The sequence below is a fragment of the Stegostoma tigrinum genome, chromosome 16 (genome assembly GCF_030684315.1).
Source record: "Stegostoma tigrinum isolate sSteTig4 chromosome 16, sSteTig4.hap1, whole genome shotgun sequence".
Classification (NCBI taxonomy): Eukaryota; Metazoa; Chordata; class Chondrichthyes; order Orectolobiformes; family Stegostomatidae; genus Stegostoma; species Stegostoma tigrinum.
Window position 1 is genome coordinate 1,567,410 of NC_081369.1, and position 72,089 is coordinate 1,639,498.

Sequence of the window (72,089 nt, forward strand, 5' to 3'; positions counted from 1 at the left end):
TTTAGTCAGGCTTTAGTGAGAAGGATTCTGACTCTCAATTGTATCTATGCATCTCATAATTTTATAAACTTCCAAGAAGGTCTCCCCTCAGCCTCTGCCACTCGAGAGAAAAGAACCACAGTTTTACTCGCCTCTCCTTATAGCTCATCACCACTAACCCAGACAGCAACCAAGTAAACCTCTTCTGCACCTTGTCCAAAGCATTCATGCAACTTCTTGTGATGTGGTGACCAGAATGGAATACAATACTGTAAGTGTGGCCAAACCAAAGTCTTATAAATCTGCGACATGACATCCTGAATTTTGTATTCCATTCACTAACAATGAAAGACAAACATGCCATGCACCTTCTTTACCACCCAATCTATGAGGGTTATCACATTCAGAGTGTTATGGGCATTGAACCCCAAGATCCCAACAAGCAAAATCTGGAAATTTCAGTAGCCAGTCCCATCCCTCTCAACCAAGCCTGTGTAATGGTTCATAGCCCCATGTGCAGATTCGGGATCTAAACTGATCTGCATTACTTACAATACTCTTCGTATTGAAATAAACATTATCTTTAGCTCATCAATAATAACACATTCATTTACCTGTCTCTGCCTGTTGTTCCTTTCTGACTCATTGATCATAACATCCAACTTCCCCTCAATCCATCCACTTGCTGGCCTGCTGCTCTGTTTCCAGCCACTTACCACCCAAGTTTGAGGCCTCCAAAGTTGCACAAATGAGCCTCCCTGTGAGGATCAGGCTTTCCTGAACCGTAGCACCCACTCACTGTTTGTAGCTGCGTAATGCCCTTCTGGAGAGGATTACAGGCTTTCGACCCAGGAACAGCAAAGTTACGGTGAGACATTTCCAAGTCCGGACGGTGATTGGCACCAGAAGGGAACTTGTAGGCTGTGGTGTTCCCATGCATCTGTTACCCTTGTACTTTCAAATGGAAGTGTTTGTGTGTTTGGAAGACTCTGTCTCATGTTGTATGGGGAATTTGTGCTGTGCATTTTGCAGATAATACCTGCTGTAGCTGCAGAGCATCTTTCAAGGGAGTTGATGCTTGCTACATGGTAGGGCTTCCCTCCCACCCTCCTCCTCTCACCTAATTAAGAGTCCACAGACTCTCAGCAAAAAACAAGGGTTGAGAGAAAATGCCTGGTAAGTAAAGTGCGAGTCTTTGGCTCAGGGGTTTTCGGCGAAGAAGCTCAGTGAGGAGATTACGCCACTGTTGAAGAGGGCGAAAACATGACTAGCAAGCTGATTCAGTGTGCTGCGTGCATGATGTGGGAGGTCAGGGACACTGATGATGTTTCTGGCTCCTATAGCTGTAGAAAGTGTGTACACATTCAGCTTCTGAAGGAGGTTGTTGCAGCCCTGAAGAAAGAACCCGATGACCTCAGGCTCATCTGAGAGAACGAGAATTTTCTGGACAGGACCTTCAGCGAGGTCATTACACCGAGGATACCTGAAGAGAGAAGGGGGATGTCAATGACGAAGAATGACATGAATGAAGTACAAGAGGCCCCAGGGGAAGCACCTATTGTAAACAGGCTGACAGTCTTGGAAACTGTCGAGACAGACGACACTGCCAGTCAGAGAGGTGGACAGGTCTGCGAGTCAAAAATTGGTGTAGAGGCAGAGCCGAGGAGCCAGACATCACGGAGAGCTGGGGTAATAGGGGACTCCATCATGAGAGGGACAGACAGGGCTTTCTGCGGCAACAGGTGAGATTTGAGGATGGTGTGTTGCCTTCCTGGTGCCAGGATCCAGGACATCACTGATAGAGTGCAGGGAATGCTCAAGGACGAAGGTGAAGAGCCAGAGGTGGTGGTGCATGTTGGCACGAATGACGTCGGGAAGAAAAGGAGGGGCATTCTACAGCGGGACTTCAGAGCACTCGGAAGAAGGCTGAAAAGCAGGACTTCCAGGGTGGTTATGTCCGGTTTGCTTCCTGTTCCTTGGGCTGGAGAGGGCAGGAGCAGAGAGATAATGGATTTGAATGTGTGGCTGAGGGACCGATGCTGGAAGCAAGGATTTAAATTCTTAGCTCACTGTGGTATGTTTTGGGGTAAGGATAAATTGTACAAGAGGGACAGTTTGCATCTTAATAGGTGGAGGACCAGCATTCTGGCAGGCAGGTTTGCCACTGCAACACTGGTGTGTTTAAACCAGGTAATGGTGGGGAGGGGCCAAACTGGAAATTTAAGAATCAAGTTAAAGGGAAAGTGAGAATAAGAGAAGTTAAGAAAGACAACAGAATCAACAGAGCAGAAAACTCAAGAAGGGATCGCACAGTAGGAGCAAGTGAAATAGGGATTGATAGGAAGGGTGAGGGGAGAAACAAATTAAAAAATATTATATATGAATGCACGAAGCATAAGAAATAAGGTGGATGAGCTTGAGGCTCAGTTGGAAGTTGGCAAGTATGATGTTGTGGGGATAACTGAGACGTGGCTTCAAGTGGACAGGGCCTAGGAAATGAATATTCAAGGCTATACGTGCTATCGAAAGGACAGACTGGTGGGCAGAGGGGGTGGGGTGGCCCTGTTGGTGAGGAATGATATTCAGTCCCTTACGAGGGGGGACATAGAATCAGGAGCTGCAGAGTCAGTATGGATAGAGCTGAGAAATTCTAAGGGGAGAAAGACCCTAATGGGAGTTATCTACAGGCCCCCAAACAGGAGTCAGGATGTCGGGTGCAAGTTGAATCAAGAGTTGAAATTGGTCTGTCGCAAAGGTATCATTACAGTTGTTATGGGAGATTTCAACATGCGGGTAGACTGGGAGAATCAGGATGGTACTGGACCCCAAGAAAGGGAGTTTGTGGAGTGCTTCCGAGATGGATTCTTAGAACAGCTTGTACTGGAGCCTACCAGGGAGGAGGCAATTTTGGATCTGGTGTTGTGCAATGAACCGGATTTGATCAGGGACCTCAAAGTAAAAGAGCCATTAGGAGGTGGTGACCATAATATGATCAGTTTTAATCTGCAGTTTGAGAGGGAGAAGGGAGAATCAGAAGTGTCAGTATTGCAGTTGGATAAAGGGAACTATGGAGCTATGAGGGAGGAGCTGGTCAAAGTTCAATGGTACAATTACCTAACAGGGATGGCCCTGGAACAACAATGGCAGGTATTTCTGGATATAATGCAGAAGATGCAAGATAAGTTCATTCCAAAGAGGAAGAAAGATCTTAAGGGGAGGCGGGGGCGGCCGCGGCTGATGAGGGAAGTATAAAGATAAAAGAGAAGAAGTATAACATAGCAAAGATGAGTGGGAAGCCGGAGGACTGGGAAGCTTTTAAAGAGCAACAGTGGATAACTGAAAAGGCAATACACAGAGGAAAAAAAATGAGCTATGAAGGAAAACTGGCCAAAAATGTAAAGGAGGATAGTAAAAGCTTTTTTAGGTATGTGAAAAGAACAAAAAAGATTAAGACTAAAATTGGGCCCTTGAAGTCAGAAATGTTTGAATTTATTATGGGGAGAAAGGAAATGGCAGAAGAGTTGAATAGGTACTTTGGATCTGTCTTCACTCAGGAAGACACAAGCAATCTCCCAGATGCAATAGTGGCTGAAGGACCTAGGGTAATGGACGAACTGAAGGGTATTTATATTAGGCAGGAAATGGTGTTGGATAGACTCTTAGGTCTGAAGGCCGATAAGTCCCCGGGACCTGATGGTCTGCATCCCAGGGTGCCTAAGGAGGTGGCTCTCGAAATTGTGAATGCATTGGTAATTATTTTCCAAGGTTCTATAGATTCAGGATCAGTTCCTGCGGATCGGAGGGTGGCAAATGTTGTCCCACTTTTTAAGAAAGGAGGAAGAGAGAAAACAGGAAATTGTAGACCAGTTAGCCTGACGTCAATGGTGGGAAAGATGCTGGAGTTAATAATAAACAATGAAATTACGACTCATTTGGAGAGCAGTAACAGAATAGGTCAGAATCAGCATGGATTTATGAAGGGGAAATTGTGCTTGATTAATCTTCTGGAATTTTTTGAGGACGTATCTATGAAGATGGATGAGGGAGAACCAGTGGCTGTAGTGTACCTGGACTTTCAGAAAGCATTTGATAAAGTCCCACATAGGAGATTGGTGAGCAAAATTAGGGCAAATGGTATTGGGGGCAAAATACTGACTTGGATTGAAAATTGGCTGGCTGATAGGAAGCAAAGAGTAGTGATAAATGGGTCCCTTTTGGAATGGCAGGCAGTGACCAGTGGGGTAACACAAGGTTCGGTGCTGGGACCGCAGCTGTTTATGATATATATTAATGATATAAACGAGGGCGTTAAAAGTAATATTAGCAAATTTGCTGATGACACAAATCTGGGTGGCAGTGTGAAAGGTGAGGAGGATGTTATGAGAATACAGGGTGACTTGGACAGGCTGGGTGAGTGGATGGATGCATGGCAGATGCAGTTTAATGCGGATAAATGTGTGGTTATACACTTTGGTGGCAAGAACAGGAAGGCAGATTACTATCTCAATGGAGTCATGTCAGGGAAAGGGGAAGGACAACAAGATCAAGGGGAAGTACAACAACATCAACATGTTCTTGTACATCAGTCAATGAAAGCAAGCATGCAGGTACAGCAGGCAGTGAAGAAAGCTAATAGCATGCTGGCCTTCATAACAAGAGGAATTGAGTATAGGAGCAAAGAGGTCCTTCTGCAGCTGTACAGGCCCTGGTGAGACCGCACCTAGAGTATTGTGTGCGGTTTTGGTCTCCAAATTTGAGGAAGGACATTCTTGCTATTGAGGGATTGCAGCGTAGGTTCACGAGGTCAATTCCCGGAATGGCAGGACTATCATTTGTTGAAAGATTGGAGCGACTGGGCTTGAATACACTTGAGTTTAGAAGGCTGAGAGGGCATCTGATTGAGGCATATCAGATTATTAAAGGATTGGACACTCTGGAGGCAGCAAGCATGTTTCTGCTGATGGGTGAGTCCAGAACCAGAGGACACTGTTTAAAAGTAAGGGGTAGGCCATTTAGAACAGAGTTGAGGAAAATCTTCTTCACCCAGAGAGTGTTGGATATATGGAATGCTGTGCCCCAGAAGGCAGTGGAGGCCAAGTCTCTGGATACTTTCAAGAAAGAGATAGATAGAGCTCTTAAAGATAGTGGAATCAAGGGTTATGGGGATAGGCGGGAACAGGATACTGACTGTGGATGATCAGCCATGATCATAATGAGTGGCCTACTCCAGCACCTATTGTCTATTGTCTATTGATGTCAAGCTTCTTGTGTGTTGTTGCAGCTGCACTCATCCAGGATAATGAGGAGCATTGGGTTTCACTTCTCACAGATTCAGAGATTTATTCATTGTGAACGAGGCCCTTCGGGCCAATGTCTCTGGACCAACATAAAAGTGCAGTCATCCCAATTTTCTGCATTTATCCCATATCCTTGAAAGTATATATTTGAAATACACATCCGAATAACTTCTATCAATTCCCAGCCTCCACCACCTTCCCACAAGGTGCTTTCCAGGGCCTAGGCCTGCAACGTCAGCTTTTGTGCTCCTAAGATGCTGCTTGGCCTGCTGTGCTCTTCCAGCCCCACACTTTGTTTTCTCTAATTAGCATGTGCTGCTGGTCTGGCCATCTGACCAACACATATCTATCTTCCTGTAACCTGCAACAATCTTCTTCAGTGTTAAACACTTAACCAATTTGGGCATTATCACAAATTTGTGTAATATTACCTCCACATTTTTATCTTTTTCATTTATGTGCAATACATTCAAAAAGAGTCCAAGGACTGATCCTTGTGGTACCCTGTTGGACACCGGCCTCAAACATCCTTTTACACTATCCTTCACGTCCCATTTCTGAGCCAGTTTGTGATCTATTTTACCAAGTTTCCCTCATTTGCACATACTTTAACCTTCTTAATCAGACTCCCGTGTGGGACCTTTTCAAAAGCTTTGCTAAATCCATAGAAACTACATCAACTTAACTTCCCTTGTCCATTTGATCTCATTTTCAAAAATAATCTACAACAAATTTGTTAGGCATGACCTCCCTCCGACAAAGACGTGCTGACTGTTTCTAGTTTAAAAATGCTATTCTCAAAATCAGAATTATGTTGAGTTGCTGAAAAGATCAGCACAAATTTCTTTCACCAGTGGTTGATACTTCTGCTGATCTCGCAACTTCCTGCTCATTATCTGCTTCCATTAGATCTTTCAGATTGAGTGTATGTTGCTCCAGATTTTAAGTTCTTGCTGCTGAATAAATCTTTGAATATTTTTGCAGGAAAATATATTGAATTAAGTGAGCATGAATGTGTGGATGTCCCAGCCATGGATTAAATATCCATTTTATTACTTTTTTTGGAGGCCCTGCTGTGCTGAGCCTTTGCGGTTTCAATGTGGTAAATGAATGGAAGCCTGACCCAGGTGTCTCAACAGCAAACGAATTACATAACAGAGGATTCATATCCCATTGTGAAGACCTATGCTATATTTATACTGTCTAAACAGTGAAGATGAGATCACACCCTTTTAACCGCTCCCATATCTGGCAAAAATAAGCAGAAGGTATGACAGAGAAATGTACTACACTGCAGAAACCAGTTCCCTATCTGTGGGTGAAATGTACCTCACTGCTTTATAATGTCTGTCTGTAAACAATAATTGCAGCATTGAACACAGTAAATATTAACAAGGTGGATGTGGATAGTATGTGGATCAGTGCAGAATTTAGTTGCACTGTTTTAATGTTGGGGGTTGCCTTTCAGGAAGAAAATGTGAGAAGAATTTGCTTTTGGAAGGTTGTGCATCTTTGCAAGTTTCAGGAGGCAATGGAAGAGAGGTCATTGCATATTTTCAGAATGGAGGTAGATAGATTATTCTGAGGCAAATGAATCAAGTGTTGTCAAGTATGCATGGAGATGTGGAATACAAAACAGGAACAGATTAGACAGATTTTTCCATCCCCACCCATGTCTGCTTTCCGGAGAGACCACTCTCTTCGTGACTCCCTTGTTCGCTCCACACTGCCCTCCAACCCCACCACACCCGGCACCTTCCCCTGCAACCGCAGGAAATGCTACACTTGCCCCCACACCTCCTCCCTCACCCCTATCCCAGGCCCCAAGATGACTTTCCACATTAAGCAGAGGTTCACCCGCACATCTGCCAATGTAGTATACTGCATCCATTGTACCCGGTGCGGCTTCGTCTACATTGGGGAAACCAAGCGGAGGCTTGGGGACCGCTTTGCAGAACACCTCCGCTCGGTTCGCAACAAACAACTGCACCTCCCAGTCGCAAACCATTTCCACTCCCCCTCCCATTCTTTAGATGACATGTCCATCATGGGCCTCCTGCAGTGCCACAATGATGCCACCCGAAGGTTGCAGGAACAGCAACTCATATTCCGCTTGGGAACCCTGCAGCCTAATGGTATCAATGTGGACTTCACCAGTTTCAAAATCTCCCCTTCCCCCACCGCATCCCTAAACCAGCCCAGTTCGTCCCCTCCCCCCACTGCACCACACAACCAGCCCAGCTCTTCCCCTCCACCCACTGCATCCCAAAACCAGTCCAACCTGTCTCTGCTTCCCTAATCTGTTCTTCCTCTCACCCATCCCTTCCTCCCACCCCAAGCCGCACCTCCATCTCCTACCTACTAACCTCATCCCACCTCCTTGACCTGTCCGTCTTCCCTGGACTGACCTATCCCCTCCCTACCTCCCCACCTATACTCTCTCCACCTATCTTCTTTTCTCTCCATCTTCAGTCCGCCTCCCCCTCTCTCCCTATTTATTCCAGAACCCTCACTCCATCCCCCTCTCTGATGAAGGGTCTAGGCCCGAAACGTCAGCTTTTGTGCTCCTGAGATGCTGCTTGGCCTGCTGTGTTCATCCAGCCTCACATTTTATTATCTTGGATTCTCCAGCATCTGCAGTTCCCATTATCACCTCAACAGATTAGACGTGATGTTATTGAATGGCAGAGAAGGCTGGAGGGTAGAATGGTTTACTTTTTATGGTCCTGTGATTTTCAGTTCATGTCACCTGTGAGATCATGTTCAAAGAACCTGATGACCAGGATCAGTGGGTGCCGAAAATAGCTTCTTTACTGCACCTTCACAACAGCATGGTGTAAGGTGAAATAGAATTCCCCCAAAATCATAGGTAATAAGGTGTAGAACTGGATGAACACAGCAGGCCAAACAGCATCAGAAGAGCAGGAAAGCTGACGTTTCAGGCCTAGGCCCTTCTTCAGAAATGCAGAAATCTTAGATTCTCCAGGATCTGCAGTTCCTACTACCTCTCTCCAAAATCATAGCTCGAAAGCGGCCATTTTATATACAATTCAAGCATACATTAACATTCTAACAGTTGACTGTTAAGCAGTAAAAATTGTACAAAAACTGTTTTTCTGGAAGTTGGAGATGGGTTAAACATGTACTAAGCGTTACCAGTTATTGTTGCGTATTAATGGTTATTTTAATAAGACGAGAGTGTCTGTTTGGTTTGGTCTTGCATAATTCAAAATGTGTTAGTCTTGTTGTGTTAGTTTCATGGTTGTGTCCATCTGTGGGTTCTGTTTGCTATTATTCATTCATTCAAGGTCACACAGGCCTGGACCTGAGCGCCCTTAGTTTTATCAGTAAGTTTAAGGTTGCTTACATACGTTGCATAGCGTTTGTTAGTTCCATTAGTGGAATAAAGTTATATATCCATGTTGAATAAAAGCTTAGGACAAGCACCTAGATGTGCAGGGTAATAACAGCTATTCAGTTGGATTTTCTTTCAAATAACACCATTTTTGCTGTGGGGGTGCAAAAAGGTCTGTGCAGTTTTGTTAGCCATCACATCTGACTGTACCTTTTGAATGGAATGTCGATCTTGTTTAAATGAGATTGTTTACATCGCGCATTATGCATGAGTGCACTTTCAAGTGGGGTGTTACCGCAAATTGAACTGGCTGTAACTGATGCGGTAGCGAGCCCTGAATTAGATTGAATGGGGGCTGGCTGGTACATGGAAATCTGCAGTCAGTTTTATAACCATGAATTCGTGGGTTATTGAATTAATAGGCTTGATTTATTGAGTTATATTAAAAGTTGTTAACACATTTGAATTCTGATATATCACAACCCTGTGGAAATTCATTGCAGAGTGAAATTTCCATGTAGTTTTCCTTGGCAGCATAAATGAGGCTATTTGGGCCTTTGGATCCATTCTCACTTCTTGGTCGAGCTCAATATCATGCTGTTTCTGCCCAGCCATTTAAAGGGACAGCAGTGACTGGTGGAGGGATAGCTGACAGGACAGTGCTTGGATGAAAGTTCACACCCCAGCACTGAAGGGGCATTTAAATTCAATTCACAAAATATTGCCTTTAAGGCTTTCAGCCGGACTGTGGTGAATCTGTGGAATTCGTTGCCACAGAAGTCAGGTTGTCAGATTTGTCAGGGATAAGGCAGGAGAATGGGATTGAGAAACATAACAGCCATGACAGAACAGTGGTACAGAGTCACTGGGTCGAATGGTTGAATTTCATTCCACCATCTTATGGTTTTATGGACTTCTTAGCCATTGGAAGTCATGTTTGTAACATTGTCAGAAGAGTTGATTGTCAATCTGCAAAACCTCCTCATGACCCTGATAGCGTGCAGTAAAATTGGCTGAATCTCCCGGGTCAGCCACCTCTCAAAAAAAAATTGCAAACAATTGCAATGATTTTCCAATAAATGGAGCTCATTCCAGGAGAAATCCATGGCCCAAGCCTCAAAAACAAGGGTGGCAGAAAAGATAGGCAGAGGCATATATCAGTCGCAAATAAATCATTTCTTTTACCAGTTTTCACTGGAATGTGGTCTGTGAAAGTTCTCATTGCCAGTTGCTCACATTGTAGATTCTGTGCTGTCTCGGACATTTAACGTTGTAAAAGTGATTAATTCAAGAGCAAACAACAGCTTGATAGCTGCAAAGCTTGTGCACAGTCAGCATGGAAAGAATACTTGTGGAGAAGATATTTCCACTCAAAGGAAAGATAAGGATCCGAGGACACAGCCCCAGAGTGAAGAGACAACCGTTCAGAACTGAGATGAAGTGGAATTTCTTCAGCCAGACGGTGGTGAATCTGCGGAACTCATTTCTACAGAAGGCTGTGGATGCCAAGCCATTGAGTGTGTTTAAGAGAGAGAGAGAGATTTGTTTATTGGAAGAGAATTAAAAGTTACAGGTAGTAGGAAGGGTTGTGGAATTGAGAAGTACATCACGTTATCAAATGATGGATGGAGCAAACTCGATTGACCAAATGGCTTAACTGTACTTCTGTATCTTATGGTCTAATTACCCTGGGTAAGGGTGATAATCATCATTTAAAATAGTTTGTTGCATCGACTTGGATGTGAGCCCTCTGTCACTAGATTGTCAATTGAATGGGATTATGGATGGATATTTCTTATATGTATTGAATGTGGCAAGAATTTTTTGAGATAGCGTGATAGTTGTAATAACAATGACTATCTGATCGTACCTGGTTTTGTAATATCAGCTCATCTGTTTTTGAAAGGTATGTGCTTTCAGTTATGTATCCTGTAGATTTCCTTGCATTGTTTTAGAATGGCTAGCCTGCACTCTCACATTTGTACTTTCATCTCATCCTGACATGGTCTCCTTTATAATTTCCCATTTTCTGCTGTCTTGTCTCTTCGATTTGCCTCACTATTTGATTTAAAGCTCTTTAATATGTTAATGAAGATCTGTGACTCGGATTGTGGATGTAGTTGTTGGTTTGTTCACCGGAATGGCTGCTTTTCATGCAAACTTTTCGTCTCTCTTCTCGGTGACATTGCCTGAGCTGTGTAGCCTCCGTTGAAGCGCTGCTGTTCTGTCCGGCTCTGAATTTATATGGTATGGTCCGTCATGGTGGGCAGTCTTCCTTCCGGTTTTGTACCGTAGGGATATGTAGATGGGGTCTATTTCAGCATGTTTGTTATTTGCATCGGTGGTTAAAAGCCATGTCTCTCTGAATTCTCACACTTGTCTTTGTCTTGCTTGTCCTCGTACTCGAACTTTGTCCCAGTCAAATTGATGCCATTCTATGTCATACTGTATTGAAACAAGGGAGAGTTGTTTGTGCCGTTTTGCTGCAAATTGGTGTTCCTGTATCCTGGGGGCAAGTTTCTGCCTGTCTGTCCTATGGAGTGTTTCTCGCCCTCTCCACTTCCCGAATGATGTGGCTCAAGGCAGCACTAGTCCCACCATTGTTCAGTTGCAGACCATCCCTGTGGTTTAGCCCCTTCTTTCCCCAATACCAGCTCCAGTGCTCCATGAACCACATTACACAGCAGTTGGGCCCTGCATTCACTTCCTTAATCCTTATTTGACTTGTTCCAATTTGTATGTGGCTGAGGTAACATTCCAGAATTTATTAACTGTAACGTTTTATAATTTGGTGCCTAGATTCTTGTCCTTACAATGTAGAACATTTATCTTTCCTCTGCCTATATTCTCGTAAACTGCACAGACCACTGTTGTGAAGTTGGGTGGAGTACTTGTGTATTAGGAAGCAGTAAGTTCGAATTTGATGTTTGCAAAATGCTCAGGGTGGGGGAGAGAGAATCATGGTGTGGCTCTTTAAAAGATGGACCAGACCCAAAATGTCAGCTTTTGTGCTCCTCTGATGCTACTTGGCATGCTGTGTTCATCCTGCTCTACAACTCATGATCACAGATTTTCCAACATTTGCAGTTCCAATGATCTGTACACCACTTTTCACATTCCTTTTACAATCTATAGAGCAAGGTGCTCCTCTTTGGGTGTTTCAGTTTTAGTTCTCAGAAGGGAGTTATACTCCCCGTTATAACAGATTGGCGGCTCATTCACTATCGTGGGAAAATGAATGCTTCAGCATGGCAGGGGCATTCAGATTTACATAACTCGAGACTCTTTGCTGCAAATAAGTTCAAAGGTTCATCAGAGTGCAGTAATTGAAATAAATAGTGTGCACATAAACTATTTCCAGCAACAATCTGGAGAAAAATACAGCCAATCTGAAAAATCTAATGGAAGCACATAATGGTCAGAAGCTGTGAATTCAGCAGCAGAGGTATTGCTTGATGGTGTAAAAAAAATTGTACTGATCTTTCCAGCAAGTCAATGTGATTCTGATTTTGATAATGCTCTTCACTCTGGGTGGGGTGACAATGAAACAGTAAAGTTGGTTCAGAAGGGCATTCTGCTTCAACCCAGTGTCTTGTTCTCATCAAAAAGGGAAAGGATCACTTATGCCACAGTGATAATTATTGGTTAAAGGTTAATGTGTTCCAGCTTCTACTCGGGCTCCATTGGTTTAGAAAACCTTCAAAAATTCTGTCCAATTGATTCGGGTCAGGGCTAATGGAGGAAACAGAGAATGTTGGAAAAATTTTGAAAAGTCACTAAGCTGAAATCTTAACTGTTTCTCCTTCCACAGATTAGAACTATCTTCAAAAGTGATTTTGAGGAGCTTTTGTTAATACTTCAGCTTTTCAGCTCTTGCAAAGCTTGTTGCTTTGGGAGGTCAACAAAATGTCAGAGAGTTAACTGGATGGATAAAGTTCTGCCATTCCTAATGTTTTGTGTAAACTGGCAAGTGAAGTCTGTAAGGCCATGAACTAAACAAAGTTTGTTTGGAAGTTGTGATGAATTATTACTAAGGCTTGAAAACCTTGTCCATAATGAGGCAAATAAAATTGAAAACCAGCAGCTTCTCCGTGACTCCTGAAAACTTAAATCGAATCTACAAAATCAAAACTGTTCTTATGATCATTTCTCTTGCTCTATATTTGTGTCGTTGGCTCTCAGTTTAACATTTGTTTTGTACTTCCTGTGTTAAACTTAGTTCTGTAGCATATTTAGAATGTTCTTTTAACATGAATCTGAACTTGTAAATGTTTTCAACATCTGTTTTTATGGTTCTTTCTATTTAATCCTGAAATTCGAATTTCTCACAATTCATTATTATTTTAGTCATCTTCCATGATTCAGTGAGATCATGTCTGAACTCTGACCAGGTCCATATGTGAACTTTTGTACCATATGACTCAATCAAACTAGTGTGTCAATATCAAATTTAATGTTTTTACAAGCTGTGGAAATTGCCGAGCAGTGATGTGTTGCCCTCAAACAAGAAGCCTCTCTTCCAAAACAGCACAAAGGGAAAGAAACAATAAGGCCTGAGGTTCAACCATTGCTGAGATGGGTGATTCATGCAATCACCCAAACAGAGAACAAAAATAAACCAGCTAACCTGACAGTGTCCTTCCTTTCCAGTTGACAGTACGGTCATGAGTATTCCCACTTCACACATCCCAGGGAAACCCCTGAACGGACCATGGCCTGCACAAAATACTCTTAAGCTCCTGTTTCAAATTTGAGAAACGGATTCTTGTTGTGAAAGTCTAAGTTCCATTTGTGACCAGTGATTCTAGTGTCAGATACAGGGCTACTGTTTGAGGATACAGTCGCAGCGGTGTGACAATTGATCTTCCATTGTTTGGGAACAGATTCTGGATCTGAACAGTTTATAGCTATCGTTAATAGAGGACTGGTTAGCTCTGAGGCCCCTTCCCTCTGTCTCAGCATTCAAAAGGATCACAGCAATTTTCACTGTAGCTCTGATTTGCACATAAACCATACCAGATAAGGATGGCTGTTTCATGCCATAAAGGACATTAGTGGGCCAGATGGATTTTTCTAACAATTGTCAATGGATTTATCACCTCCATCTCTTATTTAATGAGGGCGAAGAACAGATAATACTTCATTTGTTCTTTTACTTCTATTTCTGTTCTCCCTTGGCATAAGATAATTAGCATCTAATTCTTACACTCATTGCATCTCTTTAATTTGTAGGTCTCTCTGCTCAAAGTTAGTTCTCCCAACTGTGGAACTCTGTAACTATCCAGCTGTTTTTCACTCATGAATTAATCATTTTCACAATGTTAAATATCTGACGCAACACAAACAATAATTTGAGCTACATAAAAAACAAAAGAACTGTTGATGCTGTGATTTAGGAACTAAAGCAGAAGTTGCTGGAAAAGCTCAGCAGGGTTGGCAGCATCTGTGAAGAAAAAAATCAGACTTAACGTTTTGCACCAATGACCCTTTCACAGAATGCAGTTCCTGAAAATTCAGTCAATGTGTTCATGATGATGAGAGACTTTAGTTCATTCCGATTCTGATTTGCTCAGCCTTTTACTTTATGTAACAGGAAGAAAAATAACTTTCTCTCTCATCCGCCTCTGTCCATTCATGTTTCTTTGTCTCCCTGACACTCAGGCTTGTTGCTCTTCCTGCCCTTCACTACTTCCCTGTTATTGTCTCCTCTCTCACTCTGTGTATCCCTCCTCCCCTCATCCTCTCATTCTCTGTCTCTCTCACTGTCATTTTAATGAACTCTGTCTCCTGATTTTCCTCATTTTCCTCATTTTTTTTCTGTTTCTGTTTTTCTGTCCCTGACACCCTTTGTCAGTTTTTCCCATCTAGCTCTACACCTTGATCAGTATGTTGCATGGTTTGAGAGTCTTCTGTAACTTCTGTCCATTTGAGGAACTTTCCATACAACAGGACAGCACTGCCTTAGTCATACAGGTTTCCTTCAGTGTTTTCCTTTCGCTTTCCTGATGCAGTTTCCCTCAACACTTTTTAAAAAAATACTGCGCTCCCTCAGTATCACCTCTTCATCAGTGCTGTAGTCCCTCTTTATCATTGCTTAAATGCGACTGTACTCCCGAAATACTGTCACTCCAACAGTCTTCAGAACTGCCTGTTTGGTGCTGCAACCTCTCAGTAATGAGTCAAAGACATTGCCACAGTCTCTCTGCGTGGCACAGTTGTGTCAATCTCCTGATGTACCCAAGTCTCAAGTTCTGGATCCCAGTGTCAGCTGCAAACACTGAGCTACATTGATGTTAAGGATCAACCAGGGATTTTCCATACTTTGCATACTCTGAAAATTGCTATGATCCAGATGAGCCAGAGGGAAGGGGCCTCATAGCTCACCAGTCCTCTTAGCTAGAAAGTGTTCAGATCTAGAATTTGTTCCCAAACAATGGAAGATCAGTTGTCACACCACTGTGACTGTATCCAGTAGCCCTGTATCTGACACTAGAATCACTGGTCATGTGTGGAACGTGCACTTTCTCAACAAGAATCCATTTCTCAAATCTGAAACAAGAGCTTAAGAGTATTTTGTGTCGGCCATGGTCCATTCAGGAGTTTCCCTGGGATGTGTGAAGTGGGAATACTCATGACCGTACTGTCAACTGGAATGGAAGGACATTGTCAGGTTAGCTGGTTTATTTTTGTTCTCTGTTTGGGTGATTGCATGAATCACCCATCTCAGCAATGGTTGAACCTCAGGCCTTTATGTTTCTTTCCCTTTGTGCTGTTTTGGAAGAGAGGCTTCTTGTTTGAGGGCAACCCATCACTGCTCGGCAATTTTCCACAACTTTGACTGAATGTCAATGATATCAGCAAGGAAATGTTTCATCAACAGTTCTTCTCTTCATGTACTTTTAAACAAAGTCTTCCAATCAAGAAATTGCCTGATTCCGCATGTGTGAAAATGTCTGACCTGGAGAATGGTCTGAGTAACTCTCATCCATGAATGCATTCCAAACCCAGTCCCAGAAAATGTTGAGGAATCTAGATGGAGCAAATCCCTTCTCAACCATTCCCCTACTTCATGTAATCTGAATATATCCAAATCCCTTTTTATGATTTCCATTTAAGCGGCTTGGAAGGAGGCTTTGAAGGCCTGTTTGAATAATTCCTTATTTGGCCTGGTTTCACATTTGGATTATTAATGTCACAGGACAATATAATGAGAAATTTCACTCAAGTGAAAAATTGTCCACCTCTTTCCATTTGCATGAAATCTGTACCTATGTGATGTGCACATTTTATGCAAATTTGTAGAATAATTCACGTTTTCTTTTGTTGAATTGTTCCTGATCGGCCTGTGTCCGCTCTGCTGCCTTTTGCATCCCCTTCAGCACATACTTGTAGATGTGGTGGGTGTCGTATTAAGAGTGAATGGGCTTATAGACCTTCATTCTGAAGAAAAGTCTTATCAGACTGAAAGCGTGAACTCTGTTCCCTCTCCACAGATGCTGCCAAATCTGCTGAGTTTCTGCTGTACTTCATATTTATCTTCAGATTTCCAGTGTCCACAGTAATATGCTTTTATTTGGAGAGTGCTGGAGCTGGATACGTTCACTTGGCATGTTAACAAACTTAAGAGGTGAGTGAGGGGGCAATGGCTTCATGGAATAGTCATTGAACCATTAATTGAAGAGTCCCAGGCAATGTTATGGCAGATGGTATAATTTGTGTTCAATAAGTATCTGAAATTAAGTGTCAAATGATGACCATTATTTCATCGTCGATTGTCGGAAAAATCTATCAGGTTCACTAAGATCTTTTAGGGAAGGAAACTGCCACCTTACCTGCTTTGACCGACGTGTGAGTCCAGAGCCAGAGCAATATGTTTGTCCTTTGTGTAATTAGGGATGAGCAATGAGTTGCCTAGTCAGAGTTGCCCTCATACCGGGAACAAATAAAAAAAAGACATTTTACAGTATCAGACAAATTGTCAAAATGACAAATTGTGGGATTAGTCAGTATCTCCAGGCAGATAATGTGACAGTTATCTAATATGTTGATGAACATTGCCTGATCCTTCTGCCAAGATGCTGCACTGTTTCTGTTTGGGTTTGAATCACAGATGACCCTTCTGTTAGAAAATTTGCTCTCTGCTGCAACCTGATTAGCCCACTCAGAGGTAATAGAACCTTCAGGATTGGGGTCGGGTGTGGGGATTGGTGAGGTGGTGAGGTGGGAAGTGGGGGCAACTAGTTGAAGGAAGGTGTGCAGTGCTTAACAAATTTCCTTGACTATCTTGAATCACTGTACACTTGCAAATTAATCAAGGGCTCAGCCATCAAAAGCTGAGGAGCTTTTTCTTCTTAGACTCTGTTTCTTTAGATTGCTTCAATGATTGAGAAAGTTATATCAGAATTGGTTCAAACTGGCCTTTTGCTGACCGAACAACCTCTGTGTCTAAGCCATTCCAATTTGAACCTTGCCAGGCTAACTCATATGTCAGAAAGAGAACAACAAGTCATTTGAATAGTAAAGAAACACTACATTTGTGTTTTTTTTCATTCTACATGGACTGATGAATAATATACAACTGGTATTGAGCGTAGAAAGAAAGGTTAAGCGAAGGAGCAGGACATAAAGCTCAAATTCTGTGTTATTCATGCATGTTAGAAAATAAAATGGTGAACATGAACAAAAAACAGCTAGCTTTTGATCCTGATCAATATGTTTTCTGAATGGCCTGCCTTTTGAGATGGAATGCCCATCAGATAAGGATGTACTGAAGAACTATCCTGACCATATGGGTGCAGTACTTGTGACACACAATCATCTGCAGAATAGACTCAGCTCGTTAATGTCAGCCTTACAAATTGTGTTCATTTCATCATGTCTGTTCTGGTCACTAAGCCTGTTATTTCTAGTTGGTTTGTCACCCGCAACATGTCTACAAATCTTGAATGATTAAGGTACTGCTTTCTGAGCTTCTACTTATTCTTCAGAATACATTTTATGTCCCACCCTTGTCTGTTAGCCTTGAGGGATGATTTTGCCATGCTTCCTTTCTTCGTTCTGTGGAAGCCGTGAAGCTAACCTAACATGAGATCTGGGTAAGTGGCTAAAATTGTGGAGACTTTAAACTGGTAAGCGGGCAAGACAGGTTTGAGACCCAAAGAGAGAAATCTGAGGCTGGTACAGATGAGAAGAGGAGCAAGAATTTTTAACATGGAAGGCAAGGGCAAGGCAGAGAATGAGGTAAATCTGATAAACTGCATTGACTTTGATCCAGGAATCTTAACAGGTAAAGCAGATGAACTTTGAATGTAGGTGGGAACATGGAATTGGGATTTCGTACCTATTACGGAAATGTGGCTCAGGGAAGAAAAAGACTGGTGGCTTAATGTTCCAGAGTACAGATGCTGTAGACGGAATAGAAAGGGGGGAGGCAACAGAAAAGGGGAAATAATGTTTTTGGTTCGGGATAACATTACAGTGGTACATAGAAAGGATATTCATGGGCTTACATCCTGCAAAGTTATTTGGGTGGAACTGAGAAACAGAAAAAGGATAGACCTAAGTTAAAGTTCTAAATTGGAGTAAGGCCAATTTTGACTGTACTTTGCAAAACTTTTAAAAGCTGATTGGGAGAGGCTATTTGCAGTTAAAGGGATGGTAGGAAGATAGGGTTCTTCAAAAATGAGATATCGAGAGTCCAGAGGCAATATGTTCCTGTTGGTGTAAATGGCAAGGCTGGTCGGTGCAGGAAATGCTGGATAACCAGAGAAATTGAGGCTCTGGTCAAGGAAAAGAAGGGAACATATGGCAGCTATAGAATGCTGGGTTTGAGCTAATTCCTTGAGGCATACAAGTGCAGTAGAATTACACTTGAGTGAAATTATGAGGGCAAAATGGACATGAGAAACTTTTGTCAAATAGTGCTAAGGAGGATCCAAAGAGATTCTACAAATACATTTAGGGCAAAAAAAGTAACTTGGGAGAGAATAGGACCCCTTTAAAGATCAATAAGGCCGTCTACGTGTGAAACTGCAGGAGATGGGTGAGACACTAACCAAGTATTTTGTGTCAGTACTTAGAGTGAAGATCTTGGGGAAATAGATAACTTCCAAAAAAATTATTGAAAAGACTGATGACGATGAAGGAGCAGTGATCACTCTGAATTTGAAGAAAATTAAAGCAGCACAGAAGGATCTCTTCTCCCTAAACCTTGTACACCCACCCACGCCCAACCACACTGCCCTTGTGTAGGAGGGTCCATGCTTCTGTAACACCCCAGGTGTGGAGAGGGTTTCTGCTCTCTGAAGCCCCAAATGGTATAGGAAGGGGCACAAGGTAGTGAAGTGCTGTCTCCGTGGTCTCTTTGTGCTTTCTAGTGTCCATCCACACCTCAATCATGGAGCGGTGGGTTCAGTGCTTGAATGAAGGAACAGGAACACATGGCTCATCCTTCTGGGATTGGGAGGTGAGAAAAGCTGGAGAGGAGAGGAAGGAGTGAAGGCAGAGGTAATGGAAGGGGAGGACGAGGAGAAGCGGAGAAAGGAAGCCAGGGAAGGAGAAGGAAATTGACAGAAGAGAAACAGGGCTGTGGTAAAGGAAGTGGGGAGAGAAAAATGAGTGAGGGAGAAGCAGGAGGTGACTGAAGGAGGAAGATAATTGGTTAATTTTGGGGTGCAGACCAGAGAAATAGAAAGAGGATGGATGGTCCAGACAGGTAGTGTAATGGGGAAAGAGGTTGGGGGGGGGGTGCGAGAGAGAATAATGGTAGGAGGAGACGATCTGGGAGGAGTGGGAGTGGGAATGAGAGGAGGAGAGGCAGGGGACCTGGGATAGAGGGAAAATGGAGGTATTGGTGATAGAGATTGAGTCGGGTTGTGGAAGGACAAGGGGAGAGTAGGGATAGAAAAGGACAAGATGTAAGGAGGAGACAAGATGAATGCAGGGAGGAAGCGGGGTAGGGAGGCAGGATCATGTGGATGAAAGATTGAGGGTGTAGGAAAGGGCCTGGGGAAGGGGAGAGGAGAGGAGAATTTTCAAGACAAAAAGTCAGCCAGAAAGGGAGAAAAAGCAGGTTGGAAGGAACAGTGAGGGTGTTGATTTGCTCGCCGAGCTGGCTGGTTATAGAACTGCAACTTCGCCTCCACAGTGGTTGAAAACACCCTCGACCGTGTCTCTCGCATTTCCCGCAACCCATCCCTCATACCCTCTCCCCACAATAACACCCAAAACAGAAACCCCCTCATCCTCACGTACCACCCCACCAACCTCCAGACCCAACGCATCATCCTCCAGCAATTCTACCATCTGCAATCTGACCCCACCACCAAAGAAAATTTTCCCTCCCCACCCATATCTGCCTTCCGGAGGGACCATTTTCTCCGTGACTCTCTTCTCTGCTCCACACTCCCCACCAGCCCCACCACGCCTGGCACTTTTCCTTGCAATCGCAGAAAGTGCTACACCTGCCCCTACACATCCCCCCTTACCCCCATCCCAGGCCCCAAGAAGACCTTCCACATCACATAGATGTTCACCCGCACATCTGCTAATGTGGTATACTGTATCCACTGTTCACGATGTGGCCTCCTGTACATTGGGGAAACCAAGCTTGGGGACCGCTTGGTGGAACACCTATTCTTGGTTCATGACAAACGTCTGCAACTCCCAGTCGCGAACCATTTGAACTCCCCCTCCCACTCCTTGGATAACAATGCCATCCTGGGCTTCCTACAGTGCCATAACGATGCCACCCAAAGATTTCAGGATCAGCATCTCATATTTTGTTTGGGAACCCTGCAGCCCTGTGGTGTCAATGTGGACTTCACAAGTTTCAAAATCTCCCCTCCCCCGACCGCATCCCTTATCCCCGCCTCCCTAACCTGTCCTTCCTCCCACATACCCATTCCTCCCACCTCAAGCCCCACCCCCATCTCCTACCTACCAGCCTCATCCCGCCCCTTGACCTGTCACCCCTCCCTGGACTGACCTATCCCCTCCCTAACTCCCCATCGACACTCACCTTTACTGGCTCCACCCCCGCCTCTTTGACCTGTCTGTCTCCTCTGCACCTATCTTCTCCTTTATTCTTCTTCTCTCCACCTTCCCCTCTCTCCCTATTTATTTTGGAATCCACTTCCCTCCCCCATTTCTGAAGAAGTGTCTAAACCTGAAATGTCAGCCTTCCTGCTCCTCTGATGCTGCTTGGCCTGCTGTGTTCATCCAGCTTGACATTTTGTTAAACCCGATTCTCCAGCATCGGCAGTTCCTACTACTTCTGGTTATAGTTCAGATGCTTTGTCCCCATGCTAGGTAACATCATAAGTGCTGAATTGAGCATTGTTATTGGGTTATGGGTGGATAGTTCTTGTGTGTATTGAATATGGCAAGACTGTTGAAGATATTATCTTTAAGATAGTCTGGTATAAGACAAGTTGTACAGTAATCACTATCTGATCATTCTTTATTTGTTTTTGTCATATCAGTGAATCTGTTTTGAATGATATGTGCTTTCAGATACATAGCCTTTATATTTCCTTTCACGTTTTTGGAATGTTTCACCTTATCTGTTGATGTACTCTTAGATTTGTACTTTTGCCTTCTCCTGTCATTGGCCTATTTTTAATTTCTCATTCAGTGTCATTCTCTGCTGTCTTGTCTCTGTTCTTTGAGTTACAATACCCCTCGAAGTCGCTTTCTTTGCCTCACTGTTTGGTTTAAAGCCCTCTGTCCTTACTGAAATGTGAGGTGCATGGATTCACTGGTCCCACCAATGTTCAGTTGTAGAGGATCCCAGAGTCATGGCCTCTTCTTTCACCAGTACTGGTGCCAGTGTGCCATGAACCATAACCTACTTGTGTTTGGGACCTGCCTTCACTTTGTTAATCCGAAATGTTTGTGGCTCAGGTAATATTCCAGAAATTATTAACTAAAATGTTCTTATAATTTGATGCCTAGCTTCTTATCCTTACAATGCAGAGGTTTGTATCTCCACAAAGCACAATGACTGAATCTCCATCTTCAGCTTTGCCTTCAGCTCTGAGCAGATGTCCTGATCACTGATGTAGGACAGGCAAGAGAACTTTTTGTATAGCCTCTTTGCTGCAGAGTATTGCATCAACAGCCCATCCCCACCATGACGACCATGCTTAATTAACTAATCCACAAAGCACATCTCTCTCACTCATTCAAACAATCTGAAACTAACAGAAAGCTGTTAAAGACTAGAAAAGGGTGAGTCTTTTACAATTCTATTTCATGTATCTTCGACTGCCTCACTTGCTGTCACACTGTTGTTTCCACGATGAACCAAAACACAAGACACTGTCTTAAGGTGTGTATCCACTTCATGGCAAAATGTGCCCAAGTAACTTTACTTCTCTGATGTGTCCCAGCAATTGTAAGTTGGCCACCAGACCATCCGAAACTATTCCTGTTTAACACTACTGTAATGGTTGTTGTCCTGGGTCACACTGGTGTCCAGGAGATCTCGCATTCTGCAATCATAACGTGCCTCATGTCTTGCAAACTGAAACAGGTTGCAATTAACTAACTTATGAATTAATGCCTCTTATCAATACTTAGTAACAGCCTAACTCAAATCTCAGAAAGCAAGAACCTTTACTCCTTTTGAATAGGATAAACATACAAATTATCATGATCAAACATGACGATCAACAGGCATTAGTATTGCTCAAACCTTAGTTTAACAACTTTTATTCATATTTTTAAAACAATTTTGAAGATCAACAAGTGAAATATCCACCAGCAAATTGCTGTTTTGCTTTCTTAAGATTTCAGACTTCGATTTCTCTCAAAACATGTCTGCTGTCCTCCTAGATAGCTCCAATAAACAATGCTGACTAGCAGTGGTTTTCCAATCACTTCAAGTGGCATTGACTGTCTACATCTTGCTTACAGATCGCCAAAACCCTCCTAACATACAAAAGTATTTGTATCAGTACTTGCTATGGCCAAATGCTGGAAAATAGGGTAAGGATAGATTGCTGTTTTTGAATGGCACAGGCACAGTGGAATGAAGGGTCTTTCTCTGTGCTGTGAATCTCAATGACTGTATGGGTCCTCTCTCTGCTCATTCTTATGACTAATTGCTTGTGTAATCCTTCCACTGCTCCTTGAACAAATGCAGTCTGTGTCTATATCTTGCTTTTGCACACTATTTAACTGATTTTGACTTTCTTAAGGTCCTAATCTCACTCGCTTCCCCAACTGGTGCTGACTGCCTCTGGATCTTCTTATCACTCGCTGCCCAACTCCATTGTCTCTTCCCTGGTTGCAACAACTTTTATTGAATATTTTTCCAGAAGATCAACATGAATTCTGATAATGACAAAATGACACAAAGGTAGTGCTCATAGTTTGATAGCTTTGAGAATCAAACTGAAAGGATATTTGGCAACTGTTTTTAACTGCTTTCAGAACTGACTCTGGGTCACTGTGTAGATGGAAGTGTTTGTGTAGGTACTGAGGAGCTGGAGCAGATATCCAATTGTACCCAAAGCAGTTGAAGGTGGAGATGAACCATACAAATGCAATTCGCTGATGAAGCATGTAACATTGGTCATCCATAGCAGGATGAAACTGCATGAGATAGAAAAAAAGTTAAATGACAGACTTTCTGCGCCTTTCCATCTCTGGGTCACTGGGACCCTCCCTCTCAGTTTCCATCCAGACTCTCCTTTGGGCTTTGAAGATGAAGACGAGTCTGACTGTCAGAATGTTAAAGATAACAATCAGAAGAAATGGGACGAATGGAGTTAGAAGATGATGGAGAAGTGCATATGCAGTCTGAAGACTGAAGTTTAAAATTCTGCTGTTTTGATGCAAAACGACTCCAGGTTATTGAAGGTGTATTTAGCTCTGTATTTGAAGAACCAGGGAATGCTTTCCAAACAGTCTAGAACACTCTCTGTTCCAATAACCACGAGTACTGTTTTCTCAGTGCAATATTTTGTTCTGAGCATATTCCAACAAATAGCCACAAATCAATCAAAGGTGAAAGCAACCGTCAGCCATACTGAACACACTGTGGTGGCAAACATCAGTACTTCTGCCAAACTACACACAAAAGTAATATCCAAGAAAGAAACTGAAAAGTAAATGATAAACCATCTCAACGTTACATCGGTGATGACAACCAGAAGATCTGCTGCGGCCATGGCCACCAAGTAACGATTGACACATTTGGAGAGTCCACAGGTTCTGCGAGACAGGATTGCAATTGCTGACTGTTAAATAAAAGGTTAAAATTACTGCACAGATACGATGTATCTGTGTCATAACAGTGAAATGCTACATTTGCAGAAATGATATCTGAAAATCCCTATTTATTGTACATGAGTGCTTGGTAGAAAAAAAACATTCACAGTTGAATTTGTACAGTGTTTCAGACATCAAACAGATAGAGATTGGAATGTTTGTTTGATCCAATTTAATCAGGAAATATCACACATTGTCCTCTGGGTTTTTTGCTGGCCAATGAATTGTTTCTGACATGTGGATGTGAGTTGCAGTTTGGGACCTTGTTGAGTTCCGAGGATAACAGATCTAGAGATTGAAGATTCCACTGGAAATTCCTCTATGCCTGGAATCCTCTGAAAGTCTATATTTATCTTGGAGCATTTAGGTGGCCCTGCTGCAGTTAAATAAATAGTAACTCAGGAAAGATCAGACTGTATCTAATTTGTCTCCTGAACAGAATAATCTTCTGAATTCACAAATTACAACAAACAGAACTGCTCCATCTTCAAATACAAGCACATGTGCATACTCAACCTCACCCGACCACACCCCCTGGTCCACCGAGAATCCTGTGAGGCTGAGTCTGCCTGTACTCTCAACTCTCGGATCCAGCACACCTACTACTTCAAGACACAGCTCCTGCAACCCCAAGACCTGATTCCCATCCTCTTGCTGCCTTCTCCGATATCTCCCATATTTTCCCCAGATCTGAAGTGTGTTAGGACCACAGTCCCAATATTGCCCTCGAATACTTGAGTCTTAACAAAGTCTGATCACAAGAGCCAACAAGCTCTTGCTCCAGACCGACACTATATCACCAGTCAATCAGCACCTGACACCATCTGCCTCACCGTCTTAAACAACTCTTCCCAGCTCTTAATCATAACCCTCTCCACCTCAGCTCTCAGCACCTCATGTATCACCTACCTTGTACCCCATCTTGAAACCTACTTACTATGTATCTGAAAATGTCTCTACCTAGCACCCTGCCCTGTACATATCTTGCATTTGACTTACTTAGTGCCTTACCACTATACCTATACAAAACATTACCTACCTGCGATTCTATCTCCTCCTCACCTGATGTCCACCTTATTTGTTTTCTGCAGTTCGGATCTGTTACTGCTTTCTGTTTGAATGTGCTTTGGTCAGAAAGTGTCCACTGTATATATTTTTTAATCATTCACACAGTGAGGGTGTTGCTGGCGAGGCAGCATTTGTTACCCAATCCTAATTGCCCAGAGGGCAGCTCCAAGTCAACCACATTCCTTTGGACATGGTGTCACATGTAGGCCAGTTCACGCAAAAATGGCAGTTTCCTTCCCTCGAGAGCATTAGTGAACCAGATAGGTATTTCTGAAAATTGACAATGAATTTGTGATCATCATTAGATTCTTCTTTCCAGATTTTTAAAAATTGAATTCAAATTCCACCAGCTGTTGTGGCAGGATTTGAGCCTGAGTCCCCAGAATATTATCTGGGTCTCTGGATTAACAGTGTACTGATAATAACACTATGACACCACCTCCCCTGTTATTTTGTGTTGTAATATTCTATACATGGTAACAAACTCCTCGCGTCAGTGTTTTTTCATTTACCCCGCTCAAAGCTGACAAACACAAGTTGCTTTTTCACGTTTTCCTTCAGAACATCCAAGCATAATCTGAAGGAATAATTATGCTAACGACAACAAACACTCAGTTTGAAGCCTATCGCCTCTCTTTTTAATTTGGCCATAACATGTTTCCGTGTTTCAGTTTGTTCGAATTTGTATTGCTCAACAGTGATCTTTTGGGTTGAGAGTCAGTTAGCTAAGTTGGCTGGATGGCTTGTTTTCAATGCGATGTAATGCAAAGTGTACCCACCAATCCTCTGGTGCAAAGTATATATTTAAGGAAGATTGGGAACGATTGGCCATTTACACAACAGTCACCATCTGTGTTCCTCTAACATGCCCGGATCCATTTGATCTGGTCCTGGTAATTAATAAACTTAAGTAAATCAGCATATTTGACACCAGTTCTTTGTCAGTGCTTTACACTTGTAAAATAGGAAACCTTCCTCACTTCTTCACTTTATGCTGCTACAAACAAGCCAAGAAAATCAGGTGCCTCCGTAACAGCCTTCTCAATTTTTTTCCCATCTTCAAACTGTGTTTTATATTTGGTTGGCATGGTGGCTCAGGGGTTAGCACTGCTGCCTTACAGCACCAGGGTCCTGGGTTCAATCCCCCCCTGCTCAACTTTCTGTGTGGTATTTGCAGAATTGTCCCTGTGCCTGTGTGGGTTTCCTCCAGATGCTATGTTTTCCTCGCACAGTCCAAAGGTGTGCAAGCTAGGCGGATTGGCCATGCCAAATTGTCCATTGTATTCAGGGATGTGTAGATTAGCTGGGTTATAGGGTTTTGGGTCTGGGTGGGATCATCTGAGGGTTGGTGTGGACTTGTTGAGTTGAAGGGCTGATTTCCGCACTGAAGGGATTCTATGTTATTTATTTATGTTCTCACCTTCTAGGCTGATTCTAATATTCTCCAATTTGCTTCCAAGTAGCTCATTACAGATCCTTGACCTGAGGCCACCTGAATTGAATTAATTCACAGAGAACATTGGTCGCAATACTAATTACAATCAGTTCTATACCTGACACAGCCTGAAACGAAACCAATTATACAGCAGTACATTCACCGTTCCCTGTGCTCATACAACTATTGATGCATCACTGTAATCAATGTCAGCTTAACTGGTAAATAGTTTTGCCCAATAATTTTAAATCGTTTTCACTTATTTAAAGCAGGGTTGTACACAGGCATGAAATGAGTCAATTATTGTTCGAATAATTGTAAGTTCTAATAAGCGCAATATTAACTTAGTTAAAACAAAATATTATGATTTTGTAGTCTTGAATATCTCACAATGGTCAATAGTTAATTTGCCAAGGGCAGTACATTGTTAAATTCAGCATAATACTGCCTCATGATAGATGTTGTGCTTGACGCAGAAACAAGTAATTTTGCAAGAAAACATGACAGACACAATCTTGTATTCTGACTGAGTTTGGAGCAAAATTTGCACCTGAATTATGCATTAAAGCTGAGTCAAAGCAGAAACATTTGTCTGATTGCGCAATGCCAAACAGGTATTAGTAACTTACTGGGCACTCCAATCGCTCCAAGTACAGGGCAGTAAAAGAATTCAACATCAGCGAGTGTTGGAAACATATAGAACAGATACTTCATACTCAGAGGAAAGCAGTTATAGCTGATTCAAAAGCAATCCAATCTTACCTGGAACTATGATCGTCATTTGTACATACAAAAACAGGTCCTCCAGGGATACACTTTGGCTGTATGATCATTGATATTAGTTACAGTTCCTAATGTTCTGGCATAGATTTGTAGCTCGGGTTGTGGGTGCTGTGTTGGCTGGTTGGCTCGCCGAGCTGGTTTGTTGTTCTGCAGATGTTTCATTACCCTGCTGGATAATAACATCAGTGCAGGCTCCGGTGAAGCGCCGGTCTGTTTTCCCGCCTGGGTTTTAAACTCTGGGGTCTGTTGAGCTGGATGGCCTCACTTCCGGTTTTCCTCTGTAGTCGCATGTAAACAGGGTCTAGTTCTGTGTTTATTGATGGTTTTCTTCGTGGAGCACTAGGCGTCTTGGAATTCCTGTGCCTGTCTCTGTGTAGCTTGTCTGAGGATTTTAGTGTTGCCCCAGTCGAATTGGTGGTTCTCCTTCTCCATGTGGATAAGTAAAATTAATTACAGTTCTTTTAACAAAAGTATCTGAAAGAGACATATCGCAACTTTACTGTCTTATTGTCATCCCGGCTGAAGTGAATATCATTCTCAAAATCAGAATTATGTTGAGTTGCTGAAAAGATCAGCACAAATTTCTTTTAACAGCGGTCAATACCTCTGCTTCTGATTTCACAACTTCCTGCTCACTATTTCCTTCCATTAGATCTTTCAGATTGAATGTATTTTGCTCCAGATTGTTGCTGGAAATGGTTTCTGGACACACAGTTTGTTTCAATTCTTGCAGACTAATCAACTTTTGAATTTACTTGCAGGAAAAAAATATTGAACCAAATGAGTGTGAGTATGTTAGTGTCCCTGCCAAGGGTTTAGTGTTTACTTTACCAATATTTGGTTGGAGGCCTTAACCAATCGAACATTAATGGTTTGGATACGTTAAATGAACGGAAGAAATGGTGCGAGGAGGTTACATATTGATCCTCAGAACTTTTCTGAGTTAGCAATCCACTCCTTTATTCAGGATAAAACAATGGGACAAGGGCATTTAAATCAGAAAAGAGTCTGATGCTGCCTGACCTGCTGAGCTCTTCCAGTTCCACATTTTCCCGACTCTGACTTCCAACATCTGCAGTCCTTTCTATCTCCTTGACTGAACTGGCTCTTTGTATCTTCACTTGGGTCTTCCTTTAGTGACAGGGTTATCAGGTTAATTCCACTATCACAAGGTTTATACAATAATTAAACTTCAAATTGTTGTGTCAGCACAGTCAGTGATTTAAATTGTTTTTTTTATGGATGATCCCAGTATTCAAGCTTTCAGATAAACAGTGTAGGAATGTTTTCAACAGTGCTTAAACTTGCATCAGGTGACCCTGATAGGCCCGAAACGTCAGCTTTTGTGCTCCTGAGATGCTGCTTGGCCTGCTGTGTTCATCCAGCCTCACATTTTATTATCAGGTGACCCTGTCAGCCTCCAATGTTCAACTGAAAACAAGTTTTGTCTAATCTCTTCTCATAACTAATGTCCTCCAAACTACACAATGTCCTGGTAAAGCTTTTCTGTGCTGTTTCCAAAGACAGGTTGGGACGTGTCCAGATTAGGAGGTTGAGGTGTGTACTTATACAGGTGTTTAAAGTCATGAGGGGCATAGATAATATGAACAGAAAGGGTCTCTTGTGTATGGCCAGGGAATTCAAAGGGAGAGGGCATATTTTTCAAGGTGAGAGAAGAAAGTTGGAAAAGGAACACAGGGGACAACTTTTTCACTCACAGGGTGGTTTGTATGTGACATGAACTGGCAGGTGAAGTTGTAGATTCAGGTACTGTTATAACATTTAAAATATATTTGAATATTTACATGATTAGGAAAGGTTGAGAGGGATATTAGCCAAATGTAGGCAAGTGGGACCAATTTAGTTTGGAAGAGCTGTTTGGCATGGAAGAGTTGGTACTGAAGGATTTGTTTCCGTGCTGTATGATTCTATCCTTCTGGTAGTGTGGTGACCAGAACTGTTTGCAATGTTCTATGTTCCATGTATGGCCTAATGAGGGTTTTCTGCAGCTGCAACATGGCTGACCAATTTTTCTACTCCATGCTCTGCCCGATGAATGCAAGGAAGTTACATGACTTCTCAACTACCCTATCCACACCTGTTGCCACTTTTAGGGAATTGTGCACCTGTATGTCTTAATCCCTAGAAATATTAATACTTACAAGTTTTGTGCCAACTTCATGCATTAAAGCTTCCAAAATGCATGTCCTTGCATTTGTCCAATTAATTGCCATCTGCCATTTCTCTTCTCCAGTCTTTAGCCTATCTATATCTGCTCTATCCTCTGACAATCTTCCTCACTATCTGCGGCTCTCCCAATCTTTGTGTCACCCACGAAATTGCGAATCAGCATACTTATATTTTCCTCACCAATTGATCATGTTATGAGCTAACAGATCCGATATCCCTTCACCTTTTGTATCAGCCTGCCATGGGGCACTTTGATAAAAGCCTTGCTGAAGTCCTTCAAGACAATATCTGTTGCCTTGGCCTTAACAATTGTCTTTGTGACTTCCTCGAAGAATTCAATCAAATATGTGAAGTATACCTCCCGCCCCTCTTCAAGTCATTCTGTCTCCCATTAATAAGTCCACGTTCTTCCAAAGTGGAGTGAAAGTTTCAATCTATTCTGCAAACAGTAATCACTAATGTAAAAGCAATAAATTTGACATTGACATACTAGTTTGATTGAGTCATACGGTACAAAAGTTCACATATGCACCTGTTCAGAGTTCAGACATGATCTCACTGAATCATGGAAGATGACTGAAGTAATAATGAATTGTGCGAAATTCGAATTTCAGTAGTAAATAGGAAGAACCATAAAAATGGATGTTAAAAATATTTACGGGTTCATATAAGTTAAAATAGCAGCTAAAAAGAGCATCAGTCCACAGATGATGCAACAGTGGCATCAATAATATCTACACATTAGAAGGTACATTTGGGATCATAAGAATAGTAAAATGAAAGGTGTAATATGGGACTGAACTCAAAATGAATTGAGCAAACAAACTTGAAAAAAGCTAATCACATCAAATATCAACAAGTCCCCTCGGCCTGACAGAGCAGGCTTAAATGAAATGGCTTTAGAGATATCTGATACATTTGTTACAATCACACATAATTATCTAGATGTTTGAAAAGTGTGAAAGGATTGGAAAAGTACAAACCTAACAATTTTGCTCAAGACAGAAGAGAGAATGTTGGAATTACAGGCTAGTTAGTCTAACATCACAAAACACTTAAATAAAGAATTCAGGAGGTAGGAGCAGGACATTTAGAAAAGTTGTGATCGTCAACCCCACCAGTGACATCTTCATTGAATTCTAGCAGATTTGTTAAACATTATTCCCCCTTAATGAATTCATGCTGACTCTGTCTGATCCTGACACTGCTTTCAACATACTCTGCTTTCAACATACTCTGCTATGCAGCCCTTGATGGTGGATTCAAGAATTCCGTTTTCTCTCCACCTTCCGTTTTGAATATTGGAGCGACTTTAGCTACCCTCCAATCTGCAGGAACTGTTCCAGAGTTGAGAGAACCCTGGAAGATGACTATCATTACATCCATTAATTCTAATACCACTTCCTTAAGTACTCTGGGATGTAGATTATCAGGGCCTGGCAATTTATTCGCCTTCAACTCTTTCAATTTTCCGAGCACAGTTTCTCTACTGATCTTGATGACCCTCAATTCTTCCCTCTCTCTAAATCTTGAATTCTTCAACTATTTCTGGTATCTGCTTTCTGTGCTGTTTTGAGAAGATAGAACCAAAGTATGTATTCTGTTGCTCAGCCATTTCTTTGTCGCCTATTTATATGTTCCCCTGTTTCTGTCTGTAGGGGACCTCGATTTCTCTTCACATACCGAAAGAAAATCTTAGTGTCAGTCTATATGTTCCCTGCAAGCTTACTTCCGTACTGTATTTTCCCCTCTTAATGAGACACTTGGTCCTTCTTTTATGAATTCTAAATAGCTCCCAATCCTCAAACATATTATTTTTCCTGGCCAAATTGTCTGCATCTTCCCTGGATCAGATACTGTCTCTAATTTCCTTTTGTAAGCCATGGATTGGCCGTCTTACTCATTTTGCTTTTGTGATAGACAGGAATAAACAGTTATTGCAGTTCCCCCATGTGTTCCTTGAACGTTTGCCATTGCCTATCCACTGTTATCCCTTTCAGTAACTCTGAACAATCAATTTAGGCCCACTGATGCGTCACATCTTCACAGATTGCTCGATTAAGATTCAGCATTCAAGTCTCTGAATCATACCTTGCATATTTCTGCAGACTTGGTCTCCTTTTCTGAGAAAGGATGTTGTTACTCTCGAAAGAATGCAGTGAAGGTTTACCAGCCTGATTCTGGGGATTGTGGGACTGATGTATGAGGAGATATTGACGAGGGTAGGATTGTTTCCACTGGAGTTTACATGAATGACGGGGGGATGTCATAGAGACTTATTAAATTCTAAACGGACTGGAGAGGGTAGATGCAGGGAGGATGTTACAGATGGTGGGTATGTCCAAAACCAGGGGTCACAGTCTGAGAATTTGGGGTCGACCATTTAGGACAGAAATGAGGAGTTATTTCTAACCCAAAGCATGTTGAGCCGGTGGAATTTCGTACCACAGGAAGTAGTTGATGCCAAATTATTGAATGTGTTCAAAAGGCAGTTAGATATAGCACTTGGGGTGAATGGGATCCAAGCGAGGCAAAGTACTGGAAGAGATTTCAGCTGAACACGTGGTTGCAGCGATGGTGCAGGAGGGAGGCCTTCAGGTACATGGACAATTGGGGCTCATTCTGGGGAAGGTGGGACCTCTACAAACAGGACGGTCTCCACTTGAACCAGAGGGGTACTAATATCCTGGGTGGGAAATTTGCTATTGCTATTCGGGTGGATTGAAACTAGCTCAGCTGGGGGATGGGAAACTGTGGTGCCATTCCAGTACATGGAAGGAAAAGAGGAGGGAGGACATGGACAGGATCTCACTGTTACAGGAGTGTGCTGGCAGACAGCAACCTGGTTTGAAGTGCCTCTACTTCATCACCAGGAGTATCCAAAATAAGGTAGGTGAGCTTGCAGCATAGATAGGTACCTGGGATTTCGATGTTGTGGCCATTTCGGAGACATGGATAGAGCAGGGTCAGGAATTGATGTTGCAGGTTCCAAGGTTTCACTCTTTCATTAAGATCAGCGAAGGTGGTAAAAGAGAGGGAGGTGTGACTTTGTTAGTCAAGGGCAGTATAAGGGTGGCTGAAAGAACTTTTGACGAGGACTCGCCTACTGAGGTCAGAAGCCAGAGAGGAGACGTCACACTGCTGGGAGTTTTTTTTAATAGGCCTTCGCCAAGTTCCAGGGATGTGGAGGAGAGGATTGGCAAAACAATTCTGGGCAGGAGTGAAAGGAACAGGGTGGTCATTATGGGAGACTTTAACTTCCCTAACATTGACTGGAAATATTATAACTTTCGTACGTGGGATGGATCAGAGGCAACACTGGATCTGGTACTTGGTAATGAACCAGGCCAGGTGTTTGATTTAGTGGTAGGTGAGCACTTTGGAGAGAGTGACCTCAATTTGGTTACGTTTAGTTCAGCGATGGAAAGGGATAGGAACGTGCCACAGGTCAAGAGTTATAGATGGGGGAAGAGCAATTATAATATGATTGGGCAAGACTCAGGAGGCATAGAATGGGGTAGCAAAATGCAAGGGATGGGGACAATTGAAATGTGGAGCAGGTTTAAGGAACAGATATTGTGTGTCCTTGATAGGTATGTCCCTGTCAGGCAGGGAGGAAGTGATAAAGTAAGGGAACCGTGGTTTACGAAAGAAATTGTATCTCTTGTTAAGTGGAAGAGGGAGGCTTATGTGACGATGAGGCGAGATGGTTCAGATGAGGCGATGGAGAGTTACAGATTAGCTCGGAAGGATTTAAAGAGACAGTTAAGAAGACCAAGGAGGGGACATGAACAGACATTAGCAAGTTCAATGAGGGAGAAACCTAAAGCTTTCTATTGGTATGTGAGGAATAAGAGGATGAGTAGGGTATGCAAAGGGCCAGTCAAAGAGAGAAGTGGGAAGTTGTGTGTGGACCCTGTGGAGATCAGACAGGTGCTAAATGAATATTTCTCATCTGTTTTCACTCAGGAGAAGGAGAATATTGTAGAGGAGAAGACTGAGTTGCGGGATACTAGGATTGAAAGGATTGAGGTTAGTAAGGAGGCGGCATTATCAATTCTAGAAGGCGTGAAGGTAGATAAGTTCCCTGGGCTGGATGGGATTTTTCTGAGGATTCTCTGGGAATCTAGGGAGGAGGTGGCGGCGCCTTTGGCCTTGATCTTTGAGTCCTCATTGTCTCCAGGTTTCGTACCAGAGGACTGGAGGATTGCAAATGTTGTGCCCTTGTTCAGGAAGGACGGTAGAGATGACCCAGGTAATAATAGACCAGTAAGCCTTCTGTCTGTTGTAAGAAACATTTCGGAAAGGATTATAAGAGATTGGATTTATAATCATCTCGCAAGCAACAATTTGATTGGAGATAGTCAACATGGATTCATCAAAGGCAGGTCCTGTCTCACAAACCTCATTGAGTTTTTTGAGAAGGTGACCAAGCATGTGGATCTTGGTCAGGCAGTTGACGTGGTGTACATGGACATCAGTCAAGTCTTTGATAAGGTTCCACATGGTAGGCTATTGGAGAAAATGTGTAGACATGGGATTGAGGCAGATTTAGCAGTGTGGATGAGAAACTGGCTTTGTGTAAGAAGGCAACATGATGGAAAATATTCAGCCTGGAGTTCAGTTACCAGTGGTGTACCTCAAGGATCTGTTTTGGGACCACTGCTGTTTGTCATTTTTATAAATGACTTGGACGCAGCCATAGGTGGATGGTGAGTAAGTTTGCAGATGGCAGTCCAGTCGTGGAGTGGTGGACAGTGTGGAAGAATGTTGAAGGTTGCAGCAAGACTTGGATAAACTGCAGAATTGAACTGAAAGTTGGCAAATGGAGTTCAATGTGGATAAATGTGAGGTGATTCACTTTGGGAAGAATAATAGGAAGGCAGAATACTGGGTCAATAGAAAGATTCTCGGTAGTGTGGATGTGCAGAGGCATCTTGGCGTCTGTGTACATAGATCCTTGAAAGTTGCCACCCAGGTTGATAGTGATGTTAACAAGCTATACGGTGTGTTAGGTTTTATTGGTAGAGCGATTGAGTTCTGGAGCCATGATGTCATGCAGCAACTGTACAAAATGCTAGTGCGACCTCGCTTGGAATATTGCATGTAGTTCTGGTCGCCCCATTACAGGAAGGATGTGGAAGCATTGGAAAAGGTGCAGAGGAGATTTACCAGGATGTTGCCTGGTCTGGAGCAAAGGCCTTATGAAGAAAGGCTGAGGGACTTGGGTCTGTTCTCATTGAAGAGAAGAAGGCTAAGACGGGATTCAATAGAGGCAGACAAGGATTAGATAGGGTGGACAGTGAGAGTCTTTTTTCCGAGGATGATGATGTCACCTTGTATGAGGGGGCATAGCTACAAATTGAGGGGTGATAGGTTTAAGACAGATGTCAGAGGCAGTTTCTTTACTCAGAATGGTAAGGGTGTGGAATGCCCTGCCTGCCAATGTAGTTAACTCAGCCACGTTAGGAGCATTTTATTTCACAGGTCGGCACAACATCGAGGGCCGAAGGGCATATTCTGCACTGTATTGTTCTATGTTCTATGTTATGGGCTGAAAGCAGTTTTGGGCATTAAGTTAGATGATCAGCCATGATCATCATAAGTCACGGTGAAAACTCTCCCATCTTCTATGTTAAGAAGAAGGATTGTTAAAGGGGTACCAGTAACTGTGGAATATGTGGATTTCAAAAAGGCGTTTTGAAAAAAAATCAATTGTGGGAACAGAACATTGCTGGTTGTCCACCATTTATTGCCAGTTCCTTGTTGCCCTTGAGAAGTTGTGGTGAGAGTTCTTTTTGAACCATTACAGCCCATACACATCGCCACATAATGGCTCGGAGGGGTTCTTGCGGGTTCTGGTGTTCCCATGTATCGACTTAGCTTATCCTTCGAGATGTAAATGGTCATGGGTTTGGAAGGTATAATCTAAGATTGGTGAATTTCTTCTGTACATCTTATCCATCATGCATACTGCAGCTGCTGAGCATTGTTAGTGGAGGGAGTTAATGTTTGCCAATTAACCTGTTTGCTTTGACCTTGATGGTGTCAAGCTTCTCGTGCGTTGTTGGAGCTGCACTCATCCAGGCTAGTGGAGAGCATTTAGTCGCATTGCTGAGTTGTATCTGTAGATGGCAGATAGGCTTTGGAGAGTCAGGATGTATGTTACTTACCACAATATTCCTAGCCTCTAATCCATTTTTGCAGCCACTGTATATGTATGGCCATTTTATTTACATTTCTCATCTGTGATAACCCGAGGATGTTAGTATTGGAGGATTCAGTGATGATAACATTATTGAGTGTGAAAGGTGGTTGTTCGCCTGTCACTTCATGGAAATGATCATTGGTTGGCATTTGTGTGGCATGATTCTCTTTTGCACTTGTCAGCCTCAGCCTGGATATTGGTCAGATCGTGTTGCATTTCGATATGAACTGCACTAGTCTCTGAGGAGTTGAAAATGTGCTGCACAATATACATTCATTAGAAATCATCCCCACTTCTGATGTTAGGATGGAGGAAAGGTCCGTATGAAAGATTACTGCAGAATGTACAAGTTTGTTGGTTATAGATAGTGTGGAGAGAGGATGCCAAATGAACAGTCAACACACTTGAGGCAAATGAATGTTTTTCAAGTTGGGAAGGCTGTAACATTGGCAAGGCCTGATGATTTGCACTTGTGTTCAAAAATTTATGACCTATGTTATTGACTGAAATGAACTGACCAAGTCCTTTGTTGCCAGATTTGGTGAAGATACAGGTTGGTAAGAAAACATGTTGCAATGATACAAAGTCTGCGTAGAGATTGTGACAGGTTAAGTGGTTGGATAATATTTGGGAGACCAAGTCATAATATGGGGAAACATGCATCGTCCATATTGACAAGAAGAACTGAAAAGCAAAACGTTAATTAAAAGGCAGTTTCAGACAGAATGTTGCTGTACAGAGGGACCTGATGCAGTTTAAAAGAATACTAAAACTAAAGCATTCAAATACAGCATGTATGTGCCTCGGAATGTAAATGGTTCATTGGCTGTTCTTGCATGGGACGGAAAGTACAAAAAATGGGAGATCTTGCTGCAACTGTACAGAGCATTGATGAGACAACAACTATTGTATTAACAGAGTTTTGATATCCTTGATTAAAATGGGATATACTTGTGTGGCAAGCAGTTCAGAAATTATTCAATCAGCTGATTCTTGTGGTTTATGTATTGCGTTCTGAGGGACAAACATTGCAAGTTCTTCTATGAGATGGTGGCTTCACTCTCCTGGCCCGTACTTGTCATCTTTGCTCATTGCTGTGCAGATGTCAATGATAAGAGACTTCTGTAAATCACTGCATGAACCACAGAAGTGTCACGCAGTCAGTTCCAGGATTTGGCAAAGTGGCATTGAAGAAACAGTGACTTAGTTCCATATCAGGGTGATGTTCCCTTATATCTGCCGCCCTTATCCCTCATGTAGGTCACATGGTTTGAGGATGCTGTTGAAGAAGCATCTTGTTAATTTTACACCCTGTTTCTGTGCAAGATTGTATGAATGTTAAGCAGATTGGGCCTATATTAATTGGAGTTCATAAAAAAATCAATTTGTTGAAATGTAGAAAGCTCGCTTTCATATATTCACTTGTGAAATGTGGGCACAATTGGCTGGGCCAATAATTGCCTGTCCCCACTTCCCCTTGAGAAAGTGGTGATGAGTTACCTTCTTGAATCACTGCAGTACGTGTTCTGTCGGTACATCCGTAATGTTAATGGGGACTAACACAATGACAGTGAAGCAAGAGCTGTATATTGTCATGTCAGGATGTACAGTGGCTTGGAGCGGATCTTCCAGGTGACAATGTAAAAATATAGCTCGTTCCCTTGTCCTTCTAGAGAGAGGTGGTTGTGGGGTTGGGAGGTGCTGTCCGAGCAACTTTGGTGAATATCTGCAGTGTTTCTTTCAGACAGTACACATTGGTGCTCCTTAGCATCAGTGGTTCAGGGAGCTAATGATTATGGATATAATGATAATGAATCAGACTTTGATTAGATTAGATTCCCTACAGTGTGGAAACAGGCCCTTTGGTCCAACAAGTCCACAGCACCCCTTGAAACATCCCATCCAGACCCATCCCCCTGTCAGCCACGCACCCCTGAACACTACGGGCAATTTCGCATGGCTGATCTACCTAGCCTGCACATCTTTGGAATGTGGGAGGAAACCGGAGCACCCGGAGGAAACCCAAGCAGACACTGGGAGAATGTGCAAGCTCCACACAGACAGTCCCGCAAGGCTGGGATCGAACTCGGGTCCCTGGTGCTGTGAGGCTGCAGTGCTAACCACTGAGCCACTGTGCCGCTCTGGATCATGTCACTCTTCTTGAGTGTTGTTGGAGCTGCACTCATCCAGACAAGTGGGAATTGTGTCACAATCCTGGCTCATGCAGTGTGAATGATCGGCAGGCTTTGGGGAGTCAGGAGGTGAGTTACTCACTGCAGTATTCCGAGCCTCTCCTCTGCTGTTGTAGCCACTGTCTTTTTGCGACTAGTCCTGTTCAGTTTTTGGTCAGTTGTTAAATTGAGGATTTAGTGATGGTACTGCAAGTGAATGTCAAGTGCCAGTGATTAGAGTTTCTCTTGTTGAAGATGGTCATCGCCTCACAACTTATCACTTTTCAGGTGAAATCTGGATAATGTACAGTCTTATGTGTTTGTCTGCTAAACACAGCAGCCTAAGTAAAGTCTATATATCACCAAGAAATGACTGGCCTTAGCACTGGGCTAGACTGTTGCACTGTACTCCATCAGTGTTGTGCAAACAGGTTAGGGAGTTATTCTCGGTGTAACAGTGGTGTTTCAATCAGTGGCTCATCTGCCTCAGAATAATAGCAGTGAAGATTGTAATTTAAAGAGTTAGGTAGACTGTCTCACATTTGGAGCAATAATAGAAACAAGGTCGCACTCTGTGACATTGCGACAGAATCTGAATGTAGTGCAACTGTAGTTCTCCAATAACGTGATAGTTGCGTTTTTGTGTGACCTCGCGTAATAGAAAATCGCCACAGAAAATTGCACTGTCGGGACATCGCTAGTGAAAATTGCTATACCTGTACAGCAGAATGTTTGCATGACCCAAACAGTATCCACTATTCATCAATTGCGTTACAGCCAATTTCTGTCAACGAAACACGCAGTAAAGCAGAACTACCTGTGAGCATTTCAACAGTCTGTAGCCCTGTAACACTCAGAGATAATAGGAACTGCCGATGCTGGAGTCTGAGATAACAAGGTGTAGAGCTGGATAAACACGTCTGAGATAACAAGGTGTACAGCTGTTCATCCAGCCCTACACCTTGTTACCATGTAACACTGTTGGATCAGTAAGTTGTGACACATTTGTAAAACTATCATCTTGTAAAGATCAAGATTGTCTCCGGTACATGGTTGCTAATTTAATGGTCTAAAAAACAGGACGGCCTGCCTCAGTGGACAGCAATCAGAATATCAGAATGGGAGGAAGCTCTTTCCCCCATTGAGTATTTCCCATCATTTGATGAGAAAGCGTACTGTCTGGATGCATCACATGCAACTGTATATGGAAACTGCAGTGCCCAAGAACACAAAAAACCACAGAATGTTCCAAACCCAGCCCAGTCTATCATGAAAGCTAGCTTTCTTTACAGTGTACATTATTGTCCAAAACCTGTTCTGTCATCATATCTGCTGCTGTCATGAGGAGAACAACAACATACAAGTAAAATAGTACTATGTTTAAAGGCATGCAGACTGCAGATGCTAAGAGAAATGGGTAAGACACCTGGTTATTCACCTGCAAGATGCTTTCAGGGAGAGGACATGAGAAGCAAATTAGTACGATAAATATTCAACAACTGTCAATATATAAACCAAAGCACACTTTAGCCTATAGCTACAGATCTTCTTTTTAATCACCTTCCCTTTCTAAGCAAAGAAGTCACCTTAATAGTTTTCCAATCTTCTCGGAATTTTCATGAATCTAAGGATTCTTGGAAGATTGCGACCATTACATCTCATATCACTGTGGTTACATCTCTTCATATCCCAGGATGCAGTATTCACTTTTACGCTGGGTATACGTCAAGGGACATGTTGAGGTTATGGAGGGGACTCACCACTTATCCTAGGGATGAAGAACTTCAGTTCAGTGATGGGACTGCAGAGTAGGGCCTGTTCTTCTCAGAGTCATTCAAGAGCAATTCCAAAGAAGTAGTCAAGCCCATGGTATAATCAATCAGAAGGAAAAATTCATACTGACATAATTGTAGAAGCCAGATAAAACCAGGGGAAAGGAATTGAAGTGAAGGGAAACTAGAAATTAATCCTTACTCACTGAGTCTGGAACATTATGGACCGTCAGGATGCAGGAGGCTGATACCAGAGTAACTTCCAGGGAGGAAATGGAGAAGTCATTGAAAATAAACATGAATGAAAATTTTCTCTGTTCTCTGTGTTGTCGGGAAAACCGTGCTCCACTGCGTTGTGGGCTCAGAAATGCTCAGCTTGGATTAAGATGATTTATGAGAGGGAATTGAGTTCTAATGCACGCAAACTATTACATTTACTGTTTGATTGATTTGAGAATGAGAGTGAAAGGGAGCTTCACAAGTGCTTTCAGCTGCTCTCTGAATTGGCTCTGGGTCACAGTGTATATACAAGTGTTTGTACATGTACTGAGGAGCTGGAGCATGTATCCAATGGTACCTGCGGTTGGTGAAAGTGGAGGATAATCATACATTAATGAAAATCGTCGATATAGGAAACACACGACATAAGGGATCCATAAAATAATGAAGTTTCCTGAGATAGCAAAGAGTAAAATGATAGATTTTCTGCGTTTGTCCATCTCTGGGTCACATGACCGCTCCCTGTCACTGTCCTTCTGGAGTCTCCTACGCGCTTTGCTTGCCACTAAAATATATCTGACAGTGAGAGTGTTCAAAACAAGAATAATAACAAATGGCAGTAAAGGGGCGAGAAGGCGATGGAGTATTTCATAAACCGCCCAGAAAATTGAAGTGTAATAATCTGGGTTTGTAATGCAAAACCATTGCAGGTTATTGAAGATGTATTTGGATTTGAATTTGAAAAACCAGGGAATACATTCTAAATAACTCAGCACACTCGCTGTTCCAATAATCACAGATGCAGTTTTTTCAGTGCAGTATTTGGTTTTCAGCTTTGGACAGCAAATTGCCACAAATCGATCAATGGTGAAAGCAACAGTCATCCAGACGGAATGTATTGTGGTTGCAGGAATGAGCACCATAACAAAACTACAGACCTGAGTAATATCCAGGAAAGATACTGGGAAATACATAATAAGCCACCTCAACATCACATCAGCCATGACAACGAGGAAATCTGCTGTGGCCATTGCTATCAGGTACTGGGTGATACACTTAGTGAGACCGCATTCTCTCCGAGAAAGGATGACAATCGCCAACACGTTAACTGCAATAAATAAATAAAACCAGGTGTATAGGTTTAAGACACAAATCTGACCAAATCTCCTGTTGAACTTTCTACATAAGAAATTCAATAATTCCATCAAATTCACAGATGTTTTTCACAGGAAATGTTTTGTAAAAAGACCTCTTTTACCCAATTTCTGCAAATTAAAGTAATATCAATTTTAAAAGCAGACATAAATAATCCCCAGATATTTCATTGCAGGGAATGTTGCAGACACTACTATCACTTTCCCTGAATACGTCCTGTCCCATTGGCAGGATAGACCAGCAGAGATGGTGATGCACCGATACATAGGCAGGAGGGAGTTTCCCTGGAATTACTCAACGTTTACTCTGGATCTCATGAAGTCTCATGGAATCAGGTTGATCACAGAGAAGTAAACGTCTAGACCTGAAACGTCAGCTTTCCTGCTCCTCTGATGCTGCTGGGCCAGCTGTGTTCATTCAGCTCTACACCTTGTTACCTCAGATTCCCCAGCATCTGCAGCTCCTACTATCTCTGAAGCAAACCTCCTGCTGTTTAACATGTTCTATTCTGACTCTGCTGATGAATTAATATTCCTCCTCGTGAATAACACTGAGAGAAAGCACTGAGGGTAGTAAATGCACAAATTGTCCTCTGGCTGGGAAGTAAAATGTTCACCACCAGGAGTGGCTCAATGCTTGTGATTGCGCTGTACACATTCTAAAGGTTATTGCTCCTTTGGTGCGTCTGTGGTGGGTGGTGAAGGAACCAATAAGAGTGAAAAATATACTCGACCTCATCACTACCAATCGGTTGGCTTCAGGCACATCAGTCAACGACCATATCTGTAAGAATGATCCCCGCATGATTGTAGTGGAAATGAAGACCCACCTTGACATTGAGAATACCTTCCATTGTGCTCAGTGGGACAGAGTTCGAAATGATCCAGCAGCTCAAATTGGTCATCCATGAGCTGCTTTTAGCCATCAGCAGCATCAGAACCAATCACAAATCTCCAACCTTGTGACCCAGAAAATCCCCCTTTCAACCATTACTGTCAAGCCAGAAGTTAAACCCAAGTCCAGTGCAAAGGGCTGTAACATCGCAAGGCACACTTAAAAAATGAGTTGCCAACCTGGCGAAGCTACCAAGCAGGATTAATTGCAAGCCAAACAAGATAGAAGCAAGTGATAAAAAGAGCTAAATGATCCCACCTATCCGCTCCTCCCACCTCAATGATCAACCCCAACCCCCCACATCCTACTTACACTCACCTAACCTCTACCCTCCGCATCCCCGTCACCTTGATTGGTCCATCTTTCCTCCCATCAACCTGCCCCTCCCTCCTTACTAACCAACTCCCACCCTGACTCACTCCCTACACTCACCTTTTACTGGCTTCATCCCCACCTCCTTGACCTGTCCATCTTCTTTCCAACTATCGGCTCCACTATCCACTTTCTACCATCACCTCCACTTCTTTCTATTTACTTCAGAGCTCAGTTCCCGCCCCCATTTCTGAACAAGGTTCTAGGCCAGAAATGTCAGCCTTCCTGTTCCTCTGAGGCAGCTTGGCCTGCAGTGTTCATCCAGCTCCGCAGCTTGTTAACTCAGATTCCAGCATGGGCAGTTCCTACTATTTCTCAGACAATATCAAGTCTTGTGCTGAGAAGTGAACAATAACCTTTGTACCTCATGATGTCTATCTCTAACTCGAGACAATTTTACCACTGCCTCTTGACATTCAATCACTGAATCATCTGGTCTCAATTTTCTTGGAAAATTTTCTTCCGAAGCCATCTCTCATTTGCAATAAACAATTCAGGAATACTCTCCACTTGCTTTTATGTTCCAACAGCACTCAAGAAGATTAGCACTATCCAGAACAAAGCAGTCTTCCTGTTTGTCACCTAATCCATAAGCATTCGCTCCCTCCACTACCAATGTTTAGGCAACAGTACTGTATACTATCTACAAGATGCACAGCAGAAATTTGTCCAAGATTCATAGACAGCCCCAAAAAAAGTTCAATCTACTTCCATCCAGAACCATGAGGGCAGCAGATACATAGGAACGCCAGCACCTGCAATTTCCCCACCAAGCAACAGACTATTTGACTTGGAAATATATCAGTATTTCTTCACTTTTGGTCAGTCAAAACCTTCGAGAATTGTGATTTGACCTTCAGTAATGCAATGGTTCAAGAATGCAATTCACTAGCATCTTTTCAAGGGCAACTAGGGACAAGCAATAAATGTTGGCCAGCCTGCAACACACATATCCTGTATCCCCTATACTTTGTCGAAGACCAAACTTCAAAGATGCATGAGTTGTCCATTCAGCACTCGCGTCTGGAGATTTTGAATAACATCATAGCTGAGTAAGTTATAGTACTATTATCATTTATCGGTGTGATCTAAGAACAAGAATTTCTGATCAATGGATGTGATTTTCCAGCAAACAATGAAACAGTTGGCAAAGATCACTGAATTATAAAGTTAAATTGTGATTATCAATCGGATTTCTCAATCTTTTGTCTTCAGTTAGTAAAGAAATATGTTTTTATGTTGGATCTGTTCTCAAAGCCCAATGTTTTCAATGTCGAATCAATCAACATCGAGTGTTTCCACTATCTGAACATTTGAGTAAATTATCTAAAATAGGATTATACATGGCAAGCACAAGAAGTAATTTGACATCAGCTGGTTAGGTTTTATTATATTAATCAAACTGCATGCCGTTATCACTCTTAAAGATGTGAAAGAAAACCATGAAGGTATCTTATTCAAAGTACCATTCCATTTGACAAGTTTCCTGAATGGTTGATAGCTGATTTTGAAAAGATGGTGAATTAATGTCAAATGAACAGTTCAGGAAGAGAAACACTTCTCGTACGTGGTTCTGTTTTGAGCACCATTCTTGCCTAGATTATGCATTTCTGTTCAAAGTTAAAACAGTAAGCCAATTGCACAAATGTGGACAGATATTACTTACCAGACACTCCAATAGCGATAAGCACAGGACAGTAAATGAACTCAACGTCAGCGAGTGTTGGTACCAAATTGAAAGGATACTTCATTTTCTGTGCCAAATAATCCCAACCTTGTCACCAACTCAAGCAGTCTATATACATTAGCAACCAAATCCTCCAAGGATGTAATTAGGGTGATATTACTTTCAGTCTTTTGAACAAACAGATCTGAAATGAAAATGTATTAGAGTGCAGAAATACCTAATGTGGACTGGGTTCACAGAAATAAGAGGCAGACAGTGAAATGCTCTGCAAAGCATGTGCGTGAATGTCTGGAGAATATTCCAGAAGGATGCAGGGCTGATTTCGCAAGTAGACACAGTCTATTCATTTCATTCTTTCCTGTGATTTGGGAACTCATGGCAAAGTCAGGATTTGCTGCCCACTCCTATGTATCCTTGGAAGGTGGTGGCATGTGGTCATCTTGTACCACTGCCATCCAGATGGAAAGTGAGATGGATGATTCTGAGAGTAGAGTCCTGACTCTTTGCTATGGAAACTATAATAGAATGAAGGATGAGTTCGCTACACTGGATTCCGAAAGGTTACTGAAATGATTGACAGTAGTTAGGCAATGGCAAATCTTCAAAGAGCGAATTTGTGAAATGCAAATATTGTTAATTGCTGTTTGATGCAAGAGTGCAAAGAGAGCAGTGGCAAAACTATGCCTTATGTGGGAAGTTAGAGAGTCTTCGATGCAAAAAAGAAGCAGACCAATCAGTAAGAGAAAGCCATAAACCCAAGGATTTGTGCTCCTGGGATGCTGCTGGGCCTGCTGTGTTCATCCAGCCTCACATTTTATTATCTTGGATTCTCCAGCATCTGCAGTTCCCATTATCACTAACCTAAGGATTAGAACAGTTTACAAGTCAATGCAAGATCATCAAGGGCTTGTGGAGAATATAAGAACTGATTGTAAAAGCTTGTTTGGATACTCAAAGAGAAAAAGATTGATTAACCTTTTTGTTGGCCCCTTACAGTCAGAAACATGGGGTGAATTATTAATTTAGAACAAAGAAATGACTGATGAATTCAGTTCAGACTTTGATTCTATCTTCAGAAAGGAGGCTACAAATAATGCAGTATAAATGAGAGGGAAGACAGGATTTAGTGAAAGGAAGGAACTGATACCAATATGTATTGGCATAAAAATTATGAGAGAACTTGATGGTATTGAAGGCTGAGAAACAGCATATCTAATAATCTCCATCCTGAGGATTTAAACAAGTGACCTAAAAAATATCAGGTGCATTGATGGTCATTTTCCAAGATTCTTTCAGCTCAGAAACAGTTTGTACATTTTGGACTTTAATCCCATTTGTGTGCATTATCCACAAATACCACATTCATTTTCCTGGACTTTGCATTGGCCAGATGATTGTTTCTGAAGTGTAGGTTCGATTAGAAGATTTGGACCTTGTAGCCTCCCCAGGATAGCAGACATGGAGGTTGAAGATTTCAGTGGAAATGCCCGTATGCCTTGAGCCCTCTAAATGTGTTAGTTTTAATTGGCAAATTTAAAGGGTCCTGCTGCAGTTAAGTAACTAGTACATCGGGAAACATTAGACTATTAAATACGTAATGCAAACCCTGAGCAAACTAATCACCCGTATTCACAAATTTGAACAAACAGAATTGCTCCATCTTTATGCACCCCCAGACAACTGACCTGCACACGTGTACACATTCTCACACACGCAACAGGGATACCCGAGTCCCTGAGTCCATACCTATCAACTTACCTCTGGGATCCAGTGCACATCAAGACACAGATCCAACAATCCCCAGAGATCCGACTCTCTCTCCCCGCTACCTTCTCTGATATCTCCCATTACTTTCTATGCATTGTCACCTTATTGCCAACATACTTGAGGCTTAAAAAACTCCTCCCACTCAAACTAGCAAGCCCTTGCTCCAGATGTGACACCATCTGACCACTCCAGCAGCACCTGACACCTCTTTCCTCCTCATCACAAACAACACTTCCTAGCTGTTGGTCATGGCCCTCTCCACCTGAGCTGTCGGCACATGATGGACCTGGCATATTACATACCTGGCACCCTACTCTGGATACATCTGGTGCTCTACTCGTTTGGCACTTCATCTCTATGCTGACCTTACACTTACCTACCTTGAAACTAACCCATACTCACCTGATCCCTCTTTTCCTGGCCCTCCAACTCTCTGCTCCAGGCTGTTTACCTATTAGGCACCCTGTCCTGTGTATAACCTTAACCCTAATTACTTGTGCTCTACCCCCATACCAACACAAACCTTTGACCTACCTGGAAACCACCCTACACGCATAGTTCTCCAGTTTACGTCTACAACTTTTTTGTAGTCCATATTGTTGGCTCGAAGTGGTTTCTTGTATATACATTGTTATTTGTGTTATTATATGTATACAAATGAAAAAAAACTCTCGAGTCAGCCATTTTTCAATTCTCCTGCTCAAAATGCTGTCAAATAGAAGTTGCTTTTTCCAATTTTCCTACAAAACATCAGACCATACTGTGAAGGAGTATCTACGAGGACAATGCTGAATACTCAGTTTGATGCCTGTGGCCTGTCTTTTTGTTTTGGCGATACATGCTTCAGTATTTCAGTTTGTTGTGATGTGTATTGCTCAACAGCATTGGATAACCAACTATTGTATCCTTTACTTAAGCGCACTATTCATGAAAATTTCACCACCATTTTTGATTGCATGATAAACAAACAACACAGATTGTGATTGGAGATAATGGGAACTGCAGATGCTGGAGAATCCAAGATAATAAAATGTGAGGCTGGATGAACACAGCAGGCCAAGCAGCATTTCAGGAGCACAAAAGCTGACATTTCGGGCCTAGACCCTTCATCCGAAATGTCAGCTTTTGTGCTCCTGAGATGCTGCTTGGCCTGCTGTGTTCATTCAGCCTCACATTTTATTAACACAGATTGTGATTTCTTGGATTAACAGCACAATCTCCTGAATGAGGATGGAACATACCCAACTCTTAGGCTGAGAGTTCGAGAGCGGTGTTGGTTTGAGCACTGGTTTTCATTCCATTGTAATGCCAACGGCAATGGTTTAGTTCCTGGACCCATCCACCCACTGGTGCTAACGAAATGTTGAAGGAAGATTGTGAATATTTCGCCAATTACTCAGTAGTCACCATTCTCATTTCTCTGACATTTCCTGATTCATTTGAACTGATCCTAGTGACTAACAAACCTTCGGTAAACCGTCACATCTGAGTTTAGTTCGTTATCTCTGCTTTGCACTTATCGTTATTAACGTCTCCAGCACAGACACAAATAGGACAGTGTGTTTGGAAAAGGCTAGCAATCAAACACTGGACAAAGCGGATGAAAATGAGAGGAGAGAGGGTTAATGCAGGGCTGAAGGTGTTATATCTAAATGCATGCAGTATAAGGTAAATCTGCAAGAATTCTTTGAGGAAGTAACAAGCAGGGTAGACCAAGGACAGCCAATGGAAGTTATCCACCTGGACTTCAAGAAGGCCTTTGAGGTGTTGCACAGGAGGTTGCTGAGTAAGATAAGGGCCCACGGTGTTAGAGGCAGGGTGCTAGCATGGATAGAAGATTGTGTCTGGCAGAAAGCAGAGAGTGGTGATAAAGGGATCTTTCTCAGGATGGCAGCCGGTGACAAGTGGAGTTCTGCAACGGTCAGTGCTGGAACCACAACTCTTCACTTTGTACATTAATGATCTTGATAAAGAAACTATGAGCATTCTGGCTAAGTTTGCAGACAATATAAAGATAGGTGGAGGGATAGGTAGTATTGAGATGGTGGCAAGACTTCAGAAGGATTTGGACAGGTTAGAAGAGTTGAAAAAGAAGTGGCAGATGGAGTATAACATGGGAAAGTGTGAGGTCATGCATTTTGGAAAGGAGAATAAAAGCATGGACTATTTTCTAAATGGGGAGAAAATTCAGAAGTCTGAAGTGCAAAGAGACTCGGGAGTTCTAGTCCAGCATTGTCTCAAGGTAAACTTGCAGGTTGAGTCAGTAGTCAGGAAGGCACATGCAATGTTGGTATTTATTTTAAGAGGACTTGAATATAAAAGCAGGGATATACTGAGGCTTTGTAAGGCTCTAGTCAGGCATTTGGAGTATTGTGTGTGGTTTTGGGCCCCATATCTCAGGAAGGATGTACTGGCCCTGGAGTGGGTTCGGGGAGGTTCACGAGAATGGTTCCAGGAATGTTAAATATGAGGAACGTTTGAGGACTCCGGAACTATACTCATTGGAGTTTAGAAGGATGAGTGGGGGATCTAATTGAAACTTTCAGAATACTGAATGGCCTGGACAGAGTGGCTGTTGGGAAGATGTTTCCACTGGTAGGAGAGTCTATTTCCCGAGGCACAGCCTTAGAGTAAAGAGAAGGCCTTTTAGAATGGAGATAAGGAGAAACTTCTTCAGCCAGAGAGTGGTGAATCTATGGAATTCACTGCCACAGAAGGCTGTGGAGGCCAGGTCATTGAATACATTTAAGACTGAGGTAGATAGGTTCTTGATGATCAAGGCGATCAAGGGTTACGGGGGCAAAGTAGGAGAATGGGATTGAGAAACTTATCAGCCATGATTGAATGGCAGAGCAGACTCAACAGACCAAATGGCCTAATTTCTGCTCCTGAGTCTTATGACCTGAGCGAGGGTAGGGCTGATCAAGGATAGTGGAGCAAACTTGTGCCTGGAGTCAGAGGATGTAGGGGAGGTCCTTAAATCAATACTTTGCTTCAGTATCCACCAGTGAGAGGAACATTGACGTTTGTGAGGACAGTGTGAAACAGGCTGATATGCTCAAACAGGCTGATGTTAGGAAGGAGGATGTGCTAGAAATTTTGAAAAACATGAGGATAGATAAGTCCCCTGGACCAGACAGGATATACCCAAGGTTATTTTGGCAAGGGAGGGAAGAGGTTACTGTACCTTTGGCGACGATCCTAGCATTCTCACTGTCCACTGGAGCAGTAGCAGATGACTGGAGTGTGGCAAATGTTATTCCCTTTTTCAAGAAAGCAAATAATTCTGGGATAGTAGGACCTGCAGATGCCGGAGAATCTGAGATAACAAGGGGTAGAGCTGGATGAACACAGCAGGCCAAGCAACATCATAGGAGCAGGAAAGCTGCCTGAAATTTATATGTTTGAGTACAGAAGCTGAAGATTACTTTTTCATTCAAAGTTGATCCTGGAATAATGAGCACTTTGAGCAGAGGAGAACATGACCTGATAGTGTGCTGTCTGCCATATCCTTTCAAGTGTGTTGCCTTGAATTTGAGTGAGTGAAGATGAGGAGTTACTAGATAATAGTTGGGGTGAGAGACAGTAACAGTTTTATTGTGCTCTGGGTTGAGTGAACAAATTAGCAGCTGCAGATTTATGTGAGATGTTCAGGCAGATAATTAACAATTGGCCATACAGGCACTTTGAAGGAACATCTTTTAAAGGAGAAAGGTAAGGTAGAGAAGTGCGGACATCAGGAAAGGAAATTGGAATTTAGGGCAGTAACAGAAGTTGCTAGAGTAAAGTGCCAGATCTGCTCATATCTGTGGAGAGGAAGCAGCTGGACCCGAAATGTTGACTCTGCTGTCTCTCCACAGATGCTGCCAAACATGCTGAGCTTCTCCAGAATTTCTGTCTTCATTTCAGATTTCAAGCATCGGCAGCTCTTTGTTTTGGAATATTGAGGCTTTGGCAGTGGTCACTGGTGTGTAGTTTATGATGAGAGTGAGAAAGTAAAATCCAGGGCTGAATTAATAGAAGCTATTATACTGTCGGAGTTTAAGAGAAGTAGGTGAATTGCAGGTACAAGCTAAGTTGAAATGGACAACAATTCAAGATAAAGTATTGGTAAATGCTGCAGCTGAGGGTAGGAATGTAGTAAGTGAGGGTAGAACAGAGTGAAGATATGAGAGAGGAATTTGAGGTGGGCAGTAGAAAATTCATAAGGAGAGGTGTGCTTACAGAAGGCGAGAAAGGAATAAGACTTAGACAGATGTGAGACTGTTTGATACAGGGTATCCTGCTCTGGTGGTAATTTCGACACGCCCAATGGTAAAAGATGGAACCAGTTTGGAAAGAGTCATGCTTTATGAGTACATTTAATGCTTCCATCTTAGTTCAGAAAGTTGCCAAACTAGAAGGATAGAAGCAGACAAAGAAGCAATGCATAATGTACATGATTCACTAATTAGGGGGAAGGACATCATCTTTCATAAGCAGGATCAGGAGTCCCACATCTTTGTTATTTACCTTGTGCCAGGATGAGGGACATATACCTGTTTGAAAAAAAAATATGACAGTGCAAAGGTGAGGCTTTGGTTGTTGCAATCTATATTGGGACTGATAAATATATGGAAGAAAATGCAAGGCATTCTGTTTAGAAAGCAATAGAACACAGGGACAGGAGTAAGCCATTCAGTGCTTCAAGCATGTGCTACCAGTCTAGATCATGGCTGATCATCTTAGTGGCATTTTCTCACACAATCTCCATTTCCCTTCATGCCAGTAGCCTTTAGGAACCCAGTGACTTTTGACAATCACATGCTCACTGACTACTTGTCCACAACCCTCCAGGTTAAGGAATTTCAGATATTTACTAAAATTTGAGTGAAGAAATTCCTCCTGTCAGCTTTAAATGGACTGCCACTTGAGTCACTATCCAGGGGAAACAATACTAATTCTATTCATCGAATGCACACTTATAACTATTTCGTGCAGGAGCTCAGGATATTGGATTATTAGCAGTGGCATAAGTAAATTGATGCAGAAGTAAATAGATGTGGAAGGTGAAGATTAATTCTACAGTGTGGAGCTGGAGGAACACAGCAGGCCAGGCAGCATCAGAGGAGCAGGAAAGTTGATGTTTCAGGTCAGGACTGTTTTTGAGAAATTTTTGATTCCTGAAGAAGGATCCTGACCTGAAATGTCAACTTTCTTGCTCTTCTGATGCTGCCTGGCCTGCTATGCTCCTCCAGCTCCACACTGTATTACCTCTGACTTCAGCATCTGCAGTTCTTACTATCTCTAAGAAGATTAATTCTTTATACATTCACTCATAGGATGTAGGCATTGCTGACTTGTGAGGGATATTTTGAACTTTGGTGAGTGTGTAGTAATAGATTTGCTCAAATGTTACTTGGATTCGAAAGATTTAATGACCAGGACACACAACACAAAACAGGCATTCATCTTTTGGAATTTGGAAAATGAAATGACAGTTTGATCACAATTTTCAGTCGATTGAGCAGACTAAGTAAAGGGAGAGAATGGCTTTGTTCACTGTGCAGTTCAGAACTAAGGAAGCACAATTGAAAATGACAGGCAGATATTTTAGTGAAATTAGAAAAGAATTTAAGCAGTGGTATAAATTTGGAACTTCCTTCAGCAAATGGCAATTGATACTTCAACTGCTGTTACATTTAAACCAGAGACTGTTAGATTTGTGTTAAGTCAGAATATTGATAACATGGGTGAAAGATGGTTTTGTAAAGTTAGATCAAAGATAGGCCACAACCTCATTGAAGGACAAATTGGAATTGAAGGACAAAATGTTCAGCATTTTATTTGTCTTCAAATATGGAAATGTTAGCAATTATCCCAATTGCTCTTGAAAGAATCATGATGAGCCACTTTGTTGAACTGTTGCAGCCCATGAGGGGCCTCTATTGGTATAGCCACTGTACTGTTGGGGGAGTGAAAACCAGGATTTTTGTTGACGTTTAGTTCAATGTTTAAGTTTAAATTTTTTAAACTTAAAAAAAACTCCGCTTTTTTTTTCTGGCTGGTCCGAGTAGATTCATGTTTGGTCTTGATCCTGAGTCAGATGCTAATAAAGGGGATTCAGCTGCATTCTTAATTCTGGGAGAGGGTCCTACAGTCCTGAAAGAGGTCAGGAGAATGCAACGAAAAATGGGTGAAAGGAATTCAGGACTTGGTTTGGGAGTGGTCTCAAGGAATATCTCTGTATTGCTGTACCGTGATACACCTGCTCAAAAACAGCTGAGGCAGACAGGTGAGGGATTTTGTGGGTTTTGGGGGATAAATAGGAGAATGGTCACAGTCACATCAGCTATGTTTTGACTGAATGTTGGACCAACTTTGTAGAGCTGAATGACTTCCTTCTAAGTCCCTGTGAACCTTGATCTTCCCTGTTTGTGTCCTTTTCAGCACCTTTTCTCTCCTTGCAGCCCAGCTTATCCCCCCTTTCCTCCATTCCTACTATCCACCCTCCATCCCTAACACACTGCTTCCCCTTACCCCACATCTCTGAACCCCCTGGAACCTAAACACCACCCTTTCCATCTCCCCTCTATCTCTGGTCCCTACCTCCCCTCCCATCATTCTCACTCCTGCTCCTCCCCAGTCTTCTCCTCCTACCACCATCGTCTCCATGCCTCCCCTCTTTCCCCATTGATCCACCTGTCTCAAGCTTCCTCCTTGATACTATTGTTACTTTTTCCTCCCTTTCCTAGCTCCCACGCTCTCTCTAGAAGCACCTATTCCTTGCCTTTTCTCTTTCTCCTTCCCCGCCATTGCAGCCTCCTCTCTTTCAAACAACTTGTCTCCATTTTCACACTGATCAGCTTTGTTCCCTTGTGCTTCCGCCAACACTATTTCTTTCCTTGCAACCCCCTGTTCCTTGCCGTGGAGTGAAGCAGGAAAAGGTGGGGACAGCGGTGAGGTTACAGGAGAAGGGGCCTTTGTCTATTGTTATAATTTCCCTGAAGTCCAGAGTGGTCGCTGTTTCTTTCTAGTGACAGGCTTATTCCTTCAATAGCAACTTCCAGGACCTCTAGAGGCCACTTTCTCTTTTACTCCTCTCACCATCCCAGGTCTCTTTCTCTGATCTATGCCCCTTCACTCTCACCCCTACCTCAACCTTTGCCTTGCTCCCTCAGTCACTACCTCCAAGCTCATAGACCCCCTCCTTCCAAAAATCCATAAACAAGATAGCCTGGGCAGACCCATTGTTTCAGCCTGCTCCTTCCCCACAGAACTCATCTCTTCCTACCTTGACTCTGTCTTCTATTCCCTGGTCCAGTCCCTGCCTATGCACATCCACAATTCCTCTGACACTACTTCAGTTTCAAAACTTCCAGTTTCCAGGTTCCAGCCGCCTCTTCTTTACCATGGACGTGCAATCCTTTTTCATTCCCCACCAGAATGGTCTTAGGGGTCTCCGCTTCTTCCTGGAGCAAAGACTTGAACCGTCCCCACCCAACTTCGACAGCTTCACGGAGCTCATCCTCACCCTCAATAACTCTTCTTTTAACTCCCCTAATTTTTTTCAGGTCAGAGGGGTGGCCATGGGACCCCGCGTGGGCCCCAGTTAAGCCTAGCTCTTCATGGGGTATGTGGAACATGCCTTGTTCCAGTCATATTCCGGCCCCCAGCCACAACTCTTTCTCCAATGTATCGCTGCCATCATCGGTGCTGCTTCCCTGTCTTGACCAAAATTGGAAAAGTTTATCAATTTCATTTCCACTTTCCACCCTGCCCTCATTTTCACATGGTCTGTCTCTGACTTCTCCCTTATCTTCCCCGACATCTCTTTTTCTCCTTCTGGGGATAGACTGACCACTAATATCCAATATAAACCCACTGACTCCCACAGCTATCTGGATTATACATCCTCACAACTTGCTTCCTGTAAAGACTCCATCCCATTCTCTCTGTTCCTCCATGTCTGTTACATATATTCACATGTGGCCAACTTCAACAAGGGACCCTCTGAAATGTCCACCTTTCTCAACTGAGGATTCCCAAGCACCATTGTCAACAGGACCCTCAATGGGTCTGACCCATCTCCAGCACTTCCACCCACCCTCTTTCTTCCCTCCGAAACAGCTATAGGTATCCTGTTGTCCTTACCAGCATCCACATCCAGAAGATCATCAGACGCCATTTCCATCACCTCCAGCAAGATGCCAGAAGCAGACACATATTTGCCTCCCCTGCCTTCCACAGGGACCGTTCCCTCTGGGACACTCTGGTCCACTCTTCCTTCACCCCTCCCCCCAACACCCTCCCATAGCCGCGTGGCACCTTCCCCCGCAACTAGCAAAGGTGCAACACCTGCCTGTTTACCTCCTCCCTCCCAAGGGCCTAAACATACCTTCCAGGTGAAGCACTTCCCAGAATCTAGTTTACTGCATTCACTGCTCACAATATGGTTTCCTCTGCATTGGGGAAACAAAGCATAGACTGGGTAACTGCTTCGGAGAACATCTATGTTCTGCTTGCAAAAAAGACCCTGAGCTACCTGTTGCCTGCCACTTTAACACACCGCCCTGTTCCCTGGCCAAACTGGAAGAACAGCATTTTTCACTTGAGGACCCTGCAGCCCTCCAGAATCAACATCAAGTTCAATAATTTTCGGGCCTAAACTCTCCTATGTCCTATCCCACTACCCAACACACCAGGCCTTGTAATCCCATAACCCACTATTACACACTACCGATTGTTAGTAACTGACAGACTCCATTAACAGCTATTCAACCTCCTAGCCAGATTGTTATCAACTCCTTTGTCAGACCAATTGTTCTTCTCTCTCTTCGGGCTCTATCCTGTCGTTTACTCCCTACCCCAACTCCCTCCCTATTTTCTGCAATATAAACCAACATTTTCCCAGCTACCATCTGAGGAAGTGTTAGTGGACCCAAAATGTTAACTCTGATTTTTTTCTTCACAGATGCTGCCAGACCTGCTGAATTTTTCTAGCAACTTACGTTTTTATCTCTCAGTCACTTCCCGTCCCTTCCCAGATCATTTTCTCTTACCCCATTTACCAAAGTCCTATTTCTTTTCTGTCATTCTCCTCTCCCTCTCTCACCCCTTTCCACTCCTTAACCTGCCTCTTCCCCCTCCTCCCCTTCCAACCTCTGTTTCAATCTCCTGTTTCCTTAGTCACTGCTCTCTGTCCTTGTTCTTCCCACACTTCCCGCCGCCCCCCAACTACAGCGGAATGAGCCCAGGGTTCCTGCTCCCTTTCATTCGGGCACTGAACCCACCCCTCCATGATCGAGGTGTGGGCAGCCAGTAGAAAGCACTGAGAGTATCTGGCATTGATCCTCCTGCCAATGAGAGTGTAGGATCAAGCTCTGGAGTTCAGTCACTGCCCCCAGGTGGGTTGTGTCTAGGAAACTTTGGGCAACACCTCCCTGCCTTGTGCCCCTTCCAGTCTGGTTGAGAGTTAAGTTGACAGTTAAGAGAGCAAAACCGTCCCCACTCCTGGGTGTTATGGGAGCAGGGTCCCTCCCCAACCCCAGGGAGCGGGGTGAAGGTGGAAGGGTGGGGACAGCAGTGAGATGATGGGAGAATGGCCCCTTCTGCTTTAATTTTTTTGAAGTCCAGCATGGTCACTGTTCCTTTATAGTGATAGGTCTTAGAAGTGGCTTTCCCATCAGCGGTACCTTCCAAACCCATGGCCACATCCATCTAGATCATGGGAACGCTACCACCCTACAGGCTGCCCTGTAAGCCACTCACCATCCTGACCTGGATACATACATGCATACTTTCAGTGTCGCTGCATTAAAGCCCTGGAACTCCCTCCCTATCAGCGCTGTAGGTGTCCCTACACCAAATGGACTGCAATGGTTCAAGAAGGCATTGCAACATCACCTTGTCAAGGACAACTGGAAGTAGGCAATAAATGCTGACCCAGCCAATGATGCTTACGTTCTGTGAATGAATAAAAAACAATCCCCTGGATAATTAAAGGCAAGGGACAATGCTCTTTCATTCTCCTGTGCTTAGGAGCTCTTCAGCTCTGAGTACAGCAATGATTTCTCTTCACGTTGTCATTCTGACTATACTACCTGGGATTGTCAATGGTCTGCTCATGTTAAATCTGCCCATTTCCATCAGTCAGGCATCTTGTTACTCCAAATATCCAAATAAAGAGCTTCCTTAAAAATAGGGGCATTATAAACAGTAGTCGGAGCGGACCAGAGATCATTAGATTTTTGGAAACCAAAGGAAGAGAGTAATATGGAATAGTTCGGGAATGTGCAGCTGGAGGAGGCGTGCAGATCCGTCATTATCTTCTTGAGTGATAAAGTAAACTTTGAAAGAACAAATAGCCTCATCAGTTCTCATTTCTTCTGTTGTAATGTATGGAACTACCCAGTTCCATTGGCAGTCATCTGAAATTCTCTCGATTCAGCAACTGTTTCTTTCAGGTACTTGGGCAGGCAGGCTGATTGGGCAAATAACTGGAAAAGGTAATATAATGTGGATAAATATGAGGTTCTCCATGTTGGTGACAAAAGTGGGAAGGCAAATTATTATCTGATTGGTGGCAGTTCAGGAAAAGGTGAAGTGCAACAAGACCTGGGTGCCACGGCAGAACAGTCGCTGAAGGCTGCCGTGCAGCTGCAGCAGGCAGTGAGGAAAGGAAAGGGTGTGCTGGCCTTCACAGTGAGGGGTTTGAGTATAGGAGTAGGGATGTTTTGCAGCAGTTGTGAGGTCTTGATGAGGCTATAATCTTGCGCAGTTTTGTTCCCCTGGTCTGCAGAAGGGTATTTTTTGTGACTGAGGGAGTCTGGCAACGATTCAGCAGACTGATTTCTGAGATGGCAGGACTGACATATGAAGAAGGATTGGAGCGATTGGGCTTGTACTCATTAGAATTTAGAAGAATGAGGTGGGGGGTGGAATCTCATCGAAATCTGTAAAATCTTGATGGGACTGAACAGACTAGATGTGGGAAAAATGTTCCCCGTGTTGGGGAAATCCAGAACTGGTGGTGGTGGGGTGGGGGGGGGGGGGGTGGCGGTGGTGGTGTTCACACTCAAAGAATAATGGGCAAGCCAATCAGGACTGAGGTGAGGAAGAATTTTTTCACTCCAAGTCGTTAACCTGTGGAATTCACTCCTACAAAAAACTGCTAGAGTCAGTTCATTAGATATATTCAAGAGGGAGCAGGACATAAGCCTAGCAGCTGAAGGAATCAAGGAGTATGGAGAGAAAATGGGAGTGGGATACTAAAATTGCGTTACCATGTTGAATGGTGGCACAGGATAGAAGAGCAAAATGGCCTACACCTGCACCTGTTTTCTATGTTTCTCCCCATCTCATTTGATCTGCTTCACCCTCAGAGGTGTATTTGACTCCACCTTGAAAACTTGCAGTGTTTTGGCCTCAAGTGATTTGTCTGCCAGACCATTCCACCAGCACACCGCTCTCTAAATCACAGATCGTAGAATCCCTACAATGTGGAAACAGGCCCTTCAGCCCAACATCGACCCTCAGAGCATCCCACCCAGACCTATCTGCCTAATCTATACATCCCTGAACACTACGGGCAATTTAGCATGGCCAATCCACCTAGCCTGAACATCTTTGGACTATGGGAAGAAACCCACACGGACACGGGGAGAATGTGCAAACTCCACACAGACAATTACCTGAGGCTGGAATCAAACCCGGGTCCCTGGCGCTGTGAGACAGCATTGCCAACCACTGAGCCACTGTGCCACCCCTTGAATGAATGAAACCATATCCTGTCAGCTCAATCCTAAATGGCCTATCCCTTGATCTTTGACTGTGAACCATGGTTCTGGGCTCGTTGGTCATCAGGAACATCCCTACAGTGTTTACTCTGTCTAGTACTGTTAGAATTTTACAGGTTTCTATGCAATCCCTCTAATTCTTCTAAACTCCAGTGAATAGAATCCTAATCAATCCAGTCTGTTTTCATACTTCAGTCCTGCCATCCCAGGAATCAGTCTGATAAATATTGTTGCACTTCCTGCAAAGCCAGAATATTCTTCCTCAGGTAAGGAGAACAAAACTGCACATGATACTCCAAGTATGGTCTCACCCAGGCTTGGTACAATTGTAGCTGTACTCAAATCCTGTCTCTGTGAGGCTAACACACCATTTGCCTTCTTCACCGCCTGTTGCACCTGTGTACTTACTTAAGCAGCGAAAGGTGTAGATTTCGTGGAGGCAATGAGGTGACTTTCTCACCATTTCTTATTATCTCAGATTCTTCAGCATCCGCAGTCCCTATTATCTTTGAGTCCCTGGTGCTTTGCTAACCACAATGCTACCTACTAGCCACTGTGCCACCCTTTATTTTCCTTTGAGATACATGTATTTTATTTGAGTTCCTTTTGACAACTTTATGAATATCAGTAAGTCCCAGAAACTTACTGAACTTCCACCACTCTGAATGAAGGTGTTTCATTTTATTATCATAGAAGCACTTCCATCTTCTCAAGGAATTCCCAACTGCTTCTTCTCTGCCCTGGCTAGTTGCCTTCCTTTCACTATCCCACCTTCTATCTCTCAGGGTTTATGGGGTGAGGAAGATGGTTTGGTTGAATGGATCAGGTCATAATCATCAGCCATTTCTGCACCCTGTTTAGCAGCTGGTACTCTATGTATTTAACCAGCAGCTTTGAAATTCTAAGTCCCAACTGATCTCTCTCCTCGTTCGGTGATAAGCTCCACTTACAACCAGTCTAAACCCTGTTTCTAAGCAAGTACCTTTTCTTTTACATTTCCAAATGCCTAATGCCGGTGTGTCCCACAAAATTATCAAAAGTGAGTTTCCAGCAAAGTGTTTAAACAAGAGCAAATAAATGAGACCACATTGCCCCTTTTATAGTGAAATAAACTCAACTTGCTTCCATTTTCTGCTTTATATTTCCAAATATAACATGCGTATCCTTTACAGGCTTGAGACAGGATTAATTAATAATTCCTTAGAAAAGGATTGTCTTGATAAGAGTGGTCTTACCTTTACAAATTTTCACATTCCATTTCAGGGTAGCAAACCTGGATCTGGAACTAAATTGTTAATCATAAAATATTGCAATCACAAAGATATGAAGGTACAATGGATTTCCAAAACTGAAGGAAAAGACAATAGAGAAGAAGTGGCAAGAATGTGGGTCGGTATTTCATTACTCATTACGAGGATATACTGAGACAAGTGTTCCATCTGTGGCTAACTAGGTGCAGGAGAATCAGGAGATAATGGGAACTGCAGATGCTGGAGAATTCCAAGATAATAAAATGTGAGGCTGGATGAACACAGCAGGCCAAGCAGCATCTCAGGAGCACAAAAGCTGTCGTTTCGGGCCTGGACCCTTCATCAGAGAGGGGGATGGGGAGAGGGAACTGGAATAAATAGGGAGAGAGGGGGAGGCGGACCGAAGATGGAGAGTAAAGAAGATAGGTGGAGAGAGTATAGGTGGGGAGGTAGGGAGGGGATAGGTCAGTCCAGGGAAGACGGACAGGTCAAGGAGGTGGGATGAGGTTAGTAGGTAGATGGTGGTGCGGCTTGGGGTGGGAGGAAGGGATGGGTGAGAGGAAGAACCGGTTAGGGAGGCAGAGACAGGTTGGACAGGTTTTGGGATGCAGTGGGTGGAGGGGAAGAGCTGGGCTGGTTGTGTGGTGCAGTGGGGGGAGGGGACGAACTGGGCTGGTTTAGGGATGTAGTAGGGAAAGGGGAGACCCTGAAACTGGTGAAGTCCACATTGATACCATTAGGCTGCAGGGTTCCCAGGCGGAATATGAGTTGCTGTTCCTGCAACCCTCGGGTGGCATCACTGTGGCAGTGCAGGAGGCCCATGATGGACATTTCTTCCAGAGAATGGGAGGGGGAGTGGAAATGGTTTGCGACTGGGAGGTGCAGAGGCTTGGAGACCGCTTTGCAGAACACCTGCGCTCAGTTCGCAACAAACAACTGCACCTCCCAGTCGCAAACCATTTCCAGTCCCCCTCCCATTCTCTGGATGACATGTCCATCATGGGCCTCCTGCACTGCCACAGTGATGCCACCCGAGGGTTGCAGGAACAGCAACTCATATTCCGCCTGGGAACCCTGCAGCCTAATGGTATCAACGTGGACTTCACCAGTTTCAGGGTCTCCCCTTCCCCTACTACATCCCTAAACCAGCCCAGTTTGTCCCCTCCCCCCACTGCACTACACAACCTGCCCAGCTTTTCCCCTCCACCCACTGCATCCCAAAACCAGTCCAACCTGTCTCTGCCTCCCTAACTGGTTCTTCCTCTCACCCATCCCTTCCTCCCACCCCAAACCGCACCCCCATCTACCTACTAACCTCATCCCACCTCCTTGACCTGTCCGTCTTCCCTGGACTGACCTATCCCCTCCCTACCTCCCCACCTATACTCTCTCCACCTATCTTCTTTACTCTCCATCTTCGGTCTGCCTCCCCCTCTCTCCCTATTTATTCCAGTTCCCTCTCCCCATCCCCCTCTCTGATGAAGGGTCCAGGCCCGAAACGTCAGCTTTTGTGCTCCTGAGATGCTGCTTGGCCTGCTGTGTTCATCCAGCCTCACATTTTATTATGCAGGAGAATCAGGATCTGAGTATATATGTGGACAGATCATTGAAGGTAGCAGGACAATGGAGAGAGCAATTAATAAGCAGTGTTCTCAATTTTATTCAGAGGAATAGAATACAAGAGCAAGAAGGTAATGCAGAACTAATACAAGATATTTGTTAGATCTCAGCTGCAGCATTATGTACAGTTGTGGATGCCTCATTGTAGTAAGATAAAAATGTATTGTAGAGAGCACAGGAATAATTTACGAGAATGGTTCCAAGACTGAGAAACTTCAGGCTCAAAGCTAGCTTGAAGAAGTCATGGTGGCACAGTGGCCCAGTGGTTAGCATTACTACTTCACACATTTGAGGACCTGGGTTCGATTCCAACCTCCAGAACATTGTTTCTGCGGAGTTTGCATGTTCTCGCTGTTTCTGCATGGGTCTTCACTTGGTGCACTGTTTTCTTCCCGCAGTCCAAAGGTGTGCAGATCAGGTGGATTGAACATGCTAAATTGTTTGAAGTATCCCGTGATGTCGGTTAGTCATGGTAATTATTGCAAATAAGGTGGGTCTCGGTTAGATGTTGTTTAGAGGGTTGGTGCAGATTTGATGGCTGAATGGCCTCTTTCCATGCTGTAGGGATTCTACTTTGGGACTATTTTCTCTGTTGAAACAAAGGCTGAAAAGGAGATCTAATTGAGTTCTAAAATCATGAGCTGGCTGAATAGGGTTGAGAAGGTGGAGCTGTTTTGGCTTGTAGAAGAAAAAGACCAAAAGGGCATAATTTTAAAATGCTATCTTGTTTAGAATGTTCTAAAAAGCAAGGGTAATGTGAGTAAAATCTTTTTCATACAGGGAGTAGTTAGGGTATGGAATGCATTGCCATAAAATGTGATGGAGGCAGGTTTATGCCTTCAGTGGCTATATTACCTTTTGTCAATCTCCTGCCTTTTCTCAATATCCATGTAGACCATGACTAGTTAAGTAACCATCTAACATATTCTTTAATGCTTCAATTCACCCTGCCTCTACCACATTTCCAGGCAGTGCACTCCATACATGCGCTATTTGCTGTGTGAAGTAAATTATTTTTCTTTATGAACAGGAGCAGTTTGTCCCTATCTACTCAGTGTATACTTTGAAACCCCTCTATGAATTATTCTCTTAGCCTTTGCCTCTCCAAGGAGAACAGTCCCAATTTCTTCAATCTATTCTCATAACTGATGGTCCTCATTCCTGCCGACCATTTTTATCAAGAGTGAGTTCTTGTAAGGAATGAGTTTTGCAAGATCTCCCACCTGTTCTACATCCATATACAATACGATGTTATAGAACCCCCTTGACAATAGTTATTGGTGTGCTGTGTGCAACTGACTGTCAGTAATATGAAGGGTGGTGTAACCAACTTCTCTCCCTCCCTCTCTCGCTCTATCTCTCTCTCTCATGGGACCAATCTCCTGCTAGAAAAAGGATCTCCCTCACTGAGCTGGGAGTGGAGTTGAGACTGGGACTGCATCAGAGTTTTAATGACTGACTGCAGTCGTGCTGACCGAGGACAATGGAGATCACAAAGACCCGACTGATTTTCTATCCTGTACTTGCTGCTGTTGCTATACCAGGTCAGTGACCGTTTTCCTGTTCTTCCTGATTATGTAAGGTCATTGTATCTATCTGTTTGTTAATATGTTGCTAGCGAGACCGAGCTCAAGCATTTCCACATTCCACAAGCAGTAGAGTCAAAGAATCATACAGCAGGGAGACAGACAACAGGAATACTGGCCTAACTTGTCCATGCTGATCAGGTATCCTGAACTGAACTAGACCCATTTGCCTGTGTTTGGTCCATATCCCTCTAAACCATTTCTATTCATGTATTGGTCGAAATGCATTTTTAAATGTTGTAATTGTTCCACCCTCTACCACTTCCTCTGGCAGCTCACTCCACACATGCACCATCCTTTGTGTGAAAATGATGCCGTGAGATCGCTTGTTAAACCTTGCCCCTCTCACCTTCAAACTATGCAATCTAGTTTTGGAGTCTTGGAAAAAAAACATGGATGCACCTCATGATTTTCCAAAACCTCTAAGGCTACTCCATAGCCTTTGATGCTCCAGGGAATAAGCCCCAATTTTTCCTGCTTCTCCTTATAATTCAAATCCTCCAGTATTGACAACATCTTTGTAGAAGTTTTCTGCACCCTGTCTAGTTTAACAACATCCTTCCTACAGCAGGGTGACCTGAATTGTACTTTACTGCCTTTCACTATAACCTGGTGTCATGTGACTTCTGACGTTAACTTTCACTCAGGCTCTGTCTCTCACTTTTACTCTCTCTGTTTTCTCTCTCAAACACTGTGGGTCTCACTCCAATTACCATTTTGCTTATTTTATTCTGTGGTTTGATTCTGTGTCTGCCTCTGCATCCTTTTGACTGCCTAAAATATTTCTCTGCTCTGACTCCATTCAGATCTGGAATATTGTGGCTTTGTGTTATTGTGATTTCTGCTCTCCCTGGTTTTGGTAGTGGCCAGTTTTCACTAGGGGAATGTTTGTTTAATCATTTATCCCCAATTCAGTTATGGTATTGATTGCAACAAAGCATTTGAAATTATCTTGTGTCTCAATTGGAGATCAGATGAAACTCGTGTGTGGCTAAAAGGAATAAAATGATATGGAAACCATGTAACTCCAACAGCAGATTAAACAGAACAGTGGATCTGCAGAAATGCCAGGATTGAAGCATTTTTGCATTGTTTTGCACTGGAAGAGTGGAAATTTCAACATAGAGGCCCGTACTGATTTCAAGATGGAGGTGAGTCTCTGGAAAACTCATACCACATTGATGGACACAGATTAAAATTCAGCTAGTGTGCCTGGTCTTAATAAATGGCTTGAAATGTATTTACATGCACATCCCTACATTAAACCAGGTAAAATTGATTCAATATTTTGTCTAAGATAAATTATTTGAGTTGAGCAGATGCGATATTAAGGAGATAACAGTTGGACGGTGATGCATATCGGAAATGTAGAAAATAGGAGCAGTCAGTCATTGAGCCTTTTGAACATGCACCAGCGTTCAAGATGATCTTGGATGATCAACCAACTCATTACACTATCGGTATCCTTCACCACCTTCACCCTATACCCTTTAGTTCAAAGAACTGTATCTAGCTTATTCATGAAAGCATTCAAATTTTGGTCTTGACCACTTTCAGTGACAGAGAATTCCACAGAGTCAATGCTCTGTTGCTGAAGGAATTTCACTCCGTTTGGTCCGAAATGGTTCAACTGGTAATGTACTTCTCAGTCATTGGGAACATCTTTCCTGCATTTACACTGATGAGTCCTGTTTTATTGGGCTCCTTGTTACTGGAATAATATTCAGACTTCAGACAGTTGGCAGAAGGGATAGGATAGATTTGCACACATTCAGAAAAGAGGATAGGAGCTACCCCTTCATGTTGGGTAAGGCAGTGGGGTTTGCTATCAGGGTCTGTGATTACAGCTGAAACGAAGTCCACTTCAGAATTAGAGTGAAGAGGCAAGCAGTCGAAGAGCATTTTGTAAACAAAACAGGACTTACAGTGGTAATATGAACCTGGTATCTCTGGCTGAAAAGCCAAAATGTAAAAAGTTAAGGCAAGGCAGGGATACTGCAAGCATCCAGGCAGGCCCAGAATGAGTGAGTGTGATGTCAGCAAGTTCAGAGCTCAGAGGTACAGCCTGGTCCAGTCATGGGCTTTTTCTGTGTCCTTTGCTGCGATATTATAATAATAGTATCCAGTACAGCATTGAGGCGCAGAAGCATCCTGTAAATGGATCAGAGGCGTGCCATGAGGATTCTTGGATGTGGGTTACACACAGTCGTGCTCTTGAAACGTGTCCAGGGTGTTGGTGCTTGGTGTCCAACGTGGAGGCCTTTTGGAGCTAGCAGCAAGTTGAACTGTAAAGTAGCGACTCTGGTTTCCATGTCAGGTTTTCCTGACAGCTCGTTTGAATGCCGAGTTTGGTAAGATCACAACCTGTGTTGGATTGGACTGTTCACAAGATATTTAACAAACAATAAAGAGTGTCAAGTGGGAACTTGCTGCTTCCAGGCAAGACTCTCACCACTCTGCTTGATCAAAATGGAGAGCTGCAGCAGGATGATCTTGACATTGAGATGACCGTCTCATCTGATACGATCACTCACTTTGTCAGAGCCTGGTAGATTCCATCATTTATCATCAAGTTTGTCACTTGCCTTTTATCAACACCATTTTTATCTACAGCCTCTTTGGCTGAATCTTCTCCAGGTAAGATCTGTCAGCATTCTCCTAACCAGCATCATGTAGTGATCACCTCAAATAATCTTATCAATAGTCAAACGTGACTCAGCATTTGCAAATCCAAAGCAATTATTTCTGACCAGCATCTATTTCTACAAATGCTTAATCCCCGCACATAGAATCCCATTAGCTTTCCCACAAGCGACATTAACCTGACAGATTTCTGGTTATCTATTTTCTCTCTAAAGGTCTTTTCAAATAATAAATTGTCATTTCGTGGTTGATCGATATGGAGGCATCTATGAGGATTTGGAATATTGTGATTACTTCCGTTGGCATTTCCTCTTTCTCACCTCACTTGGTCAGCTGGGAAAAAAAAAATCAGGCCCCGAACTTCTGACTTGTTTTTTTTTGTTTCTAAACTTTCTCTTTTTCCACTTTTAAATCTGAAATCAAATCCGTTAATTTCCTCCCCTTTACTTATATTTAGGTTCCTTTCTATCAGTAATGTCACTGAAAACAGATTGCACATCTGAACACAACTAAACTGCACTTACCTTATTCATCAATGTGTCTCTGAACGTCTTTCATATATTAACATTCTCCTTCAACACGCACGTATTCTGACTCTTTTCTCTGAGAACTGTTCTCTTTAACTCACGACATTTTGTTAAATGTCCTTTTTTTTGCCATGGAACTTTTTATGTCCTTGTATTTCATATAGTACTTCTTGACTTATTTTCTAATTTTTCTTTGCACTTGTGTCGTCTTTTTGAGCACGACTGCTGAACTACACAAAAGCAGTGTTTTATATCTGTACAAATATGTTTCCCACTCTTTGGCCGTGGGTTGAAATATTGACAGCTCAGTGAAGATTTAGTGATCAAATTATAGCTCATCCATTTGATGTTCATTTTACTTAAAATGTAAAAGTTTGCCTTTCCTCCCATGTCTCACCCTCAATGTCCATTTCAATAATATTGTGGCCACCATTTGTACCAAATCTCATTTCTGCCAGAGTATTAATTCCAGCTTTTATCCATCAGCAAATACAGTAAGGTGTGCCATTTTTAGGAGACGCGTCCAATAAACATGGAGTGCAGAGGGAGCACATTTGGGGTATTACACACTATTATTCCTTTCACTGTGTTTAGCAAATTTCTTTTTCAAAATTATTTTAGAAACTGTTTTTCTGGAACTGTTATTACCCTCACTGTCTGCGTAAATAGACCAGTGATTATACTGATCGGACCTTGGAATACCTTCAGTTAATAGTACCACACTCTCTTTAGATTAGTGTCCATTTGGTATTGCTGGCATCATGGGCGAAGAATGTGAGCCAGTTTTAATTTAAGCATGCGATCCAATTACGTAGGTTAGCTTCAATTTGAAATTACTTCCTCTATCCAATAATCAGGCTCAACATTATAGTGATATCTACAAGACATGTCCATGTGGAAAAGTGAAGCCCACAGTTTGCATTCCATCACTGTTCATTGTGCAGGCCCACCTCTGGAGACCAAGCTCTATTTGATACAATTGTCCAAATACATGGATCAGTATCAGCTTGATATCAGTTCTGAAACCTAAAGAACAAGTCTTTGGCTTTGCTTGATAATACTGTTCACATCAGGTATCTACGTCCATGTGATTACACAGCACAGGACTCGGTTTCATTTGCTGTGAATGTCCTGGTTTGTGATAAGTCATTCATTGTTAGAGCAATATCCATCTGTTTCCATTTGATAACTGCATCCAGTGATCTGTCCTGATCTGATAACACAGATCTGCCATAAATCTGGAGGTCATTGTCTACTTGAAAGCACAATTGAGTTGTGACACTTCATGTCCATTTGATATGTTACAAACTACATAATAGCATCGTTTGTTTCCAGGGAACAGAATCTCTTTGAAAGCACTGTCCAGTTCTAAACACTGTACATTACTAGCAATATTCAGGTCAGTAAATAAGTCTTATTATGATATATCCAGGTGCTAAGAACACTTTGCATTTGTAAGCACTTTCCGTTCTTGAAATTCAGCTCAGTAATGAGATAGGCATCCATTTGATAACACGCTCAATGCTTGGAAATGACACTCCATTGGATAGCACTGATAATCAAACACCATTTGAACTACTGATTAGATATGAATATCTCTCTACAATAACAATCCAATGTTGGATACTGGGCTCTCTTTGAAAGCACGATGAAGCTACGGACATGATTGTTGGTCACAATGCCCAAATCCTATGATAAGTCACCATTACATTGGCTTAGGAATTCTGAGTTCTGCAGATGCAGATGTCAGTGATTTCTTCATTGCTATTAACACTGTCCATTAGTAATTCAGTAAAGTTGTCATGTATGTCACTTTGTTACTATCAGGAATAAAACAATATTGAAATATGGAAGCTGCTCACAATTTCCACTGTTCTTTGGATGAATTTCCAATGCTGTTCCTAAGTTTTAAGATCTAAGCTGCCCATGGATAAGAAACAGCATGCAGAAAAGTATATACCATGCCCAATACAAATACAAAATGTTTATGGGGAAATGGTGCAGTGCTTTGTTTCTCTATATCTCCAATGAAGAGGACAGCTTCCTTTTCATATCATTTCTAAGGTCAGGGATTTCAATTTTGATTGGAGTATAAGTTCCATCAATTTGATGTTACTGTAGGGTTTGGGACATGAACCTGACAGGAATAATGAGGCCCGGCAATACGTCATTTTACTACTCAGTCTGCAGACTCCTTCAAGTGCAACTTGGGATGACAGTAGTCAGTGGTTAGCATTGCTTCCTCACAGTGCGAGGGACCTGTGTTCCATTTCAACATCAGGTGACTGTCTGTGTGGAGTTTGCACATTTTTCCTGTGTCTGTGTTCGTTTCCTCTGGTGCTACAGCTCCTCCCACAATCCCAAGATATGCAGGTTAGGTTGATTGGTCATTACTGAATTGTCCATAGTGTCCAGGAATGTGCAGGCTAAGTGGATTAGTCATGCAGGAATAGGGTGGAAGGTTTGGGCCTTGGTGGGATCCTTGTCAGCAGGTCTTTGTGAACTCGATGGACTGAATGGCCTGCTTCCACTTTGTATGGATTCTATAATTATACTGTCTGGCTTTGAGATTCAGTCACTATTTATGAGGATGACCAATATCTAGTGACGAATAACTATTTTCTGAATAAAACATGCTACAGCCACTCCCCAGTCCATCTTCCTCAAGTTGTTAGGCTTTCAAATGCGATATCTCAAACCACTCCTATGTGAGGAAGGATGAACAGGCTCCCTTTGGTTATTTATCTCTGTCCCTTGATTGATCACAACTCTTTTCGATACTTTTCTGTCAGACCAAAATGAACTTGCATATTAAAAGGAGCTGCTTTAGCAAGACTTTCTTGAATGAATAAGAGCGTGAGTTTATTAATGACTGAAAATGAGAAGAATTAATAATGCACCACACACACATATACACACAAACACACAGAAATTAAAGCTAAGGGCAATCCAAAGAGATAGAAGTGATAAAAGAAAGATATATTTCAGTCTCTGAATTATTTGTGAAGAGCAGATAGTTGAACATTGACATCCACTAAATGGCTACAACAGTAATGTTAATGATAGGAGTTGAACAGTCATTTTCAAGATAGGTTGATTGACACTGTTTTTCCTTGATTCCTTCAGCAGTACTCGGTGTAAGAGAAGGGGATTACCTTTTTTTTTCCTTTACCTATATTACAAGGGAAGTATGATTTACTATTTTCACAGCCTTGAACCTCACAACATACTGAACCTCACAACATACTCAACCCCACACCAAGACATCAGGCCACTGACACAGTCAGTCGAGGGTCAAAGCTTGATTTTAACCCTGTATTCCTGAAGGGAGAAAACTGCAAATATGTCTCACATCAGATGTCTATATTTTTCTATTATCATATTCACACTCTGAGATACTCATTTGGAGATTACAAGGTCAGCTTGTAGTGCATTTTCTGCCTCTGAAACTTCTTTGACACCATGTCAGGTGTGACATTCTAGAGATTCTTTCTCTAGAAAGTCATTGAATTCACATCTATAGTCAAAATCTGGTTGTATATTTTCCTTTTTTAAAAAAAAACAAACTTTGTAACTCAAGCTCAACAAGTCCATGGGTAATCCAAGTAGTGATCCATTGTCATGACAAGTAAGAATATGAGAAAGTTCTCAGATTCTGTTTTTTTTTTCTTCAGTCTGATGAATGATTTTCCTCTTGCTGTCTTGCTCTGGATTCTCACAGTTAACCTGTTGGTCATTTTGATCCTATTGAGGGGAAGGTGTGGTCTCTCCCGATGTATCACCTGCTATCTGCTGGCTATGGCATCAGCTGATCTAACCGTTATTCTCACTGATGTGATCCTGAAGCAGATTATTCCACTTTATTCAACAGATCCATTTACCAAAAACATCACCCTGTGTGGCCTCATTGACTGCCTCACTCATGCAGCCACAGACCTTTCTGTCTGGTTCACAGTAGCCTTCACCTTTGATCGATTTGTGGCCATTTGTTGTCAGAAACTGAAAACTAAATATTGCACCTGGAGAACTGCAGTGGTGATTATCGGAACAGTGACTGCCCTGAGCTGTCTGAAGAATATCCCTTGGTATTATCGATATGATGCTGTTTACTTATTTTTCATACCTTTGTTTTGTATGGTTAAATTGAGCTACTACAGCTCACCCCTGTGGAAGGCATTTGACCTCTTACATCGTGTGACTACCCCACTGCTCCCATTCGTTCTAATTATGCTCCTCAATGCCCTGACGGTACGGAATATTTTGCTGGCAAGTAGAGCTCGCAGGAGGTTGCGGAGTCAGGGTGATACACAGAATCAAAAAGATCCAGAAATGGAGAGCCGCAGGAAGTCTATCATCCTTCTCTTCAGTATCTCTGCCAGCTTCATACTACTGTGGATGACACAAGCTGTGTACACCATCCATGAGCGAATTACATTAAACCACATCGTTGATCGACTTCTCAAAAACCGCCTTCCATTTATTATTGGCTACATCGGGCCTATGTTGCAGCTCCTCAGCTCCTGCAGCAACACCTGCATTTATGTCGTGACCCAGAGCAAATTCAGAGAGGAATTGAAGAATGTGCTCACTTACCCCTTTGTCCTTGTTCTGCTGCTCGTGAAATAACAGCTGGAGCTGGCCATCCAACTGCACTAGAACTGATTCCACTTCACGTCCCATTCCTAAAAACCTCACCCCCTCTGGTAAGGCAGATCATCACTGGAACAATGAGAATCATGTGCCATTTTAAAGTCAATCTATTCAGACTTCACTTTGAGCTCAAGTAATGCTAATTGATACAGTAACGGTGAATTGGTGAACACATCTTTAATTGTACAAAGTAGCTTTGATGAATATGGTAACATAGAAACATAGAAAATAAGTGCAGAAGGCAGCCATTTGGCCCTTTGAGCCTGCACCAACGTTCAATATGATCATGCCTAATCATGCAATTTCGGTATCCCACTCCTACTTTTTCTCCATGTCCCTTGATCCCTTTAACTTCAAGGGCTATGTCCAGCTCCGTCTTGAAGAAATCTAATGAACTGGCCACAGTTTTCTGAGGGAGAGAATTTCATAGGTTTACAACTCTGAGTGAGGAAATCCTCCCTCATCTCAGTCCTAAACGGCTTACCCATTATTTCTATGCTGCGACCTCTGGTTCTGAACTTACCCAACATCAGGAGCTTCCTTTTTGCATATTGCTTGTTCCATTAGGATTTTACAGTTTCAATGAGATCCCCCCTCATTACTCTAAATTTTAGTGAGTATCAGTCCAGTAGATCCAACCTTTCTTCATATGTTAGCCCCGTCATCCCGGGAATCAGTCTTTGCTGGATTCCCTCAATGGCAAGAATGTCCTTCCCCAGACTCCAGGACCAAATTGCACACAATACTCAAACTGTGGCCTCCCCAAGGCCCTGCATAACTGCAGCAAGACACCTTGACCCCTATATGCAAATGCTGTTGATATGAAGGCCAGCATGCCATTTGCTTTCCTCACCACCCTACTCCACCTATATGGCAGCCTTCAGTGACTGTTCTACCATGACACACAGGTATCAATGAACCTCATCTTTTCCTAAACTCCTACCAATCACATTATAATCCGCCTTCCTGTTTTTGCCACCAAAATGGGTAACCTCACATTTATCCACATCATATTGTATTTACCCACTCAGCCAGTCTGTTCAAGTCAGCTGGCAGCCTCGTCACAGCACACACTGTTATCCACCTTGGTGTTGTCTGCAAATTTGGAGAAATTGCATTCAATTCCTTTGTCCAAGTCATTAATGTATATTATGAATGGCTGTGGCCCCAGCACATAACACCGTAGAACTTCACTTGTGAAAAGGACCTATTTATTCCAACTCTCTGCTTCAAGTCAGCCATCCAGTTCTCTATCCACTTCTATACATTACCCCCGGTACCATGAGTTTTAATTTTGCTTACTAATTCCTTGTGTGGGTCCTTGTCAAAAGCCTTTTAAAAGTCCAGATACACAACATTCACTGATTCACCCTTCTCCACTCTACTGGTCATGTCCTCCAAGAATTCTGGAGACTTGTCAAGCATAATTTCTCTGTAGTGAATCCAAGCTGATTTGGTCCAAGCCTGTCACCACGTTCCAAATCCTCAGTTATGACATCCTTAGTAATTGATTCCAGCATAGGGTAGGCTAACCAACCTGTAGTTCCCTGTTTTCTCTCTCCCTACTATTTGAAAGAGAGGGGGTACATTAGCTACCCTCCAGTGCATTGAAATTTTTCTACGTTCAATGGAATACTGGAAAATGATCACCAACACATCCACTATTTCTAGAACATAGAACAGTACAGGCACTTCAGCTCATGATGTTGTGCTGACCTGTTATGATACTCTAAGATCAAACTGCCCTGCACATCCTGCATTTTACAATCATCCATGTTCCTATCCAAGATTCGCTTAAATGTCCCTAATGTATCTGGCTCCACTACCACCACCGGCAGTGCATTCCACGCACCCACCTCTCTCTGTGTAAAAAACCTACTTCTGACATCTCCCCTCTACCTTCTTCCAATCACCTGCCACTTCCTTAAGTACTCTGGGATGCAGAGCTTCAGGCTCTGCAGGCCTATTGTATTTTAATCACATCAATTTCCCCAATACCATTTCCTGATTAATAAAGATTTCACTCAGTTCCTCCTTCATGCTTGGCCCTGTGTCCGCTAACATTTCTGGAAGGTTATTTCTGTTGTCCTTTGTGAAGAGGTGAAAAGTATTTGTTCAGCTGGCCTGCCATCTCTTTATTGGTCATTATAAATTTATCTGATTCCAGCTGTAAGGGATTAAGACTTGGCTTCACCAGTCTTTTTCTCATCACATATCCATAGATGCTTTCGCAGTCAGATTATTATGTTTTCCACAAGCCTACACTTGTATTCTCTTTTCTCCTTCCTAATTAAACTCTTTGTGTTCCAGTGCTGAATTTTAAATTGCTGCTTTTTGTGGCCAATTTATAAGCCTCCTCTTTGGCTTAAACAGTATCCCTTGTTAACCATTGTTGAGCTATCTTCCCT